At 41.2% G+C, this 53,998-nt stretch overlaps 3 protein-coding genes across 3 annotated transcripts in view; all 3 read left to right on the top strand.

The window, feature by feature from the left end:
• Positions 1-11,789, top strand: part of MC1R (melanocortin 1 receptor) — an 18,096-nt gene extending 6,307 nt beyond the window's left edge. Inside the window, exon 2 of the mRNA XM_072422601.1 lies at positions 9,601-11,789. Within this exon, the coding sequence (XP_072278702.1) occupies positions 9,607-10,551 (945 nt within the window). The 5' untranslated portion in view covers positions 9,601-9,606 and the 3' untranslated portion in view covers positions 10,552-11,789. The remainder of the gene's footprint in view (positions 1-9,600) is intronic.
• An 18,846-nt stretch (positions 11,790-30,635) lies between these two features.
• Positions 30,636-43,250, top strand: TUBB3 (tubulin beta 3 class III). The gene is made up of 4 exons (XM_072422600.1): positions 30,636-30,792; positions 38,845-38,953; positions 39,918-40,028; positions 41,247-43,250. The coding sequence occupies exons 1-4, from the start codon at positions 30,736-30,738 to the stop codon at positions 42,317-42,319; spliced, it is 1,350 nt and encodes a 449-aa protein (XP_072278701.1). The 5' UTR covers positions 30,636-30,735; the 3' UTR covers positions 42,320-43,250.
• A 9,264-nt stretch (positions 43,251-52,514) lies between these two features.
• The window catches only part of DEF8 (differentially expressed in FDCP 8 homolog), an 18,530-nt gene continuing 17,046 nt past the window's right edge, over positions 52,515-53,998 (top strand). Inside the window, exon 1 of the mRNA XM_072422603.1 lies at positions 52,515-52,663. The gene's annotated coding sequence lies outside the window, so the exon portion shown is untranslated. The remainder of the gene's footprint in view (positions 52,664-53,998) is intronic.

Here is a 53,998-nt window from a genome sequence, read left to right on the forward strand (position 1 = left end):
GAAAGGTGGGTTACTAACAACTATCATACCCCCACTGCAGATTTCACTGATTAACTGACACAAGGACTCACTGGCCAACCAAGATGTCTCTGTGAACCCACACTTCTCCTGTGCTGAGTCTGTGGCTGCCTATCACCAAACATCCTGTCAGCTGAGCCTGCCTCGGTTGAATTTTTCCGCTAGTTATCGCAACGTCCAGGGATGGCATTCTTCCCCAGTGTCATGTCTGCCATTGTGCCAGCTAGCAATTTACTTTACATTTCTGCTGCTACCGGGAGGCCAACAAACTGCAGATGAAAACCCCCAGTACTGCCATACTGATAGGTACCATTGCCTTTGCCTAATTTTTCAGCTAAGTATTGTAAGATTGAGGGTTGGCATTCATGTCATCCACTTCATGATGCAAACTAGCAATATCATCTACCTTCCTAATGCTTCCGGCACCACAGACAACAGCAACAGTGACAGCGCACGAAACATCTTGGTCTGGCCCTTATTCACAAATTTCCAATATTTGCATTACACACTTTGGGTTGGCATTGACGATGCACTACACCCAGCTCTAGATGCCAGTTACCAATGCTGTCCACACTCTGTCTCTGGGCCCACCGCCTCTTCTTCATGCTGCCGTCTGCCCAGTACCCAGTTTTAGATGCCAGTTACCAATGCTGCCCCTATACTTCCTGCATTTTCTTATATCCTTTCCAAGACCACTATCAGGGGCAGGATACACTTGTACAACTTTATTTGCATTTTACAAAGTTACAGCTAGCAGATAGGAAAAGGCAGTCCCCTACACAGCAATGTCTCCAAAAGCTACAGCTTCTACACTGTCCATATAGGTGATGGCCTCAACCTCTAATGCCGTCCTTGCTCCATCTCAAGGGCCACCGCCTCCTCCTCATGCTGTTACTGCTGCTGTCTGCCCGAAACCCAGCTCTAGATGCCAGTTACTAATGCCGTCCACGATCCGTCTCAGGGCCCACCGCCTCCTCATGCTGTTACTGCTGCCACCTGTCAGTACTCCATTTACTAAAATTGTACACTTCTGGGTGGCATTGATGATGCACTACACCCAGCTCTCCATGACTCTTACCAATGCGGTCTCCCTGGCGATAGCTGACCAGAGGCCACACATTGCTACTGCTCTCGCTGACCCACGCTCTGTCTCTGGTCCTCCATCCTTTTGCCTAATGTCACCTAAATGCCTAATGTAAATTCAATAGGGGTACGTACATCAAATAGCAACACATTTTCCTGCTGTTTTGAGGGCAGAGACTGTTGCTGGTGGGTTTAGTTCACCCCCTCTGAATGTCCTAATGTTTATTCTGCCTTCTGGGCGCTGTCAATCACGCAAAAATCCAATTTGCCTGCTGTCACCTTGCCTGCCATTTTCGGGGCTTTTGGAACTTTTGTATTTTTTCGTTTTTGCCACTGTTCTCCCACACTTAACTAGCAAATTTGGTGGTTTTACTATGTATGAGGGCTTTACTATTATTATTTAAAATCGGCTTATTGACTTTAATAGAAATCGCAAAATCAATTCGTTGAATTTTCGGAAACCCACCGGAAGTTCGAGAACATTTTCGGGAGAGTGTTAGAGGCCTTCTCGCTCATCCCTAGTTGGCACCCAGAGAGCGATGTGGAGGAACCAGGTCAGAAAGACCAGTAGAGGACCCAGGGGACACTCACAAAATAATGGTTTCCCTGGTGGATTTCAAAGGAAACTTTCTCAGTGATAGAATGAAATTTAGAAGTGCAGGTGGCCGCAGAGACATTGAGCCTGATTTATTAAAGCTTTCCCAGACTGGAGAGGATACACTTTTATCAGTGAACTTGGGTGATCAAAAAAACCTGGAATGGATCTGCTCCAGGATTGCAAACATTTGCTAACAAACAGCAAATGACTTTAAGAAATCCAATCCAGGTTTTCTGTGTCACCCAGGTTCACCGATGAAAGTGTATCTAATCCAGCCTTGGAGAGCTTTAATAAATCAGGCCCATTGAGTCTCATTGAGTTTACATGCACCTGCTTGCTCGAGTCATTATAAAAGGAAATATGCTAGATGGCGCTTCTATCTTTTGGATTCTAAATTCTGACATCCCTCTCCAGTCACTGACCTGGAACAAGCTTGCAAAAAAATCACAGAATACTCAGACTTCTATTGCCACAAACTGATTAGAGAATGGACTCCTTGGGCCTGATTTATTAAAGCTCTCAAAGGCTGGAGAGAATACACTTTCGTCAGTGAAGCTTGGTGATCCAGCAAACCTGGAATAGATTTTGTAAAAGTAATTTGCGCTTTGCTAGGAAATGTTTAGAATCCTGGCCCAGATCCATTTCAGGTTAGTTGGATTATCCAGCTTCACTGATGAAAGTTATCTTCTCCAGACTTGGAGAGCTTTAATAAATCAGGCTCCTTTTATGCTGCCCATAGCGAATAACCAGATCATCCTTCAGATTTTCCGCTGAAAGTCTGGAGAATAAACACTTCATTGTCATAGGTCACTACATAATTATTAGGAATAATTATAAAAGGAATGTGTTGAATTAAATGGTTGAATTGCTCATAAGTTTTTCATATTGAGAAACTAAAGGCTCCTGTATGATAGAATTGAAGAGAACTAAAGGTAGTTACTATGTCATGCTCAAGCCTCAAATAGTAAAAATCTGTTTCTTTGCAACATTTGGAAAAAAAGAAACCAAAACGTCCTAACCCTCTCTGGATGAGCCTTCATTTGTGTCCTACTTGCTCAAAGACCCTGCAGCTCCTAGTGGGAGGGATTTAGTACGGGACAGTATTGTCAATCAAGCAAGAAGTGGGCGGGTCTGCGTGTGGCCAGGTGATGATTGACAAACTACAAGTCTAGGAATCAGCATTGACATTAAAGGTAGCCACACCCCCATCTATCCTATTGAAAGTGGCAACGGTGCTTTAAATTCTGGAGCAGTGAAGCTTTGTTGCCACCCCATGCTGCATTATATGGACTTTATAATGGAAAACTAAGGAAAACTGTATAGGCCGACTTATTTTTTTCTGTTGCACATTTTTTTTTATTAGGAGGTAAATGTTTAACTTGAATTGTTTATTAAGGGTAAAAATAAGAACCCTTGTCTATTTGGCGTACTATCAGGGTAAAAAAAATTGGGCAATCCTATTAATAGGGACACAGACAACAATAAAAAAAGTGACAAAAAAAAAAAGTGAAGCTGTCCCTTATCCTGCTGAAAAAAGCATTTTTAATTTAACTTGTGATGAAGATTTTCCCTTTTTCCTGTCTGTCCCGAAAGGGGACACTTTTCTGCAGTCCTGGAGCGGTAAAAATATAACACATGTTCCAACCCTTCCCCATTCTATCCAAAAATAAAAGACTTAACTAGACTTATATTTTACATTCATACACCCTACTGAGTAGGAAAATTCACAAGTCTGTGGTTTGGCTTGTAAAAAATTGTACGCAGCTTCCCAATAACTATTATTCAATCCCATTTCATGTATTACACACAATACCAGGAAATTGCAAACTGAGATTAATACAATTTGCTTGTATGTGGTAGATGGAATGTGCTGCGGGAATAAAGAGAATTGTGATCCTCTGATGCATGTAATTTAAAGAAGACAGCAAAATCTTACTCAAAAGCTGAATAGGATTTATATAGCGCCAACATATTATGCAGCGCTGTACATCAAAAAGGAGCTTTCTCCACGGTTCCAAATAACAGAATGAGAGAGGGTGTAGGTACCTAAAATGCTGTAAATGTGGAGACCCCACTTCATATTTGCTCAGGACCCCCCAGTGACCATTGTACTATACAGGTAGTCCCTGGGTTACATTCTAGATTGGCACTGTGGGTTTGTTCCTAAGTTGAATTTGTATGTAAGTCACAACAGGTACATTATTTTAATAAATGCGATTAGGACAGATGTTTGTCTCAACTTATTATTAGGCAGCATGGTGTTAGTTACCATATAAAATCTTCACTGTGAGTTAATCAAAAACAAAGCAAAAAAAAACTTTATGGAACCTAGACATTCATTAACTTGTGGAGCAAGCTGTGCTTTGATATGCAAAAAGAAACAACTGCAGAGTTTGTCTAAGACATTAAACAATTACAAAATGTTACAGAAGTGCTCAGTCTCAGCTGTGTTTAGCAAAAGATTTCTTCTGCAAATGATGCAAACTGCCCCTCCCCCCATCAAGCCTCATGCATCAAGCAGGGAAGCCCCGTTCATATCTCGGACGTATGTTGCATGTCTCTAACTCGGGGACTACCTGTAACGGGACTCCTATCATTAAGGGACTTCTCCAAGTCCAGCGCTGATGGATCCCAACCAGGGCTGCCCCAGAAATCTCTCTCCTCCGCAATGCATACGGAGGAGAGGGAGTGTCCCTTTACCCCGCAGGCCGCGGTAAATAACCGTTAATTTATGTCAAGGCCGAAGGGAGCCACAACAAGGGGGCTGAAGAGCCGCGGGTTGCTGACCTGCACTACAATATTCATTTTCAGTTTGGCACTTTTCTCGCAGTACTTCGTTTTTGCCACAAAATGCCCCCAGTCTTTTGAGTTGAATTATGATCAATGTCATGAGGACACACTGGGGTGTCTTAGACACCCCCAAAGGAGTTACATAGCTCAGTGTATTGATGCAGAAATCAATGCTGATGTTATTGGGGACCCTTCTCTGCACTTACTGTGTCTGCTTCCCCCCACAAACAGTTTGGACATTAGTTATGTGAAAAGCATTGGGGAGGTGGTGACTTATTACAGAAGTGGGGGCACAAAAAAGGCCTCCCCTAATCTTGCCCAAGCTCTGTCACCTATCTGCCTGCAACTTACTGCCTTCACTGACTTTCTATTACTTTTTTGTATGCTACTTAAAATTGCCTGCCACTGGAGTCTGCATATCTGTCAGATCCCCTACCGGAAGGTAACACGGGATCACCCGGGACATGGAGTCTATGTGGCACCTGGTTATCACCTGAGCACCCCACAAGATGTGATGGGCTGGTAATTGTAGTGGCCAGCTGATAATGGTTGCAAGGTGTCTCCAGGTCACGGACTTTATGATCACCCCACCAAAAAAATACGGATAGGGGCTTTGGTGTGGAGACAGCCGGGATTCAGTATGATGTGTGGTCAGGTCCCAAACCCAAGGCTATAGGCAGCCAGCGGTTGGAGAAGTGTAGTTGGTACTCCAGAGAGGTCAGAGCGGTTGGGAGATAGATGCGTATATGGGGTTCCAGGCAGAGTTTATGGTAGGTGGTAGCAAGAGAGGCAAATTTGGAGTTCCAGACGTCTGGTCTAACCGACACCGTTTAGGATCACATAAAGCAAGGAAGCTGGTGCAAAGTCACAGTGCCAGACATCATCACAGCAGCACTAAAATAGTTTCTTACTATATGATCTGCACACACAGATAGGATCATCCATGTGCACCCAAACCACATTTGTCTGCCCTCACCCAGCGTGCCCTCTCTATACCCACAAGGACATGGCAGGCAGTGTGTGTATTTCATGGGAGGGCAGCAAGGCCTTGCATGAGCCATGGGGGACAACCACAGAATCCCACATCTACTATAACAATACCTCCAGAACCTGCTGATCACCTGCGTGTCACTGAGATATCTGTCTATCTGTCAAAGGAAGATGCCTATTAGTGGAATCATATTGATAACTACCTGGTAATAATATCTGCCTGCCATTGGTATTATCCTCATGTCATTGGTAATATCTGCCTGTCATTGGTAATATCTTCATGTCATTGGTAATATCTTCATGTCATTGGAAATATCTTCATGTCATTGGTATTATCCTCATGTCATTGGTAATATCTGCCTGTCATTGGTAATATCTTCATGTCATTGGTAATATCTTCATGTCATTGGTATTATCCTCATGTCATTGGTAATATCTGCCTTCCATTGGTAATATCTACCTGTCATTGGTAATATCTGCCTGTCATTGGTAATATCTGCCCGTCATTGGTAATATCTCCCTGTCATTGGTAATATCTGCCTGTCATTGGTAATATTTTCATGTCATTGATAATATCTGCCTGTCATTGGTTATATTATCATGATATTGATATCTACATTGAAATTTCTATCTGTTGTTACTTACATGTCATTGGTAATAATTGCATGTCGTTGGAAATTGCTAATCTTTGGTAATTAGAACAATTTGGTAAACCTGTGTCATTAGTATTTGTCTAAAACTCTCAATGATATATACATGTCAGTGGTATTGGGCACATGCAATATATCTGCAGAAGTCATATATGGCCTCCAAAATTTATCAGTGACAGGGCAGCCCCCACACCCTTCATGCCATTAGTATCTGACTGGTATTGGAAATAAATGCCTGTCATTGGTACTATTTGATTGTTAATAATATCTGCTTGTTGTTCATTATATCTGTATGCCATTAGTGTCATTGGTACTATTAGTATGCCATTAATATCTGCTAGTTGTTGATAATATCTGCCTGTCATTGGTATTATCTCTATTCCATTGATATCTACCCCTATTAGTACTGGGGCACTAGAAAGCTGTGGTACAGTAAGTAGGGCACTGGAAAGCCTTTCTAAACCTTGGCACCACATATTAGTCACATATAGCCCTTCCCGCTCTGCCCATGCCCATTACTCCTGCCCTGTATCCAACAAGGGCAACTTGATAGTTTTTGCCCGGTAAGCCAGATCCCATTCCATTCTTTCCTAAAAGCAAGCAGTACCTATTAAAACCCCATCCAAGACATCATATAATGCTCTGTTTTAGACCTCTGGAGCTGTTTGCCATAATGTGCAAGAATGGACATCACATTTGAACAATATAGAAGACTGGCCTGCCAAAAGAAGCCCTCCCGGCAATGCAATGTCTGTGCTGCCATTGGTCACTGACACTTCCTTTTTACCCTCTATTCTTCCGGGTCCAGAATCTTTGGCCACCATTATTGGCCAGGTTTGGATGATGTAACCCTGTGCTTATGCATGGGGGGTACTATGTCCTGGCACAAGATGGTGCACTGTGCAGGGTCTCTTTACTTCAGTCTTTTCTGCCATTAAAAAGGATGCCTGTCAACAGTTTTTATTTAGCAAACTTTAATTATTATTATTTTAATATTATTAAACAATATTTATAAAGCACCAACATATTACACAGTGCTGTACATTAAATAGGGGTTGCAAATGACAGACAGATACAGACAGTGACACAGGAGGAATAGAGGACCCTGCCCCGAAGAGCTTACAATTTAGGCTGTACTATTCTCCTAATTCTCCTTTCAGTATTTTGCTCAGGACAAAAAATAATTCTGCTTTTATCTTTAGTTTAAAATAAAGCATTTCATGCAAGCTCCCTATTCACCAGTTGCTGCCTGAATGTATTACCAATGTAAGTAATAGGGTAGTTTGCAACTAGGATATGAACAGCCGGTGCTGAGACTTGGCTAGCAGGATACCAAACTACACACACAGCCAAATGGGATAAAGGAAAAAATATTTCTTCCTAATACAGAAGCACTAATCTGGACTGTTAGCCGCTTGGAACAGCCTTGCATAAGCATGAAAAAAAGCAAAAAAGCAAGTTTCTAAACTTCTTAACATTAAAAAATGAATTCTGCCAAACACACTTTACTAAATGCAGTAATCTTTATTTTACTGCAACATGCATTAACATGCACCATGGTGCATTGCAGCTTTTTTCATTTTCAATAGCACCCCTATGAACTGTAAAAGCAGACTGCAATGTCAGTATGTTGCAACATGCATAATTGTATGCTGCATTACCAAAAGATTTGGGTTGTAAAAGAACTGCAACTATCTGGAGAAAGGTAATTGTTTCTAATAGATTCTAATGAATAAAATGTTTGCTTGGGAAAGGATTCTAAACACAATTATACAAGTGACCACTAGAGGGGGCGCTTGTACACCTGTAGATGAATATAATGAACAAGAAAAGAAGAACAGCAAGCAATAAGACTATTATATGGCACATACGTATTCTCACTATTGTGTCTATGTATGTAAAAGCAATGGCAATCAAGAGTGAATTAATAATCATTAAATAATAAATCACATAAAAGTCCATCTTAAGTAATTATCTCAGGTATCTAAACTTTTAAAAAGTTAAAAGCCAACCCTAGTCAAAACTTTTTTTTAGAGTGGGGTTGGGTACATTCATCATCATGGTTTTTGCTGTTGGCACCCCCTCCTTTTCTGTCCAGGTAATTGGTGTCAGAACAAGCTGGGGATAGCGTACAAAAAAGAGACACCCATGGATGACATTTAAAACCTGAAAAAACCTGCTTATAGTACCCTCTCTCTCCTATGAAGGTCCCTCTGGGTGTATTCTTTCCTTTACATTTTGTATTACCTTTTGTTTAGATTGGTTGTATTATGAATAGTGTGACCTCCTCCCAGCAATGGGCAGCCCTGCATGAAGAAGAGAATAGCAGTAATGCCCTCTGTGCTCCTAATCATTACACTTTATCACATTAAAGCCCCTTTGTTGTATGGCTCATAAAGTCCTGCACTACCAGTATGTCCTCAGTCTTCCAGGTAAAATGACACAGGAAGATTTCAAACCAAAGGACATCTTATGGTAAAAAAAAAGTGCTGCAATATACAGCTCCAGGCTGAAAGTGATCATTCTGGTAAAGCTGAATTTTTGTTTCTATCTGGGGCTGGGGCTGATTAATCATTTGGAGTTTGGTTTTAAAGAGGACAGAGGTAGTAATAAAAATCTTTTAAAGCCGGTCAGAGAGGGAGCAGCTCCAGCATCTAAAGCCGAAATTAAAAACTTAGACTAAGTCTGGGGCCAAATGTGAAATTTTTTGAAAAAATTGAAGTTTTTCCTTCTCAATAAATATAAAACATTTTCATATGGAAACAAAGAGTTATTGCTTAACATTCAATCTCCAACAAGCCTATAAAAGGATAAGAGGCTTAAGAATTTTTAAAAATTTTATTCAAGAAAAAATCTTATGCCTCTTTCTCTATTTCTAGCCTTCTGAGTAAAAATTCAATGGTAACCTGTCCCCAATGTTTGTTATAGCTTTCACCAGTTCTCTATATAATATTTGCAACAGAACAGAACAGGCCACTGCTCTATAAACGCAAGTGATGCCGAGAATTGTAGTAGAGGCATCACTTGCTGCAATACGTAGTGGCAGGCAGGCCAGATGCAATTCATTTTCAAAACTCTTTGGGGGGCCAAACAAAACCCCCTCGCAGACCAGATTTGGCCCTCGGGCCAGAGTTTGACACCTCTGATCTAAAGCATCTGCAGCACATATATAATTATTATTACACAGTATATATAAATAAAAAAAAATATATATATATATATATATATATATATATATATATATATATAGAAGTATTTATTTATATATAGCGCCGACATATTAGGCAGCGCTGTACAAAGCCCATAGTCATATCACTAGCTGTCCCTCAAAGGGGCTCACAATCTAATGTCTCTACCATGGTCTTTAAAAATATATATATACCATTAAATGTATTTTTTGCACATTTCTAGATGTTAACCATGTAAGATGTATGACCATCCTTTCTAACCTGTTATCTTTTTTCTCCACAGTTCACAATGATCAACTTTACTTTACTACAGACAGATCTCAATGACAGTCTTCCGACTGTACTTGCGCCAAAACCCAACGACACCAACATCATCCACATCGAAGTTCCTAAAGGGGTCTTCTTATTCTTGTGTATTCTCAGCTTGTTGGAGAACATTTTAGTTGTGGTGGCCATAGCAAGAAATCACAATCTCCACTCTCCTATGTACTATTTCATTTGCTGTTTGGCTGCTTCTGATATGCTGGTCAGCATTAGCAATCTCATAGAGACAGTGATCCTGATCTTACTGAGCAATGCCATTATAGGCTACAATGAACCGATGGTTAAAATGATGGACAACATTGTGGACACCATGATCCTGTGTTCTCTGGTGACGTCGCTGTCGTTTCTCGGAGCCATTGCTGTAGATCGATACGTTACTATCTTTTACGCTCTGAGATATCACAGCATAATTACCCAACGGAGAGTAGTCAATGCTATTGTTGGGATCTGGTTGGCCAGTACGGCTTGCAGCATTACATTCATCGTGTTTTCCAACAGCCATGTCGTCATCTTCTGTCTTATCGTGTTTTTTATCTTCATGTTGGTCTTAATGTTGGGACTCTACATCCACATGTTTATCTTGGCAAGGCGCCATTCGCAAATCATCTCGGCCCAACAGAAAGGGGTAAAAAGAAGACTTTCCCCAAATCAAGTGGCAACCAAACTAAGAGGAGCCATCACCTTAACTATGTTACTCGGAATCTTCTTCCTTTGTTGGGGACCATTCTTCCTACATCTTACTTTAATTGTGTCCTGCCCCAAGCACCCATTCTGCCTGGAGTACTTCAAGTATTTCAACATCAGCTACGTTCTGATCATTTTTAACTCCATTATCGACCCTATAATCTATGCTTTTAGAAGTCAGGAGCTCAGGAAAACCTTGAGGGATATTGTGTTTTGCTCACAATGATGGTACGAGGGGGTTAGGGGGAACAGAAGCTTAGCCAAGGTCTGAACTTCTAAAAGATTCTCTCTTTCCCCCCCTATTGATGTAAGGGCATGAAACTCAATGCCTTCAAAGTTACATTGTACAAAAATAAACTTTTAAATGATAGATGTAAATAACAAGGAGACTAAAGAAATGATGAAAGTGAAACTTCATGTATCTGACTAATGCCTAAGATACCTAATAAAGTTAACCCTTTATTAGGTCCTGGAAAATGAGATCTGGAATGTGGATGAAGTTTGTGGGGCAATAAAGACATTTGTAAAGTTTGTGGGGCAATAAAGACATTCATGTATAAAGAACCTTTTGGTGCATGAACTCCATTATTGATATATGGTGATGATGTCTTCATATGGCACCTTCAGTCAGTCATTGCCTATAAAAAATGGAGCCTCCGGTCTATTGAGGAACTTGAAGATTTGGAAACTGGAGAACTCTGCACAATATGGTGGCATCTGCTCACAGATAGAACTGGCACAACCACAGAAGTCCTACAGTATACAGTTCAGCATGGTGGAATGGGCCGAAAAACTTGATTAGCTGCTATGGAGAACCATTTGGATGCTTCCACCATAATTGGTGGAAGCAATTGATCTTCTTCTAGGCACCAGAAGGCTCAATTAGTGACACGGACTAAACTCAGCTTTTTTGACTCATTTGTTGGTTTCCCTGGTGTAGATTCTCCAAAATGAGCAATGCACTGGATTCTAGGTCATTCACAGTTTTGGCTGTGACTGAAGTGATGCCCATTATCTTCCTGGCCTTGTCTATTTTCCAATATACGAATCCAATGTACTTATCCATCCAGCACAGAAGATGACAGCAGTCACTGAAGGACATTGCAAACACCTTTATTAAAAATAAACTTCAGCTGAATGATTATTGTGATGACCTATAGCTCAATGAACACTTTAAAGCACAGTTTCAAAGACCGATAATGGTTCTTTATAATGCAAAATGATTCAACTTAAAAGCTAGCCTTGATTTGCTGTACTGTCACAATAAATATTTCATTAACAACCCTGAAATAAATACATATTAGTACATAATAAAATGATTTCTGATGACGTTAATGCATGACTGTGATAAGGACATTTGATCACGAACTCCTTTGGAGATGGGAACTGATGTAAACTATATGTATTCTATGTACTTTGTAAAGCACTGAACAACTTGTTGGTACTAATAAACACATATGAGAAGCTTTGAATTTAAGAAATATTTATTTTCAATTTTCAAGGTAATAGTGATGCTTTAGTGCAGCACCTTCTCCCCTGATCCTTTTGGAGCCAATATGGATCCTAGGCACCGGCACGGGCTGAAGTCACCATGAAGCCCCTTCACCTTTTCAAAGCCCTTTTACTATTGTCAGATGCACAAACCTTCAGTAGGTGGTAAAGGGTTGGGGGGGGCTTTAAGTACATCATAAATCACTTTTTCTTATTTTTGGATGGTATGGCAAAGGGTACAAACCACAGTCCAGTTTTTTCTGTTGTCTGTGCACCCACTGTAGAGTTTAACCCTCAAGATAAGGAAGGGATTCTTCACTGTAAGGTCTGTGAAAATGTGAAAAAGGCTCTCAAAGTTTTAGCAACTACTATAGATTGCTTTAGGAAAAAGCTGGATGCTTTTCTAGAAGCACAGAATATAACTGGGGATTAAAATAGTAAAGTAAAGATAACAGAGACTGTTGATCCATGAAATATCTCATTGCCTCATGGGATTAGGGAGGATTTTTTTTTTCACTGTTGCAGCAAAGTGAACCAGGGGTTTGTTTGCCTTCATCTGGATCAACTATGTTTATAGGGTTTTATCTGTGATATTTTTATTTCCCTGGTGGTTGAACTTAAGTGATTTAAGTCTTTTTTTAGCCTGACTATGTAACCCTATTTGTTTTTTTTCTGGTGGACACTTGGACTGAAAGGGATAAAAACTAAAACATTTTGAGTTGTTACAGGAAGAAAAGGGAAGATTCACTATGAGGGCTAACCGTCAGCAATTTTAGCCCCCTCATACTGTATGTGAAAATACCCACATGAATGGTCTGTATGACATAATCCTGCCCCTGTACAAAGCATTGGTAATACCACATCTGGAATATGCAGGCCAATTTTGGGCACCAGTTCACAAAAAGGACATTGTGGAATTGGAGAGAGTACAGAGAAGGAAAACTAAACTAATAAAAGGAATGGAGGAGCTCACCTATGAAGAGAGATTAGCTGATCTGAATCTATTCTCCCTTGAGAAGAGACGTATAATGGGGGATATGATCACCCTGTATAAATATATAAATGGTCCATATAGAGAACTCTCTTGCCATTTATTCACTTTGAGATCATTATAAAGAACAAGAGGACATTCTTTGCATCTGGAGGAAAAGAAGTCTAAGCTCCGGATAAGGAAGGGATTCTTCACTGTAAGGTCTGTAAATGTGGAATCGGCTCCCTCAGGAAGTAGTTTCAGCAACTACTATAGATTGCTTTAAGAAAAAGCTGGATGCTTTTTTAGAATCACAGAATATAACTGGGCACTAAAGTTTTAAATAAAGACAGCAGAAACTGTTGATCCAGAGAACATCCAATTGACTCACGGGATCAGGAAGGAATTTGTTTTCCATGTTGAAGCAAATTAAATTAAATTGTATTTTTTTCCTTCCTCTGTATCAGGTATGCCTATATTTTATCTGGGATATGTTTATTTCCCTAGTGGTTGAACTTGATGGACTTATGTCTTTTTTCAACCTAACTGACTATGTTCCTATGACATCCAACACGTCACTGAGGGTTAAACCTCCTTCATCAGTGCCATAACCACATATATATATATATCTAATATATATATGTATATATTAGATATATTTATATGGGGAGTGTTTCTAATATACTATATATATATATATATATATATATATATATATATATATATATATAGTATATTAGAAACACTCCCCACAGCTCATCACATGTGAAGAATGCTATTAATATCACCATGTGACCAATTCAATCATAGCCATCTAAAGAAATCTTGAGAATTACATTTTTACCCTAGCACAAATATATAGCAGCAGAAAAGAAACATTTCAGAGATATTTCTCATCACTTCTCATACCATATCCCAGAAAGTGGGCTTTCATTTCATTGGTGGGGACACAGTAAGCAATGTAAATCTAACCAATGTTATTAAACATTTCCCCTCTTTAAAAACCAATTTTTGCTACTTTTTACCCTATGGGAGATATTCCCGATGAACCATCCTGATCTACTTCTTCCCTGTTACTGAACACTAAGTAAGGTCCACTTTCTCCAATGGAGACACAAATATTAATGAAAGCTTGAAAGATTTTCCAACCTTTCTCTCAATAAAGCAAAGTTGGAGTTAGGCTTTAAAACCGGTCTGACTGCGGATTAGCAGGACTCTCATCAACTCAAAAATATCTCTTGGTAAAAGTCACACCAACCAGATTAGCAGTCCGGGCCTGTTCTCTGCATATGACTGGGTGTTTGAAGCAAGCACAGATTCACTGGGCTAAGTGTAAGCCACCCTTCATGTGATTAGTATATATTACATTTACACATGCCGAGCCTTCCTAAAATCCGGCTTTCCTTCCTAATTGCAGCAATAATCCATCACGGCTGTTTATGTTGCAGATCTCAGACACATCATCAGAATGGAGGATTGATCCTTGTTTACAAAGCATTACCGAGCATTGCTCATGCATTTCAGTGCTGGAATTTATTACAGTATCCAGATTTAAGAGTGCACTTTAATATGTGTGGGTGTTCAGAGGATACAACCAAAATAGACCCTTTGATGCTGTCCATACCTTCAGCAATGTCAAAATTATATGCAGTTTGGACAAAGAAATGTACAAAGAAACGTGACTATGATATTATGATGGTTGTCTAAAAGAACCGAATATCACCATTGCCTGCTGTGCACATTAACAATGGCCTACAGTCCCAGATTCCCAATCTAAAAATCTATGAGGCCACCATTATGGTATGCAGCAGGCAGGGTTCCCATTGTCTGGTGGTCAAAGGTAAGTCATCATTCCCCCTTTCTATCCAAAGCCAAAGGGCAATGTTAGCATTGGCAGCCACTGGCTGTGGGCATACACAGCATTCTCACCTTGACAGCCAAGAGGTTGGCATTAACAAAATTGGTTTTAAATTGATATTCCAACTGCAGAATTTTTGCCTTGGTTTGGTCAAATGGACCTCAAACCTAAAATTGGTTATGGGAGCAGAACATGGAAGAAAAATATGGCCATGCCCGATGTGCCGTCTTTGCCAGAAAGAAGAGAGAAGCTGGGACGGCACAGGACCTACTGGACTCGGTTATCTTTATATTTCCTACACTTATAAAACATTTCTTTTTCTCCATGGGTGATACTAACCATACCTTTGGTAAGCAGTGTGACTTATTCAGGGGTCTTGTAGAAAGCTTTGTTTTTGTGCCATTTAGTTGTAGGTCTTCAGATTTGTCTGAAGCTGAACTGAAAGTCTTATTGGGATTTATTTACTTTGCAGGAAAAGCAGATCCAATGCAGTTGCTGCAGTGCTTTTAAAATAATGCACCTGAGTAGCACCGCATTCAAATGCAAAATGCAGCGTTTAAGAGTACATCTGTCTACAAGCACCCTAAAGCCCCGCACAGACATCATATAGATGTCAGATCATTGTCACTTTTGTGATTGTTTCCAGTGACAGATGAACAATTGAGCATTGTATGGAGAGGGGAGGTGGAACCATGAGTCCAAAGGAAAGCACAGTGCTCATTCCTGATCAGGACTTGGCAGATTGATGAATGTTGGCAGACCACTGTACCAATGTTGGTTTTGCCCGGGACAAGCATGACCATTCGTCCCAAGCAACCAGCTAAGACAGGATGGCCCCAATCACTGTGCCCATCCCAAGTACAATAAGATGTCACTTTCTCGCAGACCAACAATCCGCCTGTTTGAGTTGGATGATAAATTGCTTTTCAAAGATGTTCAAGGAAATTTGTGATAGTAGAAATCTGCCAGCTGCCATTTACTGATGTTCTGTCTTGTTTTTTTGCCAGCTTTAGAGCATTTCCTGGCAGTGAATGCAGCGGGTATGCTATTAAATGCAAGTAAAGACTGTATGCTTAAATCTCCAAAATGTCGGATGTTTGCAGAATATAGGTGACAGTAATAAAAAGGAAAATATTCTGTGTAATGTGACACTGCCATAGATTTAAAAAATAAAATAAATGGACTAAGCAGATTATTGCTTTGCAGTAAAGGGCAATAAATCACACAACAACAATACACATCACTGTGTGGTGAGCTACTGTGCCATTCATTGTAAATAGCACTTTAATGCACTGCATAGTAGTGCTATACAACTGTGCTTGGATTCAGTAGAAAAGTTGCATGTGCATTGTATGTGGCATGTGAATGGACCATGTAAGGCTGAATAGGCCGGTTATAGAAGGCCTTATCTTTTACTCGGCAGTGGGGTACTAGAATGGAAACCTACTTTAACAATTGTATATAATTGTATATAACATAGCAAAACATAAACCAGTGTTACATAGCACATAGGTTCATAGTATTGTAAATAAGGATTGTCTCATTTCCCAACACGTTTCGCTCAATGGCTTCCTCAGGGGATTCAGAGACTCAGATTGGTGTTAGGTAGCTGTTGGTCATAGAAGTGATATGAAGAAAACAGCTGATGTTCTAAGTACTTAGTTGTAGAGGTACTAGGTGGCTTGGTATAATCCAGATATATTGCTTATTGTGTTATTATTTACTGGAGAGCCAATTCATTTTCACGACCATGAGAAGGAGATCACTATTGTGTTAATAAAAACTTGGTCATCAATCCTTGACCAGGATGAGTTCTAAGTTCAGTAGGAAAGAAGCTTTTTAGATTCCTTTGTTGAAACTGAATAATCCATCCTATAGAAGTTGCCAGTTTGAATACGTTTATTAAGTTCCAATATTGAAGTCTAATGTATAAAAAGTTGACTCACTTGAGGAAAATTCAAGGGGGAGATTTTTAAGATGGTATCATAGAACGTTGGTAGAGTGTGGGAAGGATGGGATGACCACAGCCAGCCTCAGAAGGCTTCTTTCCTAAAGAACTGGGAACTCATCCTAGTCAAGGAGTGATGACCCAGTAAGTAGCAATTGTTCATTAACACAAAGTGATCTCCATCTCACTATAGTGGAAATTAAACAACAACGCAATAAGCAATATTATCGGAAATTATACCCAGCCACCCTTTATTTCCACACTTTAGTACCTAGAACATCAGCCTTTTTCTTCATATCACTTCTATAGCCAACAACTACCTAAGACCAACCTGACTCTCTAAATCCCTTGAGAAAGCCATTGAGCGAAACGCGTCGAGCAACGAGAAAATCCTTACAATACTATGGACCTATGTGCTTTGTAACGCCAGTTTATGTTATGCTACATTATAAATGTCTACCCAGCATAGTTGTGCTATGTCTATCTGAGATTTTGTACCAAGTTTAAATTAAGTAAAGTATCAGCTCTTTTTAGTGCCATAAATGCCGTCTTTGCTTTCCCACCTCTTTATCTTTTATTCTCCAACCACCAATTTGTGAAATATTTGCTCTCCTGCAGAAGAAATCTGCTGGCAGATTTTTTTTACCCAACAGCAGATTCCAGCATGATGTCCACCCAATGCCCCTACTCTATTACAAGACACAGTAGAGACACGGAGTGCAGGTGAAACCACAACTAGTAGCGGGTCAGAGTCACTTATCAGCCCTGTGAAAGGGACCCTACACACCCCTGAAACATTGTCTATATTTTATTTGTGATAAAATAAAAAAGTACTAAAATACAGACTTCTTTTGAGTGCTGTTGACTCTTTGGCACATTGGACGCAGGCATCTGACACCCCAGGAAGTGTCGAATGTGAAAATTGTGCTGGCAATTTTGCTCTGTAACACTTTGTAGACAAGCCATAAAATCTACATGCATACAGCGTTCCCCTGACATTGTTCATTAATCCCTCCTGGCAGATCAATGGATAACAATGCGGGGATGACTGTTCCTATAGGGAAGGATGTAGCGGTGCCACTTTGTCATTCTTCCCCTCTCTATAGAACAGAACAATGCTGTTGTTTGTTCTTCTTTACAAGAAATGATCACTAAAGATTGTTCCAGCAACAATTCTGACATCTGCCAGGGCATAGTACATATAGTCTGCTTTTTATTATAGCTCTCGACTGTCCCTCATTTGGAGCAATTGATTTTTGGAACCTGATCCCCACTGTTCCTCTTGAGTCGTCCATCTTTGTAGTCTTATATACCTTATAGACCTGTATAAAACAAAATATACTATTTAAAAGTAAAAAAGTGTCATGCTACACTAAACCTCTATCCAGCCTCTATATTTTGCATTTATAGTAACACCCCGAAAAACACCCCATGAATTCGCATATTTTTTCCTTGGAACCTAACACTTAAAATTCGAGACTAAGCTGTATCCAAATTAGCTAATCCATAAAAGCATAAAAAAGATCGAAGGAACACAATTGTTTAAGTTGCTAAAAGAAAACGGATCATTATTGAAAGTATGGTCATTTCATTTCTAACGAGATATCAGCGTGCTAACGAGATACAAGGTGGCGTCCAAAATTTGCGCATATTTAAAACTTGCGGGGGGTGCCTAGGAACGTAAATTCCCCCACGAATTTCAAGGTATTACTGTATTACTAAGCCGACATATAGGCGAAGTAAAGGGGAAAAAAAGAAAAAAAATTTTTGCGCCCCAATTGTTTATGATCCACACAACTGTGTGCATGTCAGGGGTAAGTCCTTCATCCTTATACTTTTGAGCTTCAAGGTGTCTCTGTTTATCATCTTATATTGTTTTTATGTGACTTTAAAAAAAGTATGACAATGTATAGCCAACCCCATTCCTGCTCTTATCCTTACCTGGACCCCCTTCTGGTGGCTTCCTCTACCTGAGCCCTGCAAACACATGGCACAACCAGGCATGGAGTGTGTAAACCGCAAACCACAATGCAGCGCCAGTCCAATCCCCAAGCACAAATCTGTCATATAGAAGCAGATGCAACTCATCACAGGGCTTTGATTTGCCCAGGGATCCCTGGTACCCCCAATAGGGGAGAATAGAGTAAGAGAAGGTCTTTTATTGCTTCCTATGTATTGCCCTGTACAGGTTCACTTTTAAACTAAGACATGTATAAATTTTGCCATTTACATAAATGATTACAACTCATAAAAATTTGAAGCATAGCTAATAAAATATTTGAATACGAAGTCTACTATTGCGCTATGACATCGGCCATACAATGCACAAAGGAAAATTAAATCCAATATTTGCCTGCAGCAGAGAACCATATGGACACATATTATATAACCCTGAATTTTTTTTGTAGCTGGTAATAGGAAGAAGAACTAAAGTCTCCATATATATATATATATAAAAGAGATCAGCCTAGTTCATAATTGTACCCAGTCAATGAAATCTACAGATTTAGCGTATAATGTCATTTCAATGCTACTTTTTGGCCCTTGTTCAGGCACTTATTGTTATAGGGTGACAACTGTCAGCCAAATGCTCTTCTGCGTTGTCACTGCTGGAGACTACAAGCTGCCATTCAGGGGCACGTTGTGCAAGAATGGTCCAGAGGCCAATGATATGCAGCTGATTGTGGAGCAAGGTGGCTGAAAGAGGCTGGATGAGATCGGCAGCAACTAAGAATATTAAATAAATGTCATTTATGGCAATTGTTTATGAATTGCAGCACGTTAGCCAACCCCTCTGACATCCAAGAAAAGTTTGCAATAGTTAAATAACCATTTCATGCAATGACAGGCTAATGAGTCATGAAACCTAAAGGCCGTTGTATAATATCCCTGTCATGGGAATGGATAATGATTGAGCACCTACACAATGTTTGTGTCCATAAATAGAACATTTAGAAATGATTGACAGATAAATATCTCCGAGAGCTTCATGCCTGAGCATAGAGAACACATAGGGTCTATTTAAAAGGCAATGAATTTGACATTCACCAAATGGTCCCTGGTGGAGAACCAATCATTGACATTGAAAACACATTGATCTGAAAGATTCTCTACCAAAGAATACATAGTGAATGTCAGATTCATTGCTTTATACATACACCTCATTGATATACTGTATATATGAACATGCTATTGGGTAGGCCTTAGCTGCCGGGATATTCTGTAGTACATTTGGCCTGTAATGTGTACTGTTCGGGTCTGAAATCAAGTAGAATGGATAGAACAGGAAAGGGTTAAACCTCTGCTGAATATTCACAATTGTCTCCCACTGGGGAGATTTTCCCTCACTTCCTGTGTCTAGAAGAGGAAACAATCTTTTTTTTAAGTTAGGTTTTGCTTTACAGCTAGTAAGATTCCCCCCTATGGTTTATGTTGTCACCAGGACAGGAAGAACCGGTTTATCCATTTGGGCCTGGGCAACCAATCATGAAAGACGGAGTGACAACTCTGCAAAGCTCCAATATTATCCAACAGGAGGCTTACAGACAAATGGGACATTGGAGGGATAGACAGGCATAAGGGTGCAGGGAAGTGGGTCGGGGGTTGACATTAAAAATATGATGACCTTGCCTTGGATAGGCAAAGATCGTCTCTTTAGGCGCAATATATGTCACAATGCATCGGGGTTGGTTTTCTAAAGAAATTTAGATTTGCAATGGTTAATTCACTTAGCTTAGTGAATGAGGTGACAGTTCACTACCCAAACACGTGCAAGGTAAACTAAATAAACAGGAATTTTCCTTGCACATGATTGGATGGCTGACATTAGCAGAGCTTTATCTCAATTACCAAGCTAAGTGAAATATTCCTTGCAAAGGGATAACTAACTTTGCTAAGTGAACAGCCTATATTACCTTCCTAATTATAATAAGTCAGTCCCAATGGGTCTGATTTATTAAAGCTCTCCAAGGCTGGAGAGGATACACTTTCATCAGTGAAGCTGGATGATCCAGCAAACCTGGAATGGATTTGGTCCAGGTTTCAAAACATTTGCTAACAAATAGAAAATGGCTTTAAAAAAAACCATTCCAGGTTTGCTGGATCACCCAGCTTTACTGATGGAATTGTATCTTCTCCAGCCTTGGAGAGCTTTATTAAATCAGGCCCAATGTGTCCAGCTGCCTTGGCTAATGTGGAAGCAAGACAGCCACTACCAAAGCCACTCATGAGCACTTTTAGATCTAAGCGACAGAACTGCAGAGTAGGGAGTGGTAGGGCCCGAAGAGATAAGTCACAAAACTCTCTAAAGTGACATGCAGACCTTCCTCGTCTGAAGTCTAATGGATGCTTTGTGCATTATGCAGACAGATTGCTGCCTCCGCCTCAATAATGACTGCAGCCAGATCTCGGAAATCCTATTCTGAGTTCACTTGGATGACTTGCTGGCCAGGAAATCATTTTTTCTGTTCAGTAATTACCCCAAATCTGTCTTTATATTGACTTGTCACATGCTAAGTGCCCGATCTGTAAACTGATGTGCAGGAGGGGTACCCTAAAATACTCACATTGACCCAAACAAGGGCCGGTCAGCAGCAGAATGCTGAGAGTCACTTTAAGAACAATGAGCCAGCAGAAAGCATGGGCATGATAGGGCGTGCGGGCCTAGGAGAGCTTTCACCTTCATTATACTGTGCAGCCATATAATACAGCTGAGTGTGTGACTTCCAATGCAAAGCTTGAGATATAATATGACAATTACCAGATCTGGGCTTCTAAAATGTTCTCAGCTGTCTTGTTGGCATTGCAATATAAGGTGACCTTTCATTATCTTCACAAGTCTGTATAATAAATTGCTGAAAATGTAAAGAAACTATGTTGTTTTTTTTATTATTTTTTATCTATAAAGTCTTTTCTTGAGTTCCATTCCTAGGTATTGTTAGTCTGTTGCATGCACAAGCATTTCCTAGCCTTTCTTCCAGTGGTTAAAGTACAACATTGTAACTTTATAGCAAGCCTAAGGGCCCATGAACCCTAATGACTGGCAGCCCCTGGTCATTCAGCAAACTGAGAGTGGCAACCTGATGTGGCCAATATATCTCTCCGGCCAAAAGGGACTTGTTGCTATAGCAACTGCGTTGTGATCTGCTGCAGCCATGTGCAAAAAATGGTTCTCAGTTTCTTTCCTTTTGTTGTATGGTTGAGCCCCGGCCCGGGCAGAATGCTGCAGCTCATCATGGGTCTGAGATGATCCTAAAGCTATGTTTAGACTGGCAGTGAGGTTACAGTGCAGCTAATATTATTATTAATAAACAGTATTTATATAGCACCAACATAATATGTAGTGCTGTACATTAAATAGGGTCTGCAAATGACAGACAAATACAGACAGTGACACAGGAGAAGGAGAGGACCCTTCCCCGAAGAGCTTACAATCTAGGAGGTGGGGGAAGTATCACACAGTAGGAGGGGGGACATGTATTGGTGGGAAGTAGTTAGGGTTTAAGAGACAGAAGAAAATGGGTAGGCAAGTATGAAAAGATGGGGTTTGAGTGCTCTAGTAACAGGAAGTATATAGCGCCAACATTTTACGCAGCTCTGTACATTAAATAGGGATTGCAAATGACAGAAAGACAGTGACACAGGAAGAGGAGAGGACCCTGTCCCAAAGAGCCTAAAATCTAAGAGGTGGGGGAAGTCCCACACAATAGGAGGGGGATATGGAGTGGTAGTTAGTAGGAAGGGTTTAAGAGAAGGAAGAAGACGGGTAGGTGAGGTTGAAGTGTTGGGTTTGAGTGTTCTTTTAAATGAGCAGAGAGTAGGAACAAGCTGAATAGGACAAGGAGACCATTCCAGAGAGTCGGGGCAGCTCTAGAGAAGTCTTGTAACCGTGCGTGTGATGAGGTTATGAGTGAGGAAGTCAGTAGTAGGTCATTGGAGGAGCGGAGAGAGCAGCAGGGGGAGTATTTATCTATCAGGACAGAAAGGTAAGTGGGACAAGAGCTGTGGAGGGATTTGAAGGCAAAGCGCAGGAGATGAATTTGATTCTAAGGTGAAATGGAGGCCAATGAAGAGAACTACAAAGAGATGCAGCGGAAGAGGAGCAGAGGGAAGGATGGATGAGTCTGGCTGCAGCATTCATAATAGATTGTAGAGGAGAGAGTCGGGTTAGTGGAATACCAGAGAGGAGGATGTTACAGTAGTCCAGACGGAAGATGATAAGAGCGTGTGCAAGGAGTTTGGTGGTCTCAGGGGACAGGTAGGGGCGGATTTTGGAGATGTTGCGTAGGTGAAAGTGACAGGACCTGGAAATGTTCTGAATATGGGGGGTAAATGAGAGGGCCGAGGCAAAGGTGACACCAAGACAACGTGCCTGAGGGGAGGGACGAATAACAGTGTGGTTAACAGTTAGGAATATCTCAGGGGGAGATTTAGAATGTGAGGAGGGGAAGATGATAAGTTCTGTTCTATCCAGGTTGAATTTCAGAAATGTGTGACGATATGGCTGACAGGCAGCATGAAACATTATCCAGAACTGAGGGAGACGGGTCAGGGGTGGACGATACTGCAACAGTGCCGCTTTCTCATGCCCTGAACCCAGCTTCCATGGGTGAGATACTAATTGTACAGCCAGAACATTTATTGGACTACGTGCAGCCCAATAGAGAATAAATGAGGGTGGTAGTGAGTTCTTTAGGAACCAGAACAACAATGGGGGCGGACAAGCCCATACAAGAATACTTATTACCTCTGCAAGTCTGAACCTAGCCAATAGGCGTGTTCAGACCAGCAGGTAAAAAACATGGCGCTTACCATTCCTGGGCACCTACTGGCAAATACTAGGCACCTAGGAGTGGTAACAGGCAGTAATCAAAAGGCTGTTTCACGGCTGCAAACAAAACCTAGCCAAGCAGTTCATTATTTCATTTCTACTTAGTTAAATTTGAAACCCTTTAATACAATCTTTTTATAAGGGGTGGCAAGCAGTTCCAATTCAAGGTGATGGAGGCAGCCACCCTTGGAGTTGCATAGAATTTCTGCCACCCAACTGCCTGAAAACAAAGAATAAAAATGTCATTTGTTCCAGATTTTATCTGTAAAACTGTTTGCAAAATTTGTAAGTGTGAACGAAGCAAAAATAAAAAGAATTTTTATGTTAGACAGTGCTGCAGCAAACTGCCCATCATGTACAGCGCTGCGTAATATGTTGGTGCTATAGAAATACAGTTTAATCATGCAGTTTTGATTTCTCTAATAGAAGAAAGAAAAAAAATCAGCTGCATGTAACAGGTGGTCAATGGACACTGGATATGTTTATGCATAAAAGCTGGCCTTTATTAGATATAGCAGGATACAGCAAGGGGCTTGTTAAAATTGGAGGTGGTGGGGGGATTGTCTGCTATACACAGCTCCATGACTCAGCCTTTTCTCCCATCCCCCCTAAACATCTGCTCAGCCCCCTTCCCAAATAATATGATCCATGCACCCTTTCCTCAATGCCCAAGGGACTCCCATAGCCTGTGTATCAGGGAGGGAGGACAATTAGCTGTATCTTCCCCCCTCCTTCCTGCTATCCTCTGAAGGGTTGGAGGATGCTTTGTCTTCCTAGGGTAGGGCTGATCACACAAAACACATCATCTAAATAAAGGAGCATTCATTTCCCATCATCTCCCCCCCTACAAATTATTGCAGTATAATCTATAATGGTGCAGATTATCTCAGCATAACCGTGATGACTGCACCTTGATGACAGTGCTGAGTAACCGTATCAAATTATCAGGATGCTACGCTTATTTTATGCTGTGTGATTGTATAATTGGCCCTCGGTAGGAGAACGCTGCAGATTCTCACCTTTTGGATTTAAAAAAATTAACCTGTCGCTGTCCTGGGAAAATCAATGGATGGGAGGAGGCAGAGGTTACCATTGATTGCTAAATGATCCGACATAGAGACAGCTGCAGTTATATGTGAAGAATTATGATTATCTTGTATTTATAAGACGCCGGGATATTAGGACCGTTTCCGACACGTGGTGTGCTTCAGGCTTATTCTCACTCTGAAATGTTCCCAAGGGAGACTTTTTTTGGCATGTGGCTGTGGCAGATCACGGGAAAGTCTGCAGTCTGTGGTGCAGTTTGCCAAACATGTTTTCCACCGTGGGTGTGACAGGGCCCATAAACATCTTTTAGAGGAGCTCACAATCCAATGTCCATATACCATATTCCAATGAGCCTACTATAGACCAATCACCCTACTATAGACCAATGTCCCTAGTATAGACCAATATTCCCTCCATAGGCCAATGTTCCTTCCAATATACAAAATCCCTATTAGAGGCCAATGTTCCTTCCATAGCCAAATGTTCCTACTATAGCCCAATGTCCCCACCATAGTCCAAGGTTCCTTTCATAGTCCAATGTCCCTACTATAGACCAAATTCCTACCATAGTCTAATGTTCCTACTACAGTTTAACGTTCCTTTCATAGTCCAATGTCCCTACCAAAGCCCAATGTCCCTACCTTGATCCAAAGTTCCTTTCGGAGTCCAATGTTGCTACTATACAACAACATTCCTACCATAATCTAATGTCCCTACTATAGTTCAATGTCCCTACTATAGACCAATGGTCTTTCCATGTTCTCACCATAGTCCAGTGTCCCTATCACAGTTCAATGTTCCTTCCAAAGTCCAATGACCCTACCATAGTTCAATGTCCCTACAATAGACCAATGTCCCTATCATAGTTCAATGTTCCTTCCAAAGTCCAATGTCCCTGTTATAGGCCAATGTTTCTTCCAAAGGCGAATATCCTTACTATAGACTAAAATCTGTATTATAGGCCAATGTTCCTTCAATAGTCCAATGTCTGTACTATAGTCCAGTGTCCTTACCACACTTCAATGTTCCTTCCAAAGTCCAATGTCCCTACCATAGTCCAATGTCTCTACAATAGACCAATATCCCTATCATAGATCAATGTCCCTACTATAGTCCAATGTCTGTACTATAGTCCAATATTCCTGCCATAGTCCAATGTCCCTACTATAGACCAATGATACTACTAAAGACCAAAATCCCTATAATGCCAATGTTTCTTTCATAGTCCAATTGCCCTACTATAGTCCAATGTCCCTAATATAGTCCAATGTCCCTACCATAATCCAATGCCCCTACTATAGACCAATGTCCTTATTGTAGTCCAATGTTCCTACTATATACCAATGTCCCAACCATAGTCCAATGTCCCTACTATAGACCAATGTCCTTATCATAGTCCAATGCCCCTACCATAGTCCAATGTTCCTATCATAGTCCAAAGTCCCTACCATTATCCAATGCCCCTACTATAGACCAATGTCCTTATCATGGTCCAATGGCCCAACCCTGGTCCAATGTCCCTACTGTAGACCAATGTCCCCACCATAGTCCAATGTTCCTACCAAATTGGGTCTTAACATGGCTGCTTGTGGACTCCACTGTGTGAAGGGGTCAAGACAAGAGATCACAAGGGGTCAAGATTTGAAAACAGTTGTCACCCCATATCATTTGAACAAGCACCTTTATCAAAGGATTAGCAGGTATTATTTTAATGAAAGCTACAGATTTTAAATGGTTGAAAATGAGTTTTGAAATGCCAGGAATTTCCCAGAGCTTTTATGAGATTTTTGTGATCGAGGATCTCCTGTAAGGACCTACAGAGATGAAAGAGGGGGCAGGGACTTTTGCAAGAAAAGTCAAGATCTGCATATAACAGCTGCCTCTGTATTCTGGATTCACTGATTTTTTTAAAACAACGGAATGATAAAGCCAACCTTTCCCCATGTATATATGTCCGGACATGTTCAATCTGCAGCTTGTATTCAGCTAATTTTAAAACTGCGTGAGGCCTTGGCTTAACATGAAATTTAGGATTTGCATATTGTTTGCATTGGTTCGCTCTTACCAGGCTGTTGTATGGGGCCCATAAATAACAAGAGGCAATTAAGCATACAGGAGCCACGTCACTGCCCTCAGGCATTCAGGCGGGGGTGGTGGGGTGAAAATATTATCAAACAACAATATATTTAGGTCAGTAATTGAATAAAAGATCTGAGCTTCATTATATTACTGATACCTAAAGCAAAGATCACATGACCTCTGCCTACAAAGTGCATTGTAGGGGTTTGGTACAATTAGAGAATGCAGGAGTCTACAGTATTCAATCTGACAGATCCAATGTCTATTGGATCCAATTATCTATTGGTGGTTCAATGGCCACCACTGGTCCACCATGGTAAGTGATGGCACTGCTGGCTGCTACTGGACCCTGGAATAATATAAATGTTTCTTTGTAATAAATCTGCATATACATGGGTGGGGGAGGTCACTTTTTATTTTTTGCACCCAACCCAGAGTTTAACTTCAATGTCACCTTCTATGAAATTTATAGCGTGATAATAAAGTCATTCTGGGTGCATTTTGAATAATAATTAACATATTCCAGACCCACACAGCTCTCTATGCACATTCTCCCATCTGACAGGTTCTCTTGAAGATAATGATCTTCCTCCTAATTAAGCTTAATTGCTCTGCATCTATTTTTATGATTCCTTTTTACAATAAGAGTCCAGGTGGTCACTTGTCTGTCTGATGGCCAGGGGTGTCACTCAGTCCAGTTTATATTGCCCTCTGGGCATGTAGTGTCTGCCATCTGTCTCACTGGCACACCATTGCCTGTGATTTATGGAAAGGTGAAGAAAAGGTGCCACAGACGGCGCAGACTGACCAAGATTGTTGAAGGTTGTGTGGATGAGTAAGGCAGCGTGTTGTATGTTAAAGAGAACCTGTGCTTGCATGCTGCTGCATTTTTTAAAAATATATATTTTGAATAGGGTGTGAGGGCATTAAAATACACCCCTGAGGGATCCCCCATTGGTCCTGGGGAGAACTCTTTGAATAAGGGGATGCTCTGTCATTTTGGAGATTTCCCCTCACAGGGCAGGGCAGTACCTTGGCTAAATGATAGGGCAGCAAGAAACTACACCCCCATACACAATTTATTTCTTTACCAGGGGCATTGCTAGGATTGTAAAAGACATGAGAACTCCTGAGCACTCCAAGAAAAGGAATGATGAAGTGCTCATTGCATGTCATGCTTTGGGAAAGAGGGAACGGAAGGAGCAGGAGGGGCTTTAAGTGGTTGAATAGCCTAAATGGTGTACAAATATGCCACAACTCACCTGCACCCCCAACACACAACATCTGTACTCCTTCTACACAGCTCACCTGACCCCCCTGTGCACTGCACTCCCTGCACCCCCGTATACAGCTCACCTGACCCCCCCTGTGCACTGCACTCCCTGCACCCCCGTATACAGCTCACCTGAACCCCCTGTGCACTGCACTCCCTGCACCCCCACCTCTGCACCCCCTCCTCTAGTCACCTCTGCACCCCCTCCATCCTCTAGTCACCTCTGCACCCCCTCTATCCACTAGTCACCTCTGCACCCCCTCTATCCTCTAATCACCTCTGCACCCCTCTCCATGCTCTAATCACCTCTGCACCCCCTCTGTCCTCTAGTCACCTCTGCACCCCCTCTATCCTCTAGTCACCTCTGCACCCCTCCATCCTCTAATCCCCTCTGCACCCCCTCCATCCTCTAATCACCTCTGCACCCCCTCCATCCTCTAATCACCTCTGCACCCCCTCCATCCTCTAATCACCTCTGCACCCCCTCCATCCTCTAATCACCTCTGCACCCTTCTCCATCCTTTTGTCACCTCTACACCCCCTCCATCCTCTAGTCACCTCTGCACCCCCTTCATCCTCTAATCACCTCTGCACCCCCTCCATCCTCAGTCTCCTCTGCACCCCCTCCATCCTCTAATCACCTCTGCACCCCCTCTGCACCCCCTCCATCCTCTAATCACCTCTGCACCCCCTCCATCCTCTAGTCACCTCTGCACCCCCTCCATCCTCTAATCACCTCTGCACCCCCTCCATCCTCTAGCTCTAGTCAGTGCTGCACACTTTTCACCCACTAGTCACCTCTGCATTCCCTAGTCACCCTCCACTAACTACTCACTTCTTCACCTACCTCCAACCACTGGTCACCTCTGTACCCCATCCAAACCACTGGTCACCCCCTGAACACTCTCTAGCCATTGGTCACCTCTTGACTCTATCCAACCACTGGTCAACTCTGTACCCCAATCAAATCATCGGTCGGCCCTGTTACTTCTCCTGCATTGATCACTTTTGTACCCCCTTCAACCATTGGTCACCTCTGTACATTCTCCTGCCATTTATCACCTCTGAGACCTCCTTCAACCATTGGTCACCTCTCCGGCCCTTCCAACTATTAGTCACCCCTATACCCCCTCCCACCATTTGTCACCTTCTCACCCCTTCCAACCATTGGTCACCCTTCTACTCTAATTATTGTGCACATCTTTAACCTCTCCATCTATTGGTCACTTTTCTACCCCCTGCAACTATTGGTCACCTCTGCACACAACTTCAACTACTTTCCACCTCTTAGTCTACCAATCACCTCTGTTGCCCCTCCATTCCTGTAGTCACCTCTGAATCCTCCCCTTCTACCCACTGGTCACTCCTGCACACACCCCAGGCTATGTGACATGGTGACAACACATGAGCACAACTCAAAAATCATTATCATCCTAGAGACTGAAAACTTTTGGATATAAAGTCATTTGTTGAAGCTTATGTAAAATATTTAATGATTTGGTTTATATGTGCATTATATCACATTTACAAGGCTCCAAAGATATTCCCAGGCTGGGGATGGGAAGACTGATGGAGACAGCGACCCGTGTGACCACACTAATGACAACTGACTAGAGATGAAGGAACTGTCACTGTACTCTTCTAGAAGGAAAGGTAAGAAAATCACAACCCCCCTAAAAAAGTAAAAATCTTTCACATATCCAACACATTTCTTGAGCTCAGAGACCTTCATCAGGGCTAAAACGCAACAATAATATATAAATAATATAATATAATAAACAAGCGTATGATGTGTAAGAAAGGAGATGAAGGAAACCAAGCAATACAAAGTCTATCACTGATAATAATAAAATAAATGAAAAGCCTTCAACCAGTGACAAATATGATGATCCAATCAAATCCTGATCCTAATTCTAAAAAGGATGTAGTCTCCAATACAAAATAAATCACCATATCCATTATGACAATATCTATTATGCCCATTCAGACCTTCATCTGACATCTAATTCTACAAAATGTGCTCATAAGCTATCACAATATACAAATAGCAGATAGAAGGGGAAAATGTCGAAAAACTCCCATACCAGTGCTTTAAAAGATTCACTGGATTATTGTACAGTCCTGCGTAATATGTTGGTGCTATATAAATCCTGTTTATTATTTATTATTAATTTCCTTTTTTTTTTAATATACCTCAATGTTTGCAAAACGGCACTATGTTATGATGATCAAAAGATTATGCTAAAAGAATAAAACTGGACAATACATGATTATATTATAATTGGTGAAGAAGGTTCAATCTACGGCCAACAAAATCACTATACATGATCATTTTTTTTATTATTAGAAAATCATTTATATTTTGTAACCTTTGTGCAATTATAACAATTATAAATTATAACCATTACAACTATTACATTTATATTTAATTTCAATTTATTTGATTGCAATTATTTATATACAGTTATAACAATTATAAAAATGACAATGATTACATATATATTTAATTCCAATTTTCAATTAATTCTTTTTTATTTAATGTCATTATTCAATTATAACAATTACAACAATTATAGATTTGGGGATAAAAGCACCAATCATAACCTTTAGCCACAGGTTGCCAATGACTAGTCACTTCCCATCTGTGCAGCAGACTATAGGCGCGCTCCCGGCATTCTACAACTCGTGCACGCGCGTTTTTTCCAGACGCCCAATTGTGGCTGCGCGCTCCCGATTCTCTGGGCGTGTTGTGCGCGCTCTCGCCCGGTGCTGATGTTGCAGGGATGTTGCGGCGTTTCGCAGGCGGCGCGCTATTGGCTCCCGGCTGCTATGACGTCACCTCTCAGGGTATATAAGGCGCTCGCCTGCCAGCCACCACCTCCAGTGTCCGCATCTCGAGCCAGACCATAGCCAGAATGAGGGAGATCGTGCACATCCAGGCCGGCCAGTGCGGCAACCAGATCGGGGCCAAGGTAGGAGCCCTGCCTGTGCTTACCCAATGCAAAGTCTGATTTATAAGGTCACAGATTTTGGGGTGACAATAAGGGGGTGCATTCATTTTATATTTATTTATTATTACATTACCATTTTTATATATTATATATGTGTAGACCAATCCGTCTGTGGCTCTATCTATAGTCCATGTCTCCATTTTTTATTTCTCTAAAAATGCCCTTGAAATATCCAATAACCTTGATGGAAGCCCATCCCTTCCAATATGTCGCACACTGCAGAGGTGACACCCAGATCTGCAGCTAAGGATGGCATCCACCTGCTCACGTCTTGGTCGCCGATCGGACGTTGGGTGGGCAGCTCAATGCTGCAGAGCCACACCCATCACTGCAGCGCAGGAACAAAGGGGATGTGAATACTGCAGCAGCGCAGCACACAGGGGCATGGGGGTGAATGGGGGCAGACAGTGCCCAGGGGGTGCAGTATTGGAACAGAAATTGAATGCAATAGAAAACAATTTTTATGTATGGCTGTATTCTGCGTATAATGCTTTTCATTCAGTCTGAACTGACTTGGGTATTCTTTTATGTGGGTGTGTTAACCCCTTTGCTGCCAAATAGGACAAAGCCTCATTGTCCCATGCGAAGAGGAAGTCAGCCCTTCTTCTCCCATTAATGGCCTTGCTGTCAATCCATTCAATGATGGAGCCCGCTACAAGTGGGCATATGGTTGGCTGCCTACCACATCAGCAGATAAGGGGTTACACTGACAGTAAGCAGTGACTTCATTGCTTTTGATGGGAAGGGGGTGGCTGAGTAAGTAAATCCTGTTTAATTAAAGGGATCTGCTTGGAGGGAGGTGTCGGCAATTGTCATTGTGGCAGGGAGTGTGATTAGGCTGTACCCGTTTCCGAGATTAGCCTGAGCCTAATGACACCAGCTATCCTGCGGGGAGCCAGCTGCTTCATGCTCTCTCCTAAAGCTGCCTAATACATTTGGGAGAGAAAGGAAAAATCTCATCTCCATGCCTTCAAACAAGGCTGAGCTCATCCATCATGCGTTGCCGGATGCGGCCAATAATGCATTGTTTAGCTGCACGGTGCCACTCCCATCCTGCAGCAGCAAGCTCCCAGCTTTGGAATATGGCAATGTGGAAAAGTGATGTCATCTTGGCTTTAATTCTATTTGCACAAGGGCAGACAAAGAACTGAGAGACGGTAACACAACGGGACACACGCACTTCTTCCATGACTGTAACAATATTAAAAACAAATATCAATATCTTTGCATTTCATGCCGCAAGCACCTAATATTTTAATTAAAATGACGTCATTGGCCATAGATAATATTAATGGGGTTTATGCTCAAATTGCTCAAGATCAGATGATACAAGACTTCTAAAAAATATCCAACTCCTGCTGATACCATGAATTTTATATTCTATTTATTTGTTTATTCTTTTTGTTACTTTTATATCAATTCCAATTTGGATCTTTCTCAGTCACTATGCAGTGACATGATTGGCTGATGGCTATTTTATGATCATGTCGCAGGAATAATTCTTTTTGATTATATAAAGAATTGGCAGTATTAAAGTCGAAGCACGATGGACCAGCAGCTTTTTTTTTGTATATATTGTGATATCATCATGGCGAGGGGTCAAATCCTTGGTGCCAGACAGCACTTATGTGATACAGACAGATGCTGCGATGGCCCTGCAGACATCTTGTAGCCATCAGCTGGTCCCCAGAGCTGGAAGAATGGCAAATCAATGAGTGCAGCAGGTCCCTGTGCTGTCACTGGGGGGAAGCAGGGAGGACGGAACAGCTGTGCCTAGGCATTACCATTATTAGATTAATTATATGGCACAGGAGAGCGCTGGAGAGGCAGTGCGGTATGGAGGAATGAGGATATTGCAATATATATTCTGCCCTTTATGGGAGTTTGCATAATTTACCATTTAATTATTTAAAATATAATTTACAATAAATGGTAAATGATGTCATCATGGGCTTTTATTACAAACCTCCATGGCACATCCGCAAGTACATGAGGTTTATTTATTATACGTTTTAATTTATTCTAAGAGCCCCATGGCTATTTAGGATTAATAAATGAGAACAATTAGCTGGTTAGGTACAGCAAGTTTTTCAGGTCTATATATTGCCAACCCTTACATGATTTATATACATAAATATATATTTGCCGTATCAGCATGTTGCATGTTTGCATTTTTTTACCAACCTGCACTGCAAAGGTTTATAGCTCCATTGTCTTCTTAGCTTCCTCTTTTATGGCATACTTCAATCCTAATAATTGAAATGTCTCATTTGTTTATAGCAACCAATAAGATTTGGTGTTTCAGTTTTTGCTCTAAAGGTGAAAAGAAGATTATGATTGGTTGCAGTGGTCAGTACAGTTCTAGCAGGCACAATGCTAAAGCTGCATACACACTTCCAATAATTATCGTTGAAAATGAAAAACCATTGGCCAAAAATCGTTCACAAAAAAGGTGACGAACGAGGATTGTTGTTGGAAATGAACGACCGTCACAGCGGATCTGATTGGCTGAGGATCGTTAGCTATCTATTGTGTGTACGGTCGTTCAGTGATCGTGCATGTTTCTGCAATACACTTTCTCCTTTACATATCACCCCCTGCATCGTTCAAACGATTGTACCTAACCTGTGTACATTATTGGTGGATTATATTTGAACGATCGTGTCGTTACAGCATGAACAGACTTGTGCACAAAAAGATCGTTCAAATATAATTGTGCATAATCGTTGATCGGTCGTGATCTTCGTTTTCTAACGATAATTATTGGAACTGTGTACCTAGCTTAAATGAGGCTGATTTGGAGTAATGTACAACCTTACAGCAGCCAATCAGAATTATTTTTTTTAGCTGAGTTACATATCGTAAATTAGAAGGTGCACTTGGCACTATTACACCATAGACTAGTTTCTTATGTTGAATAAACTTGGTGTCTCATTTATAAATAAATGCTTTGATGCCTCCTCCAGAACTAAGTGGGTACTTCTCATAATCTACGCCCACCTTGTTAAGTGTTTCTCTGATCTCTCCATTTTCTTTCATCTTTCTTCTCCTCCCTCCCTGCCCCACCCTCGCCCAGCCGCTGGAATGTGCTTGCTGGGTGTTGCCAGGCTGAGTGCTTGGCGCAGCCTTTGTGGCTTTTGCTGTGATATCCGGGTTCTCTCTGCATAATAAAACACTGAGGACTGTCTGGTTTACATAGTGCATGGAATTAATGGGGACTGACAGCGATTACCATTCTCGTACTGCAGAACAAAGGACGAAGCTTCTTTGTTATTAAAAATAATTTCACTTCAATGGTCACAATTCTACAATTATTTTATTTTCCTTCATGCCACATACTATAAAATGTAATGAGAAAACTGCATGCGGCTCACAACAAAGGTACACGTTAAGGGAGGGGTGCTAAAGGGATCGGACCACTCGAAATACAATTATTTGGTAAGAGACTAAAAGTGACTAGGTATTTCCAAAGCCCCCACAGCCCACAACTCACCCTGACAGTGTTCCCCTCATTTTGACCTGTTGCAGCTACCATAAAATGATGAGCATGTGCCCTACACCCATGGTGCACCACTGAAACCAAGTGGCCAATGGCTAGAACCCAGAGCTGCTATTAGAAACTTCTGGGCCCCATACTGTGTAAACCTGATGGACCCCCTCCACTATGTCTGAAAGTTTCAGCATTGCAAAAGTCAAGTCGAAGGTTTGCGTTAACCAGTAAGGGAGCCAGGTGTAAACAGAGCCTGACCCTTCATTTGCACCTTGCTGGTTAGCGCAGATCCAGCAAGTGAATCTGGCTCGTTTGCTGGGAACAAGGTGCAAATAGAGGGTTCGGGCCAAGCAAGCAAGAGCCAGGTGCACATATTGGATTGCAAGCCAGGTACAAATGGAGGATGACGATCCACTAACATCTGGCTTCTCTGCTGGCTAACACAATCCGAACAGGGGGCTGTGGAAGACTGGCGGACCCGAGCCTCTGTTGCCTATGGCGGTCACAATTGGGCTCCATATATTGGTGTTTGTCACCATCTGATGGCCGTTGTGCTAGAACAAAACACTGTAGCTTCATGGAGGGGCAATAATATCTGCTGAGACCTGATATTTTTGGTGGTTAATGAAGAAACCAACATCATGGGAGCTTTAATGGATTTCAATGTTTTTGTAACTCAAACAGTACCAAAGCCATTGGATCAACATGATAACCAAACCAGAAATGTTGGCTTTAAATTCTCCTACCTGCTTTTGAACCTTCTTTTACCTTTCTGTCCAGAAAGTTCCTTCATTGATGTCCAAAAATGGTATTGGGGCCAAAAAATTACTGGGGGCCTGACTTCAAGACTCTCCAATGCACCTCCATGGCCATTAAGATCACTTCCACCAGAAAGAGGAAAATACATTTGCCATAAATCACTTGAACCAGATTTACTAGTAACAGAGCGAAGCTGGAGGCACGGGAGAGATTTCGGGTTTAGATAAATTATAGGCAACATTTTGTGGTGTTGGGTCATCGGCAGAGTTTTTCCCTTCTTTTGAACTTTTAAATGGCAAGAAAATGAATTGTAATGGATACAGACTTATCATAGCTGATTCTTTTTTTGGGGGGATCAGTGCCTATGCTCTTCCCACCGTGAACCCCTTATGTGTGTCAGTACAAAGTGTTCTCTTAATTGCCCAAAAGTCACCAACTGGGAAATTATTTCACGAGCAACCACCACAGGCTCCCTTTTTCCTCGAAAAAAACAATACAGTGCTCATTTTCATGGAATATAGTTATAATATAAATGTGTTTTTAGTGTCTATTTCCTCCAAAAAAAATTATATCAGTTCTTTTGTAAAAAAACATGAATGAGCCTTATGAGTGCCATTTTCCCCCTGATTCCAAGTTTTCTCCAGGTCCAGGTTTTTGACTTTTTATAGAGCTGCTCATGATTCTATCTATTCTATCTGTCCCTATTGGCTGTAGTCAAAGCCAATATTTTCAGATAGAATAAGGAGTGAGTAAAACCCTTTTTTGCTCCAGGAAAGAGAACCAAGATTTCATTTATCATTAGTGAGAAATGACTGGAAAAAGCTTCAGACTGGTGAATAGGATAATAAGTGCTATTGGCTAAGTGTAGCAAACCACTGTACACAATTGACTTGGTTGATTGTGGTATTATCATCAGGCTTGGCTCATTGCGATGCTTTATTGCATGGATCAGCAACATTTTCCATATTACGTGTCACTTTATGAGTATTAGAAACTGGGATGCCAGTGAACAATAGCAAGCCAAAGACCACTTCTAATTCCAGCATGATCAGACTTTAGATCAGCCCTGATTTCTGCAGCTTTATATCAGATCGACCCTAATTTTGACACCTTCAAACCTCAGTCAACAACAATTTGTGCGTTATCAGAAACACTGGTTATACAAATATGCCGGCTGTACCATCAGACGTCACTTCAGCCCCAATTTTTATACCAACAGAGCTTAGATCCACCCCAGTTCCTGCATCCTTAAACCTTATCAGATCCATAAGTACTGCATCCTCTAACCTTGGATCAGCCCCAATTTCTGTATATAAAGCCTCAATTTCTCCAACATAAGACCTCAGATCAGCCTCAATACCAGACCTCAGATCAGCCCCAATTTCTGTACTATCAAGCCTCAAGTTAACCTTAATTTCAGAATCACCAGACCCCAGATCAGCTCAATCCCCCTCCGACCTTGGATCGGCCCCATTTTTTTCACCAAACACTGGGCCTGATTTATGAAAACTCTCAAAGGCTGGGGAGGATACACTTTCATTAGTGAAGCTGAGTGATCCAGCAAACCTGAAATGGATCTGGTCCAGGATTCAAAACAATTGCTAATAGCAAATGACTGTGAAGAAATCCATTCCAGGATTGCTGGATCACCCAGCTTCACTGATGAAAGTGTAGTAATTAGATCAGCTCCAGTTTTTGCACCAACAAGCCTCAGTTTAGCTTGTTTCTTGCATAATTAGACCCCCGGGTGGTGGCTTCACTAGAAGAGAAAGACGGTGGATGGGAGGGCTTTCTTATGTACTGACATCCAGTTGGCCCTACATGGAGGGACGGCACCCGAACACCAATGGCATCAAGTTGGCATCTCTATAAAAAAATGAAGATAGGTGGGCTGCAGATGCATTGGGGTAAGCCAAACTGGCAGCAATGTGAGCTGACAACACTATACATGCTAAAGTTTATAGATATCCAAACTTTTTTACTTATGGACAGCATTAGGGAGTATTAAAAAATCTCTCTTGCAGGGATACAGACAGTGATAAAAACACATCAAAGTTTCTCCTCTTTCTAACTATATCCACAACTTAAATAAATAAATTATTGTTTAAATAATAAATAAATAATTAAATAAAAAGGGGTTGAGATTTTAGTTCTGGCTTTACATACAATTTAAAAATGCTAATAAATTACAAAATAGAAAATGAAATGTTGGATAAAACTGTAAATAATAATAAATCAATTCTGGCAGTTTTGTTTTTCAGCCACTCCTGCATAACGCCCTTTAATTTCCTGCAGTCATAGCTTGGTCAGGGCTGTGATTGAATAAGCAGGAAACATCAGCTCATGCATGAGGTCATCTTTGTGGTCTTGTCTCCAATCAGCAAATTCCTACTTTATAGTCACAGCAGCGTAAAAATCAGTGCAGTCCTGCGAGTTACACAGCTCTGCTCCTTAAAACAGATCTGTCAAGAAGAGACCTGAATTTTCTATCTTCAGTTCATAAATACTTACATGTCCCTATCACAGGTAGCACACCGTGCTCATGTCACTGTCACTTATTAGCATGCTCCTTTTTATTTATTACAAGAGAGCCGAAGCACAGCATTGGATATGTGTGCTGCATTTCCTACCTTCAATCTAAGATCTTCTCTGCAAAGATTGCAAGGCTGATGCCAAGTTCAATTTATATTGTTACACTGCTTGCATAAAAATACATTATATCATATAATAATAAATAATCAGCTATGCAAATTATATATACAGGTAGTCCCCGAGATAAAGACATCTGACATACGGACGCCTTCTAGATAAGAATAGGGCTTCCCTGCTTGCTCGTATGCAGGACAGAGGCTTGATGGGGGGAGGGGTGGTTTGCATGACTTGCAGAAAAAATCTTTTGCTAAACACAGCTAAGGTTGTGGTGATCTTAAGCAATGCACTTTTCTGCAGCCTCTTGTAACTCTTTATTGGCAAACTCTTCTTTTTGCATATCAAAGCACAGCTTGCTCCAGAAGTTAATGAATGTCTAGGCTCCATAAAGTTTTTATTTTTGCTTTGTTTGTTTTTTGTTAACTCACAGTGAGGATTTTATACAGTAATTGACACCACACTGCCTAAAAATATGTTGAGACAAATCTGTCCTAATTGCATTTATTAAAATAATGTACCTGTTCTGACTTACATACAAATTCAACTTGGGAACCAACCTACAGTCCCTATCTCGTATGTAACCCGGGGACTACCTGTATAAGATATATCTGCCTGAAGTATTATAAATACAGAAATGCATTAGATGGGGCTTTTAGATTCACATTAACAAGGCTCCCCTACTACAGGCTGCCTGCAAGGGGGCGGGTACAAGACCAATTATTCTGCATGGAGAGAAGAAGCTGCAGTGACTGGTCTTAATATAAGAAACTGCTTATGCAATGAAGTTGTGTTCAAGCTGGATTATTGCACATGTATGGAACAAATATGTAAAGAACACCAAAACTAGTTTAAGAATACACATAGTTCTTGTATTAGATAATATTTGTTTAGCCTGACTTTCTTATAATAATGGGACCAGTATGTGTTAAAAAAAGTGTGACCACAGAGCAATCTCCCAACCATTGTAAGTTGTTGTCTATATTTTTGCAGTATACATAAATAATGAATATAATAAACTCATTCTGTGCATGCCTATGTTATAGAAAAAGCTGATTCTTCTATTTTTTTAAATTCCTGCCCCAGGACACCTTGTAACAATTTGTTTCTTTCCTCAGTTTTGGGAAGTTATCAGCGATGAACATGGAATTGACCCCACTGGAAACTACGTTGGGGACTCCGATCTTCAGTTGGAGAGGATTAGTGTATATTACAATGAAGCCTCCTGTAAGTCCCTACATGTAATGAGTACAGAACAACCGATGGCTCTGGCTCCCCCTAGTGGTGCCATTGGTGAAATGGGTGAAATAATACACATTTGTCACACCTGATATGGTCTGTTAATATATATATAAAACATATATTTCAAAAATGTTCACTGTAATGCAATTCTATAAGTTAGCAGTTTTGTAGGAATTGATAATTAAAAGGGTTAAAATACCTTTCCTGGGGAACATGCATATCCAGGCTTCGTTTAATGCTGACCACATAAAGGAAGACCTAAACTCTTGGTCTTGTAATAAAGAGAAAAAGCAGAGTTCAGATTGGCTGACCTTCTCCTTTTCTGGATTGTGACGTCTTGTGATCAAAACCATGAGTTTTCAGACATTTGGCAGCATTTTTCCCAGAAAAGATTATTTTAAGGGAAAGTATATTTCAAAAGTATTTAAACTCTTTTATTGTTTTCTAGCTACAACACATTGGCATGATTTGTTACAGTTATTTAAGACTAATGTGGGGGATCCAGCAAACCTGGAATGTATTTCTTAAAATCATTACTTGGCAATCAAAAATCATTAGTTGGCAATTGTTTCACTCATTGGTCAGATCCATTCCAGGTTTGCTGGGTCACCCATGTTCACCCATGATAGTTTATCTTCTCCAGTGTTGGAGAGTTTTATTAAATCCGGCCCAATAAATTTTGGTTTATTGAAACATGAGATGAACATAAAGATATTTAAATAATATTTCTATATATAATTACAACAAAAGGACAAATGTCCTTATCCTTATTACTATATCAATACAATAAAACATGACGCAGGTCTATCCAGAAGGGCAGAGGATCCAATTAGCTTCTCCCTGTGCTGACACCAATAATTCTACACAACTTTAATACTAAACACTATGGCTGATGGTAAAGATTTAGCTGTTTCTTTATTTTTCTTGCAATATATCTCTGTATTTTCAGCACACAAGTATGTACCACGAGCCATCCTAGTAGACTTGGAACCCGGGACAATGGACAGCGTCCGTTCTGGAGCTTTTGGACATCTTTTCCGACCTGATAACTTCATTTTTGGTAATCATTCTTGTCTGCTTGATTGTATTGGAGGATTGTTGTCATCAGATTTTGTATTTTGTATCCTTGTAGCAGGTCTGTTTCTAGTTGTGAAGGTCAGTTTCTTTTTTTTTAAGGGAATGATAGGGGTAAGGCTTGTCTTGTCTTCACTCTCCTTCACAGCCTGATCTGAGCAGGCGCTTGGTGTCATCATACAGTACAACACTGAAGCTGCAGTCACTTTAATCCCTCTATTTCAAGAAGCTTGCAATCTAATCATATAAAATAGTCTACAACTAACTAGGCTAGGTTTTTGTGCTATAGGAGTAACTTAGATGATCATATATTCCCTGCAGAAGAAATAAACTGATGGCTCCAGTACAAGGAAACAGTATAAACCACTAAGAAATATATACCAAAGCTTTAAAAAGCAGATGACAACACCGTTCAAATCTACCAACATAAAGCATATATATGTATATATAGGTCCTCTGCTATATGTACAGTCATGGTCGGTAAACTAGGTCTTCGAGGAATATTGTGATTTAATCACCCATGTTAGGTGGTTCATCTTAGTCTTCAATCTCCAATCCAGCATGGCAGAAATTACCTGGAATATATATAACTCTGTCACTTGTTTCCTACATCTGGCTGTAGTTCAGATTGAAATACCAGTATATCAAACCTTGAGCACCCCTTCATGGGACAAAGTTTCAAAAACTAGAACAATTTAAAGTTGTCTTGCACATCAGCCACTCATGTCTTATTCATCTGTAATTTAATAGAGTTCAGAGAAAAGAATCTCAAATGATGAGAAAGTCATGAAAATGTCATAAGAAACACATTTCAGTATTAGAAAGCTAAAGCAGTGCTGAGCTTTAGGAACCAAAGTCCAGCTCTGTTAGATCCTGATAAGCAGCTTGTAGTTGGGTGGTAAAAACCTAGAACGTCAGATTTAGATTTCTTTGAGTTTTCCTCTCAGGGGTGCAGATCAAAACAGGAACACCCAAAAGAGATTTCAAGAAGGTCCTACCTCTATCCAAGACTTGAAACAAAAGAAAGAGAAAGCTTTGGCTGGAGTTGGGTGGTATTTTTGTTTTAAGATTTAGATATTAATGTGATTTCGAAGAATCAGATTGTCTGATATCTTTCCTAACACCAACAATCCACGGCGATCAAAATTCTACTGAAATCTAATCTAATAAAATAGATAACATGTGCTTTTTTTTCCATCTACAGGACAGAGTGGTGCTGGTAACAACTGGGCAAAGGGTCATTACACGGAAGGTGCTGAACTGGTGGACTCTGTATTAGATGTTGTGAGGAAGGAATGTGAAAATTGTGACTGCCTCCAAGGATTCCAGCTTACACACTCCCTGGGTGGAGGCACTGGCTCTGGCATGGGCACACTACTAATCAGTAAAGTCAGAGAAGAGTACCCTGATCGTATTATGAACACTTTTAGCGTAGTGCCTTCCCCGAAGGTGTCTGATACAGTAGTGGAGCCATACAATGCCACATTGTCTATCCACCAATTGGTAGAAAATACCGATGAGACCTATTGCATTGACAACGAGGCTTTATATGACATCTGCTTCCGCACCCTCAAACTAGCCACTCCAACCTATGGAGACCTCAACCATCTTGTCAGTGCCACCATGAGTGGAGTCACCACTTCCCTAAGGTTCCCTGGACAACTCAATGCTGACCTGCGTAAACTGGCTGTCAACATGGTGCCCTTCCCTCGTCTTCATTTCTTCATGCCAGGCTTTGCCCCCCTGACTGCCCGTGGCAGCCAGCAATACCGGGCACTCACTGTCCCTGAACTCACTCAGCAAATGTTTGATGCCAAGAATATGATGGCAGCCTGCGATCCCCGCCACGGACGGTATCTGACTGTGGCTACCGTCTTCCGCGGGCGCATGTCAATGAAGGAGGTGGATGAACAGATGCTGGCCATCCAGAGCAAGAACAGCAGCTACTTTGTAGAATGGATCCCCAACAATGTGAAAGTTGCTGTGTGCGATATTCCACCTCGCGGTCTTAAGATGTCCTCCACCTTCATCGGCAACAGCACCGCCATCCAAGAGCTTTTCAAACGCATCTCCGAGCAATTCACCGCTATGTTCCGACGCAAAGCTTTCTTGCACTGGTACACCGGTGAGGGTATGGACGAAATGGAATTCACAGAAGCTGAAAGCAACATGAACGACTTGGTATCAGAGTACCAGCAGTACCAGGATGCCACAGCTGAAGAGGAAGGTGAGATGTACGAAGATGATGAAGAAGAATCTGAGGCTCAAGGAAAGTAAAGAAGCCATCCCAAGGCTAGAGACCTCTGTTTGTGGCCCCCCTTCCCCCAGGTTTAGGAGTCCCATTCATACTGCATCATGCGTCGCTTCTGAGTTAGAATTATAGTCCCAGTCAGGATCAGAACCTGTACCCTTCATCTCCCTTATTTATTTAACTCTCCAATGCCAAAACTTTCAGAATTTACTTTGCACAATGTGTCAATGGCAGAGGCAGATCAGAACTTATTTTGGACAGAGGCCCCCCTAAAGCATTGCAGGACAAGATGTACATGGGCTCATTATATTTGGCTCCAGGCTCTGATATTTTGGCACCCAAGTGTTGTGCCATCATCTCAGGGTTCCTGTTTTAGATTCATTCTCCATTGTTAATGCATAGACATGGATGTTAAGCCACTAGATACCTTCCCTTACTACATCAGTGGCTCCTAAGCTGATCTCTACCACTACCGGTTAGGTTTGCCAACTTCTTGGTGGACAGGCCAGCTGCCATCTTTTTTAGAGAGGATGTACATCACCTTGCCGGTCTCTGTAGCAATGGAGGTTATAATGTTAGTTACAAGGAGGGTCAAGGTTGTAGAGTAGCAGAGGGCATATTGAATGTGTTTTGAGTGATATTAAGAAAGCTTGAAGTCTAGAAATAGTACGACAAAGCATTATAAGCAGGAAGTATTGAAGTGAAGTATACATGTCTTCATAACTGCATGGATGACAATAGGGATTTTTGTTTTGGGGAAGAGATTCAAACTCCGGCAAAGTTTGTGTTCCGTAAATTCTAGTGCCAGAGTCCCAGGGTTCTACTCTGTGTCTTCATCTTTCTCTTGTAATGTCCAGTTTTTCTTTCTTTTTTTTTTTAATGTGCTACTATTTTTTTATGTCAGGTTTATTGGATTATTTATTTTTAAATAACAAATAAACTTCCTGCTGTCCAACATGTGAGTGTGATAGATTCTATTTTTTAATGACTGAACAAGCCGCTGTGTTGTGTGCTGTTAATGATATGTGTACAGTATCAGATGATCAGCATACTGAAATGTTTATCTAGTCTGCGATCAGAAGACGCTGTCAGACAAGGAGAAATTAGAATCTGCGAAGAATTATTGAAAGGCCCTCTGATCAGTGAGTATACAAAGATCGCTTTGTAGTAGGGATGACCCCGTACGTGTACACAAATATGCCCTTGTCATACAGAGAAATTTGTTTTCCAAGTAGCCAGGAATACGAGATTTTTTTTAACTCAAATTAGAAGCTAATCTCATGTATTAGAAAGCCTACGGCGAGGTTAAAATTAGAAAATCCTCATAAAACATCAAAGGACCTTGGAAAAAGAGAGGAATAAGGCCAAAATATACATGTTTAGTCTTTAAGGAAAGCTCAATCCTTTATTTTCTATGCTTTAGTAAGTGGGGTGAGTAAAACCAGGGTGGGTAACCACACAGCCATGGTTGGGAGAGAAAATTGGGTGAATTGGGGGCTGGAAAATGCTTGGAGGTCTTACAATTTTGACTCAGCATTGGGCTACTCAACATGCAAGGGACTTAGGAAACTATAAATCCAGAAGAGATGGAAGAAAACCTTTTTTAGAAAACATATTCTTCAAATATTCCAAATTTCAGTTCATAGACTTGATGCCAGGAAGTGGGAATATCTGAGAAATGGGACTTCATCGGAAACAAAGTAGAGGTAGGTAGCTAATTATTACACAGAATTTTTATAGCTCCAACATATTAAACAATGCTGTACAAAGTCCATAGTCATGTCACTAGCTGTCCCTCAAAGGAGCTCACAATCTAATGTCCTTACCAAAGTCATATGTCTTTAGTACAGTCTAAGGACAATTTTGGGGGAATGCCAATTAACCTAACTGCATGGAATGTGGAAGAAAAACTGAGGAAACCCACGCAAACACGGAGAGAATCTGCAAACTCCATTCAGATGGAGCTCATCAAGCATCAGTAAAAAAACATACATATTTCTTTCATTTTGAAACGAAACTCAGAGTTCAGGTACAAGTGGGAACAGCCATTCTCAACACGGGTTTTTCTCACAGTACATTAGTGTGGTGATTATTAGGAAGAATGTTTCTTACGTTGCTGGTCGTTGCGAAGAATGCCACCCTTACAGATAGCCAAAAATCAATGTCTGGTAAAGTGGCCTGACTGGTGCTCATGGAACCATGGAACCCCTAACAACATCTGGGGGAACCCTAAGGGTTCAATGGAACGCTGGTTGAGAAACATTGATCCAAATGTTGCTAGGGGTTCCTCAAAATGTGGTTTACTGACCACATGTTTGATGATACCTGCATAGTTCTGCGGCCAACACCACTTGGTAGAGCCAACAGCACATTGTCTATAAAAGTGATATTCCAGCCACCACTGTAAGGAAACATTCTTATCACTGGACACCAATTTAAAAAGTTTCTTTCTTCCTCAATGACGAAAACAAAATTGGTTTTCGTAGAAGTTCTTTCAAAATTGAAAGGTATTTTAAGGGTTCCCTAGAAGGAAAAGTTGAGAAAGGCTGCTTTAAGGTATAAAAAGCCACTCAAGCATCGTAATTTGAATGAAATATCTGTCAGCCTCTGGGTTATGCAAAGTCTAGGACATAAATACCAAGGCCCATCATTTAGCTGCCCAGCCTTACACAAGCTCTATTTAGCTGGCACCGGGCATTACTACCACTTCTGCTTCATGAAACAAGGGCTGTCCAGCCGTGGGAATTTTACACACAGATTAGATCATTTTAACACTCTTCTGCTGTATATGTCAAAAGTAGATTCAGATGTGATATTGAGCAAATATTAATAGTAATAACAGCCACAAAAAAGAAAGTAAAACTGTTATAGCTATTTACATTGAAGGGAGAACCTTTTGAACCCCTTAAACACATTGACTTTTTAGGATAGCATGATGCATGATTAAAATTAAATCTGTTCTGCTTATGGCACTATTCACCTTGCACACTCAGGCTCTTATATTAGTGGCCAGTTGAAAACAAGCTCCCTTACAATGATGGACATTGGGAGAAAGCGGTGATACCTTTCAATATTATTCAGTGGAAGCAGGGCGCTCTTACATTGGAGATCTATGGAAGTGGTGTCCCCTCACAATGGTGGTCACTGGTAGAGGTGCCACCTTACATAGGTGGTCAGATAGAAAGCTGCCTCCTACACTGGTGGTCAGTTGGAGAGTTGCCCCTTTCAATTGTGGCCGGGGAAACAAATGCCTCCTTACATTAGTAATCAATAGGAGAGGGGTCCCTTCTCATTGGTGGTCATTGGAAGACATGTCTTTTTACACTGATGGTCTTTGGGAGTGGTGCTTTCATCCATTGGTGGTCAGAAAGCTGCCCCATCACATTTCTGTTCAATAGGGAGATGCCTTCTTACATTGCTAATCAGTGCAAATATGCCCTATACATCGGTGGTCAGTGACGTGCCCCCATACGATAGTAATCCGGAAGAATACTGTCTTACATTGGTGGTCAGTTAGAAGACTTCTCCATTACATTGGTGGTTGGTGAGACAGTGGACCTAAGGGGTCCCTTCTTCCAGTAAATACCACTGATCTTTATTAGAAGAATGGATAGCTTAAGTTAGTGGTATGTAAAGAATGGACCTCTTGCATTGGTGGTCAGTGGGGGAAGGAACCCCTAAAAATTAATGTTTAGTGGGAAGAATGCTTCTTACATTGGTGGCCAGTGTAAGAAAGGACACCTTACATTAGTCACCATGGGGAGGATGCACCTTACATTAGTGTTCTGTGAATGAATTGCCTTCTGATAGACAGTTGAAAGATAATATGTCTTGGTGGTTACCTACCTAAGAGATCCTAGGAGAGCCTCCACCGATTCCACACAATAGACTCTGCCAAGTGAAGTGAGAACAATGGAGATCGGTCTACCCTTACTACTCAAAGCCCTTGTTAGGAAAGGATTGTGTTAGGGTGTGCAAACCAGGGAAAACAAATATGACATAAAACACTGGCCTACATAAGGCAAACATTTCTTTCTCTGCCTTTTTAACATGGAGGAACCCTTGAAATAACTTTCAGGTCTTCAGAGAACTAATTCTATATTTACTATAGCCACAGATCACAGTATATTAGTGTGATGGTCAGTGGGAAGAATGTCTCTTACATTGCTGGCCATTGGGAAGAATGTCACCCTTACAGCCAAAAAGATCATTGGTGTCACCTAAACTCACCCAAGAGATCCAAATTTCTCATTTTTCAAGGAACCCCTAGCAACTTCTGGAGGAACCCTGGTTGAGAATCGCTAAATCAGCTAAATGTCTGACCTATCAAATAGGAATCTTTTGAAGATTTAACAACCAACACACTAGTGAGATTCTTTCTACAGAGGTTCTTCCCAACCTGTTTTGCTTTTACAATTCCATTCAAACCATTCCAAATCAACTCAATAGGGTTAGGAGACAGCATTGGCCATTCTATGACTTGAGGTCTACCATTTTCTTCCAATGCAGTTCCAATGTGGCCCAGTGGACGGTTTGGGTTATTATCTCTTTTTTTATTCTGTTTATTGAAAGATAAACCATACGAAAGGAATTACATAGCAAAAAGGTTCAATCTTGGATTATTATCTCCATAATTCAACGTAGGGTTGGGAGACAACGTTGGTTTTTCTATAATTCAAGGTTTACCATGGTGTTCTTTTCTTCCAAGGCAGGTCATTATGGCCTGAAGAAAGGTTTTGGATATTATTTTTTTGGTACTCTTTTTATTGAGAAATTTTCAAACTCACATAAGGAATCACAAAGCAAAGGGTACAACGTTGGATTATGATCTGACTGTAGGATGAGCTCCCTAAAGAGAAATGCACATTGCTGTGTTACAGTATGTTATTGTGGACATTTATCTGATGGTGTTAGTCATTCTTGGCAAGCAAAAAGTGCAGATTTCAGGATTCCAGACAGATCAAGTAATGTTGTATTTTAATTATAAATAATTAAGCTGTCTGCAAGTGCAAATACACAGAAATGAAAACTGAGAGCAAAGTAATATTGCTACACACTCATTCTTTCAATGTTATGCCAGGCAGCATAAAATAAAATAAAGTGCAAAATACATTTTCTATAGGAATCTTTTCAAAAATAATTCCCTAAACATTAAACAAAGTATTGTGTCCGACTATTGTACTTGGGTCTCATCAAAGAAAGTAAAAAGGAAAGCCAACCATTAGGCAGAACATTGGCATGGCTTTCTTTGATGGGATGAATAGGTAATATTTGAATCAGTGTTTCCCAACCAAGGTCCCTCCAGAGGTGGCTAGAGGCAATTTGTGCCCCTCAGGTCAGTTTAGGTGACACCAATGAATATTTTGGCTATCTATAAGGGTGACATTCTTCCCAATGACCAGCAATGTAAGCGGAATTCTTACCATTGACCACCATGCTAATATACTGTGATCTGTGTATATAGTAATATTAGGGGGGGTTCTCTGATGACCTGGAAATGTTACCCCATTATGGTGTGTTACCCCATATAAATGGTTGAGAAGCTGGTTTGAAATGTCCAAATTAAAAAAAAAAAAGATTTTGTACATCTTTGGAATAAATTTATTTCCCCATCTTTTTTCATTTCTTAAACAAGAAAATATTTGTTGTGCCAAAAATATAATGCTGTTCTAGCTTCCTCTTTGAAGTAACAGAGAAATGTTTGCCGAGATTTCAAACAATAAACTCTATTTACATATCAGTGAATCTGACATTCACAGAATTATTCACTTCCATTAAAACCCCTTTGACCTGGATGTTTCTATATATGTAAATGTTTGGTGAATATCAGGTTGACTGCACTATAATTACTCTATGTGTTATTATACCGGCCTATTAGGCTTCTGATGCACACAAACTTTTCAAAAAGGCTTTCATTTCATTCATTTGAATTTTCAGGAGCCGGATAGCTGAGTCTAAATGCAGTCTGGTATTCCTTGTTAAATATTTAGGATAAAGCTATTAGTCCTGATTTATTAAAGCTTTCCAAGATTGGAGGTGATAGACTATCATGAGTGACCCTGTATGATCCAGCTAACCTGGAATGGCTTTAAAACATTTGTTAATTGTAAATGATTTTTAGAAAATCCATTCCAGGTTTGCTGGATCCCCGAGTTTTCCCATGATGGTCTATCTTCTCCAGTTTTGGAGAGATTTAATTAATCAGACCCTATGTGCGTTGTCATATTGCAGTTTCTGTTTCGCACTGTTTTAGCTGTTTTCCGCATCCCTTTGTTATGACAACATTTGTTCTAAATAATGAAAAATTAAATAAAAAATAAAATATATTTAAATTATAAAATAATTAAAATAAACTGTTCCCAGGTTCCTCACCATTGTTGTCTGGTGACCCAGCTGTGCCTACCTATAGGCCGGCACTGGGAGAAGGCTGAACAAATTTTGGATCTTTGGAAACTTCTGTGCCCTCCCTGGCCCTAGGGTGCTCTGAGGAGGGGAAAGAAGACTAAAATCCATTTAATCTGGATAAAGCTGCCCAACTCTAAATTTCATGTATAATCCGACAGCCTGATAAACATCAGTGTACGTGTACGTGCTTGGTGTGCTTGGTGTGATGTATAAGATTATAGTATAGTAAACACCTTGCCAACCTGCAGTGGTGGCATTAGGATGTTTACTATAATCTTATACATCACACCAAGCGCGTACACTTGACTGGTGTAGAAATAAGAGATTTAAACAGTGGGTGTCACTGGAACCGTGTTTTTGCTCTGCACCGATCTGCCTGCTGCCATGGCTACCGCCTTCGACATTCCCAACACTAAAGTCTCATCCCACAATTAGATATACATGGGAACGGGGTACTTCCACAAACTGAGCCTTTCTCTTTCCCCATCACCCCTGTACCCGATTTTGGGCAACCCATCATTTACCCCCGGTTTGCAAGATAAAGTGTTTGCTAATGTTATCGCTTTTGTCTGCAGATGTCTGCAGAGCACAACATTACCTACGATCAGGGGGATGGGTTGGGAGAACACAACAGAGTGAAAGCTCGGGGGATTACAAGCTTGATTTTTGGAGATCAGTGTAATTGTCTCACATTCTCCAATCTCTCCGACCAGCGGTGGAGTATGGTATGGCCCTGACACCCCTTGAACAAATGTGCATTGGGAGGGGGGTATCCGCCATACATTATCTACGACAGGAGATTGCAAAATTGCCAGATACGGCCTAGCCGGTAGTTCGTTCCGGCCTAACGCCCCCTGGCCGGACCTGCCTAATGCCGGCCAGCAACCCCCGGGTTGCCAGCGGATCGACCAGGGAGCGTTAGGAACTACCGGAGCCGGACCCTTTCAGTGGCCCCCCTGTTTACCTCGGCTGGCGTTAATACTTCCGCCGGCGCGGTAAATAGGGAAGGCTCCCTGAAGGGAAATCCCTTTTCTCTGCAATGCATACGGAGGAGAGAGATTTCACTTCAGGGGGCGTTCCCTGGAGGTGTGCAGAGCCATTAGGGTGGGTCCGGCCTAGTGTGCTCTCCCCCACCCCTTAAATGGCCTAGTGGCCATAAAACTTTGCCGACCCCTGCGGTATATAGACTCTTGCAGCCCACATCCTTGGAATACACTCCCTCATATATCTTCTCCTGGAAGTCTGACCTCAGACTTACATTATCCCCAGAACAAAGGGAAGGAATACTTTATTGGACACATAAAGCGTCCATCAGTAGTAAGTTCCAGGAATCTAGCTATAAATTACTGTCTAGGTGGTACCGCACTCCGGAGAAAATGCATCGGCTGTTACCTGAAGTGTCTGATAGATGCTGGAGATGCTAGCTAGGCTCCATACTACACATTTTCTGGGAATGCCAAAATTTGTAACACTTCCAGACATCCGTCAGATCGATTGTACAGCAAATATCAGACCAAAATATTCCGGATGAACCCACATTTTTCTTGCTAATTCAGCACAATTCTTTCCCTCTTAAAATGTACAAGCACTTTGTGATAAGACATCTCTTTGTGGCAGTCAACTCGTGTATTGCCACTTACTGGCGGAAGCCTGACCTACCCCCTGTTCACCTATGGTTACAGAGGGCCAATGATATTCACTGTATGGAGGATCTTACCTCCTCCATCCCGGGGAATGGCAGAAGGGTTTTGAATATCTGGTTCTACTGGACTCAATTGTTCACTCAAGAGAATACCATAGCTATTTTATCTAATGTCACTTATTATTGGGTTGTAAACCTTCCTCAACATGATTCCCTCTACCTGGCATATGCCCACTTCCGGTTCTCCTTCCCTTTTCCATCCCAAAATATTCTTCTTCCTGAGTTTTTTTTTTTCAGGAATCCATGTGCCCCAAAACACGAGGCCTCCATGCTCCTATATGTAGCCCCTGGATTTTCTTATTACTGTGTTATGTCAGGTCTTCCCTTGTTTCATTAATGTCTAGTTATTTGTGTATTATATGTATTTGCATCTGATTTGCTCCACCCGGCTTTATGCCTAAACCATTTGCCATTCATATTGTATTATTTTGCATTTGTTTTGTTAACACTCCACTCCCCTTCTCCCTGCTTAATGGAAACTTAAATAAAGAATGTTTAAAAAAAAAAAAAATAAGCAGAGAGATTGTGTGGGTAATAAGCACTGTGTATGTAGGGGAAAAGGGTGGGGGGGGGGGGGAAAAAAGCAGGGTGTATTTAGGGGAGGGGGGAAAAAGCAGGGTGTATGTAAGGGAGAGGGGAAATAATCAAGGTGTATGTAGGGTGGGGGAGAAGCCTGGTATGTAGGGGAGGAGTGGTAATTAGCAGAGTGTATCTAGGCAACGGGGGGAATAAGCAGGGTGTATATAGGGAAGGGGGTATTAAGCAGGGTGTATGTAGGGAAAGGAGGGACAATAAACAGGATTTGTGTAGGGGGGGATAAACAGGGTGTATGTAAGAGAGGAGGTAATAGGACAGGTGTATGTAAGGAAGGGGGCAATAAGACGGGTGTATGTAGAAGAGGGGGTAATAAGCAGGGTGTGTGTGTAGAGGGGGGTAATAAGTAGGGTGGGGGTGCTGCTGTAACAAGTAGTGGGGCTCCTACCAGCAGAAATATGAAGGGGGAAATGGGGCTCCATAGTGATGGGGCTAACAGGAGACCTTAGAATGGGGTAAACAGAAAGGTAGGTCCCCCATTTGAACTATTAGGATTTGTGCTGGTTGTGGTGGGGAAGTCCAGCCAAGATGGTGAGGTTATTCCCTCATTCCTGGAGCTGTGTCTTCATGGAGTTTGTAACGTCTTCTTATTTTGGACAGTGAAGTCACAGAGCCAGGTGAGCTGCGTTTTCTGAATAGGCGGTGATAACATTCATAATTGTGTCACTTGGTGGTAGCTCCCAATCCATCCAATGTAACCAGCAGGTAAGTATCCATAATCCGTCATAGAGCAACACACCATCAATCAGTTTCCAATCGGTGCTCCTGGCAGGAAGTGTCATCGGATTTGGGATGACATCAGATTCCCAACATTGGGAACAGACAATCTTCTTGGAATGGACCAATAATGGGGTTCGGTTAGATCTATACCGACCCCGGCTCTGACTTCCACCTGCCCTGACCTCGGCCAGTATGATTGCACTTCTGTACATCACCTTGGCTGTAGTCAGCAGCCCCTGCGTGTATGGGGCCACAACCTGGGCACTGCCTCCTCAAGTCCATCACCCCTTGCAGGGGGCGCCGGTAGACGTTGGTGCCATAGTCTTTGTGCCCTGCCCCTGCCAAGCAAGCTGGTGACACGGAGGCTCCATCGCCCCCCTGTGATATGCTTGACATCATGACAGATTTTAGTTGACCCAGATGTGGAATGGATAATGAGGGCCTGGTGGGTGACAGCCTAGAACTCGGGGTGCCTCCACTTTCAGAGTGCTGCTCACCCTGTGGGTCTCTTCTGTACATCCACATCTGGTGGCTCCACCAGTCCCAGCCTCCTATTTACCCTCCTGAGTGAATCCCATATTTTTTTTTTCCTGCTGCTTTGCAATAAACCGTCAAGAACAAACAGCTTGTGGACAGTGCCCACCAGTGGGATCAGTTCCAAACATTCAGTAAAATGTTGAGCTGTGCAGCTGATTAAACACCAAGAGGAACCTAAGCAGCTTTTTTCTGTTCCGTGTAAACATCCCCCCCCTCCTCTCCTCTTCTCTTCCCCTTCAAGTCATTTCAAGCACCAAGCTTAACCTGAGATAAAGCAGTGACTATGGTGCAACTATTTTTCTATTTAAACAGGAAGCTGACCGTGGTGGTTCGGGGACTCGGCTGTTATACTGAGGCTGGGTTAGGTTAACCACACATTTCAATGTAGAGATGAAGCTTTGTGGTGGGATAGGTAAGTGGTTTGCTCCTTCCTTTGGTGTCACTATAGAAGTCATGCCCTGGGCACACTTGTGTAGTGCTTGTACAGTCTGTACTATCTGCAGCTCTTGTATGCAATCACCAATAACATCATCTACCCTGTGCACACAAGAAAAGGAAAGCTACACTACTTCATTTGTAAGCATGCTAGGACTGAAGATGGGCTGAGGGTGGTTGTGTAGATTGTGATTGTTTATTTGGTGTGTGTCTATATATATTATTATATTTGTGTGTTGTGTGTATGTTTGTGTGTAATGTGCAGACTGGAGGTATATGATTGTGTGTAATGTGCAGAATATGTGTATGTGATGTGCTGACTTTATGTATGTTTATGTTATATTTATGTATGCACTGATACAGGGTATCCACTGATACAGGGTAATTTGTCTCCCACTGGTCCCAGTGTGATTTTAAATGTATCTTAATCAGGTAAATTAATACTCCCATGAATGGTGGGGCATGTGTTTTTTTCCACTGTCTCAAAGCATTTATTACTTCCAATGACCACTGACACAGAAATATTTACTATTCCCACTGACCATAAACATATGGACATTTTATACTCCCCCTCATCCAAGGGCAATTTTATATTTACATCAATCCCAATCTAGTCCAGCAGTTTGATGGACAGGAAGCTGAACCTTTTGTTTGGGGACCCCTGACTTATTATCCACCACATTCTTATCACAATATATATATGTAAGCATAAGTATATATGCAAAGAATACATAAAGAATACACAGTGACAGAGCATGTTCATAGCTTTTTGTTCTTTTATTAAACACACCACTTTTTCCATAGTGGAATCACACTGCAATTATTGGATTGAGGTGACTTTGTAAATCGCTTTTAAAATATTCATTTCACATCTGTTTCTTCACCAACTTCCCACCCTTCTCTTTTTCCTGTGATCTCTCCTCTCCTTGTATCCCACAAAATAAAAACTAAAAAAAGTTTTAATGACAATTGAACTCAGTGAACTCTTGCAAAAAGTTTGTTTACCTGTCGATTGGTGATTGCTTATTGGTGAATTAAATCAAAAGATGGAAAGACACAAAAGAGTAGTCTGTTCCCTATGAAGTGGATCCTAGCAGAGGGTCTTTAGTATTCAGCAAATAGGGTCCCAATGTTAGTGATTTAAATCTGCTCCAGGTGGCAAATGTGTGGCTTGTTTAGACACAGACACGATGATCCAGTTCATTTAAATGACAAAAATAAATCAAAAACTGAATCTTCAGAACCCTAAACCTGCAGCTGATCCAGAGGAAGGCAAAAAACTAACAAACTATGGTGCAGTTTGCAGCCAAGC

The sequence above is a fragment of the Pyxicephalus adspersus genome, chromosome 9 (genome assembly GCF_032062135.1).
Source record: "Pyxicephalus adspersus chromosome 9, UCB_Pads_2.0, whole genome shotgun sequence".
NCBI lineage: Eukaryota > Metazoa > Chordata > Amphibia > Anura > Pyxicephalidae > Pyxicephalus > Pyxicephalus adspersus.

Excerpts from the sequence above, each read along its gene's own strand:
- TUBB3 (XM_072422600.1), top strand. The coding sequence starts at position 30,736 with ATGAGGGAGATCGTGCACATCCAGGCCGGCCAGTGCGGCAACCAGATC. Across the intron at positions 38,954-39,917 it reads ATATTACAATGAAGCCTCCT|CACACAAGTATGTACCACGA; the intron begins GTAAGTCCCTAC and ends CTGTATTTTCAG. Across the intron at positions 40,029-41,246 it reads ACCTGATAACTTCATTTTTG|GACAGAGTGGTGCTGGTAAC; the intron begins GTAATCATTCTT and ends TTCCATCTACAG.